Consider the following 72089-nt stretch of genomic DNA (forward strand, 5'->3'; position numbering starts at 1 on the left):
ACACACACACACAGTAGGTAGGCGTTGCCACCCAGCTCTCTGTCCTCAAACAGCACCATCTTTGACACCAGTTATATTCATATAATTAGTAAGTAATAATATAATTAATAGTCACAGGAATATTTGTTATGCGCTGCTTCCTCTGACCCTGTGTGTGTGTCTGTCTGTCTGTCTGTCTGTCTGTCTGTCTGTCTGTCTGTCTGTCTGTCTGTCTGTCTGTCTCAGAGTCCCTGGAAAACACCAACCTGTCGAGGCAGGATGGAGCTGAGGGGTGGGGGAAGGACACTTCCAGCGCCCCAGGGGACTGGTGGATTACTCTGGGCCATTTGGCTGTGTCTAGGCCCGGTCCCAAATAGGTGAGGAGTCAGGTTTAGAGATGGGAGACTGTGTGTGGGGGTGATCAGGGCTTACAGGGGATATTGCTTTAAAAGCATCTTGGTGGGTGTTCTTTGTGCTCTGTCTGTCTGTCTGTCTGTCTGTCTGTCTGTCTGTCTGTCGGTCGTCCGATGTATACTTCATCGCATGACAGTGCCCTGCATATACTGTACATTTATTTATTGTATTTTATCCTGCAGGTTGTGTTGACAGAGGCCCATATTTTAAATAATATATTTCCAAAAACTAATTTTTGTTCTAAGCACAAATAAAAAATCCAGTGAAAAGTAACTAAATATTAGGCTTGCCTACGTTGGTGCCACAATTATTTGATCAAAGTGTCCTGTGTTTGTATTTTTGTTTTTTATGTATCACTATTGTTGAAATATACAACAAGCTGGGAAATAGAAACACATTCAGTCCTTTATGAGGTTCATACAGATCTCGGTGTTTCCGTCAACATTTTCTCATCTTTGTAATTTAACCCCTTTGCTGTTTTCCCAACCAAAAAGGCAAAAAGAATTTCAAAGATGTGTAACGGCACATTATTTACTCAAGCGTGTTATTTTTGTTCTGAAGTGCACTTTTAGGCAAACAGAAACCCAATCCACTCCGGCAGGGACTCTGTGTGTCTTAATAAAGTCCTAATCAGTGGAGAGAAGGAAGTGCTGTTTATTTTCTGTTACACTGGCCCTGGGGCCACACAGATTTCAACCCTTTTGGATAGTGGCTTTCCCTCAAAGGCTCTTATATCCCCCTCAAAGCCTACTGAGATCTTAAGACCCCCTCTATGCCCTTGGTTAATATTTGTGGTGATTGTCCTCTGTTGCACCAGCTGCATTCACAGAAGTGTGTACTCTGTAGCTATTATTAGCTAGCATTTCTTGGCATTACAAACATAATTTTAGCAACACAAGAACATCTATGACTGTTTTTGCACTCTGTATCGAATTGTTAGTTAGCTAGCTATGTGCGTAAAGTTTAAAGTACCATTCAATCTTAAATAATGTGATTATTTAAAGTTTAAATCCATAAGTAGTCCAAGAAGGATGCAGTATAGTTTTGATTAGCAGGCTAAATGGGACATTCTGCTCTATTCTACTGAACTTCCCTGATTGTCTACAAAAGTTTAATTGTTTCACATTGATGATATCTCCATCTAGTGGCCAGCGAGGTTCCTACATCCTTGATAGAGAGCACTTTGATGGACAGTTTAAAGGGCAAGAGTCAAGTCAATAGCATACTGAATGATTTAAAAAAGAATAGGTAATAACAGGTACCTGTATGTTGGGGATCTCAATAAAGACATGAAACCAACCCCTGCCCAATTATCATTGACTGACTGACATTCATATCAAGGGCAGATTTGTTTGCCGTTTGCACAGGGAACATCCTTTCAACCAAATGTGTTTTCTCAAACTCTCAAGACATGTGGGCCGATGACTGAAATATCAAAAAGGACAAATATTTAATGGGTTGTGCATTTGATGGCGTGCGCACACACCCACACACACACACACACACACGGCTGTATTCTGGATGTCAAACATACACATGCGTGTGCATACACAGACTGGAAGTCATGCAATCTTTTAAATCATATTTGAATTATGTCTGATCTGAATGATTAATGATGACCCTGTCAGTGCTGTAGGTTTCATAATATACATTCATTGACAGGGCCAATCGATGGAGAACGACAGAGGGACAGAGACAGGAGATAAAGAGACACTTCAGCCGAAATTAACAGGTTCCCCAGGTCGGTAGCATTACCTTGGACAATCAGTGCAACATAAGTATAAACTATAGGTTTTTATAGAGACAGACAAAGAGACGGAGACAGACATGTCCTGTACTATTGTCCCAGGACGAGGGACAGCGGGAGGGAGGTGAGGTTTACTCCTGAGCTACGGGGGATCTGATGCAATTAGAAGTGTTTACTTATACCATGTGTCTCCTTCTGTCTGGTTCCAAACCTCAACCCTCTCTCCGCCATGCTGCCTGCCTCTTCACATCTATGTTTGTCTTCTGTGTTTACCAGCACCACCCAAAGTCAGTGCTTTTTCAAGTTTCTTATATGAAAAGAAGAAACTTTTTTTTTTCTTTTTTTTTAAGCCACAATTTATATTTTAGGAACATTTAACCACTTACAACCTGCCATCCTTACTTGGGGTATGTTATTATAGTCAAAATATTAAAAACCAAATGTCAAAACATACACAAATAACAGATCTACAACTCATAACATGCTGCTCGCACAATGCGCCCAGAGTCAGTCAGTCAGACACGATGCGACCCATTGTGAGATTGTAGATCTGACATTTTCATTATCCTTGACCTTCATGCAGCATTCATACAAGTATATAGGGCTAAAGTGGTGGTTAACTGTACAAAGACACAATTTAACATCTAAATCCTGTTTTACACTTAAAAAACATTCACACACCTGGGGTCTCCCCAGTACAACCACAGTCTTCTACTATGACAGTTGAGACGAATAACAGTCCAAGTCCAAAATAATTATCCATAATGTATAAATTATAGATAATTTATTCTGACCCCTCCTCGAAAAGGCCTATCTGTCCTGAATTCTTATGGACTTAGACTGTTATTCGTCTCTCTCAACTGCTCTTGACCACTGGGGAGCTCCCCAGTACAAATTGTCTTTAGAGTTAAACATAATTATAAATTATAGACACATATTCATACTAACTTACAGTAGTCACATTCAATAGCTAGCTTCTATAATATCTATGGTGGGCTATGGATGGAACTACTACCCTGGGTGCTAATTCTATCACAACATGGTTTGACTTTCTTATTTTGCCTCTACCCTGGGACATGGATGACATTTCAGATTTTGTGTGTATCTAGAGCCAAGGATGATATTAAGCTAATCTGACCATACTCCTGTTTGCTCTGGGGGATTCTGGGATGTGAAGGCAAACAGGGCACACGACTCCCGCTAAGTAACCGGAGAGGCTGCTAGCAAAGTCGCGCGTGGCTAAGGCACCCGGTTGTTGGCTCTCTGCGTGGGGTTGGAGGAATATTGTCCATGATCACAGCTCCTGGCTAGGATTACATGTTTCATGTTAAATCCGTTTACAAAGTTGAAATGTGTGTGCTTCAGCGGCGGTGAAGTCTTTGACCTTACCATGTGACACTTAATTCTCACCATCCTACTTCTCGCTAATCATTTGATAACAGTGGAATGGTCTCAAATTCATAATAAACACACCGGCATGTGCACACTAGAGCTTGGCAATATTTAGATATTATATTGATATTGTTTTATGAGACTAGATATCGTCAGGGATTTTGGATATCGCAATAACATTAACTATATGTTTATATCTTGATATTCTTTTGCCATATTGCCCAGCCCTATGCACAGTGAATACCAGACAGTAAAAGGCCAGTCTCATTTTAGCTTAACTGAGTATACAGAAGGCCTACTTATTTCAGGCTAGGTGTGATCCATTTGTGGTCTGGCTGTGGACCAGGGAATAGTGATTTGGGATGCTGTGATCTGTGAGGGAGGACAGAGACTCCAGGATGAAGTATTTTACTCTGGATGTTCAACAAGGGAACTATGACTCACAGCATGCTAGGTTTGATTTGTCTGGTCTCACCGCAACCTTGAAACTCATTTGCTCAATGCTTTGAAATACATCATGATTTTACCACCGATATATTATGGACGTGATGTAACAAAATGAGTGATCTTCAGGACTAGTCTCATTATTCATTGAGCTTTCTAAGCCTCGCATTCAGAGACATTATTGTCAAATGATCAAGTTTCACAGTACTGACACACATGGTACACAAAAGGATCTCACGTACAGTTTGAACTACTTAATCCATATCGACTGGGGTCCCCTAACGGTGTACCCTTTTCCCCTCCTTTTCTTCCACACTACACCAAATCTAGCATAGCATTGCAACACGTTTTTTTTTATTTTTTTTATTTTTTTACAAATAATACGACATAAGGTATTGAGAGGTTAGTTAGTTAGTTAGTTAGTTTCATTTATTGTCCACGTGTGGAAATTCGTCTTCGGTCTCAAACAGTAAAAAACAAACGGTTACAACAACAGCAACAACACTTAACACAATTATTTTCTCATGGCAAAAAGTGCAGGACAACAGTGGCAGATACATTGGAAAACAAACTAATCTAGCGAGACATGGTATCATTTAGTGCCTTAATGGCATTTGGTATGAAAGAATTTTTAAAAATGTTACGGTTAGCTCTTGGTACTTTGTACCGTCTACCAGAGGGAAGTAGTTGGAACTCGCTGCAGAGTGGATGAGAGGGGTCGTTTGCTATCTTGATAGCTTTTTTACGAAGTACCTCCTTGTAGATACAGCCTAATTGTTGCGGTTACGGTTCATATGGTTAAACAACAGTATAGTAACAGTACCGGTAAGACCCCTGAGGGCGAGGTCGCGTGCACGCCTGACAGCAGACTGCAGACTGCTGGGCGAGTGCTATAGTGCTTTGGCGAGGGGGGTCAGATCTTTACTGGCCATATATGGAGCGTGTCTTGAGTGTACAGGGTTTGATGAGGTCAGATCAACATATATAGAATGTCAGAACAGGTCAGCTCCAGTATGGAGATCTATGTACCGGTATGTAGAATAATGTGTACAATTCTATGTACCGGTATGTAGAATAATGTGTACAATTCCACATACAGTAACGGTTGAGTAACCTATGTATGGGGCTGCGGTGTCTCAGGAGGTAGAATAGATGCTTGATAACCAGCAACCTGTGCTTGAGCAACCGCTGAGCTCCCGATGAGAGGCATGGTTGCAACTTGCCTCTGCCATCGGTGTGTGCTGTGTGTGATGTGTGTGAATGGGTGCATTGTAAAGTGCATCGGATAAAGCGGTGATTTCCAAATTGGGGTCGGGGGACCACCAGGGGTCCTTGAGGAGCTAAAGTATTGATAGTTATGAAACCAAATGGAACCAAATGGGTCCATGGAACCATGGTTCCATATACACTCTCTGAGTTATGAAGGTCAGTGGACAAGTTCGTACCAAATTGGAGTTCCTTGAACTTAAAGCGTTCGAGGTACCACTGGGTTCAAGGCGCTATAGCAATGCATTTCTATGGAAGCACCTTTCTTTGTTTGATTTGGATGACATTTCAAGTACTATTGTGTGTCTGGTACCATTTGCTTACCACTTTACAGTCAAAAACACAAAGAAGCTTGGTAAACACACTCAGGAATTTCCCCAAATCCACGTGGTTCCATAAAGAGATGGGCGGGTTAAGCAGAGCAGGTTTCAGAGATAAATCTCCCTTGTGCAGTCACACTTCTAAACATCTTCTCTAGGTTTGTATAAACATACTGAGAACCCCACCACCACCACCAGCATCATCATCTCTTCCATAGCCCCACTTCTGCCCCATCTTGCCTCCCTCTATATACATCACCTCCCCATACCCCTTCCTCCCCTCAGCCCAGGCCCCAGACCAATGTTAAAACTCCTCTGATGACTCGCCACAGGCACTTGCAAGGAAAGGAGAAAATGAATGGGGTGAAAGATGAAGGGATTGAGAAAGAGGCTTGCAAAGTTTAGTCGGGATAGGTTGATAGGCGTCCATTTAAAGAACCATACCAGTCTAATTTTGACTTCTCACCATTAGCAGAGATTATCTATGCGTTAGTAGATCTCATCATACGTTTTTAATGGTGTGCAAAAACACTGAGACTTTGAAGTTGCTGCTGTATGTAGCCTACTGTATTCTATTCACCCTTTTGAAAATCAAATCACTATGGCATTTATTTGATAAAAATGTACAATTATGAGCCAAATTGTAATACGCCTGGGAAAAAGACAAGTTGACATACATTTATAAATCGTAAAAAAAAAAAAAAAGAATGGGGAAAATGGCCAAGGTGTATGTAATAAACTATGTAGCCAATGGACTACATGGACTACAAACTACATGTAGTAACACTGATGGATGGATTTTAGTAATCGAACAAAAGTGTACAACAAATCTTAATGGATTGGATAACTTGGAGTTCAACAGAATGATACCTGGCTGGTATGGAAGTTATTAACAATGTCAAATTTCAAGTGTGAATTATTGTGTGAATTGCTTATTGTATGTTTTATTTGGAAAGTTAGTTAGTCTGAAATCTGAATATTCGTTTATCATTCAGTGATGTAAATAGTTTTTCAATCTAGTGGGTCTTTAAGATGGGTCCGACTCCAGGGACATTTTATGAGTCCTACTTCCACGACGTTAAGAGTGCAGTACTACGTAAGTACACTAGTATTGCGTCCTCTCTCAATTTAGTGAGTCTAAGGATGCAGAATGCAGGCTATTTGCATCACTGTCACTGACGCTGCATTCTCGTGCAGGCCTCCAGTGAAAAATAGAGTTTTAACCACTTAATTGTGCCCCTTTGTCGCACAACAAATAGCGTCAATAATAAACACAAATATTAAATCTACAAGCTCGCAATGTGTCAATATGTTTTGGTTAAAACCGGGATGTGCCTTGGACACACGTGTATACACATCTTTTGGTCCGTTTAATGATATAAAACGGGATAGCTGTATTCCTTCTTTTTTTTTTTACAGCTCCCGTTGCTAGGCAAAGCTTTGTTCAGAGCTCCCAGACATGTTTTGCGCATGCGTACAGCCGTTCACTTCCTTGTTTACGGGCCGACAAATCGTGATATTACGTCTAAATCTACGGCGCTGTCCATGATTTTGATAAAAAATTATGATGTTCTGTCCTAATTTCTGACTTAGACAAAACAGGAAAGGGCGCACACCAGTGTTGGTGAGGTGCTGGCCTAAGGCAGTAAATAAGTTAAAATGAAAAAAAAGGCCACGATTCTGTATATTTATTATTATCCAGCGTTTCGACCTAGGAGGTCTTCTTCAGGGAATGATTTCTGACTTAACCAAGCATCTCGTTTGGAATATTAATGCTTCTAAAGAGAGATCAGATTTGTAAATGGTTTATTTTTTGTGGCTTTCGCCTTTATTTTATATTTTTTTATGGAGGGACAGACGGTAGGCTGACAGGAAATGGGGAGAGAGATGGGGGGGGTGACATGCAGTAAAGGCCGTCGGGATCGGGAGTCGAACCCGCAGCACACTGCCAGACTGGATTACCAGCCAAGGTGCCTGGACCGCTGAGCCACGGCCCAGGCCGAGAGATCATACTTGACAGCACCAGGTAGTAATGAAACATTATACCTCCCGGTTTTGGGGAGGAAATGTTAGGTGGGGCTTTTCAGAGTAAAGTTCTGCCCATCTGCTTGGCATTCTAGCGCCTTTATTCTGAAAAAATAATACCGGGTTGAATAATAGTAGCCTACTGTACATACATGAATACATGAAGTAAAGCCCCAGTACAGTATGCGGCTCATGCACGCAGCAGAAGGAAGGTTATCTTGGGTGTGCGATTTCTTCCCACGCATGTTGCTATAGAACGTTCAGTAGAAGCAACCAGTGGAGACAAATAGTGGAGCACCTTGATCGAACCTCACACCTAATCTCTCAATTACTACTTTACCCCTGCTCTCAGACACAACATAACACAAGCTTAGGGTTGTCACGCAATTAACTTGTGCTCTGTGCGTGTGTGTGTCGTTTGTGTGTGTGTATGTGCATGTGTGCGTGTGTTGTAATAGGCATGTGTGGGTTGTTCTAATCCGGCTCTTTGTTGTCTGTTTCTGTTGCAACGTATCTCTGAAACACCGACGTGGTTTGATTGACAGGTTACAAAACACAAAACATATGGTTTACCCTGTGTACATGCAGCTCAGTGGCTAGAGTGCATGTTAACACTGCCACAGTTAAGTGTTCCATTCCCAATGTTTATCAGTAGTTACAGCATAGGGAGATTTAAGGCACCAACATTGTCAGGTTTACGAGGTTCCATTCACTAAATATTAATAATAATAAACAATAATAATATGACAGATAGACAAACTCGACGTCCGTCCGCCTGCCCACCCGATAGGCCTATGATATGAATCATACGAATCACGACACAGGGGTCAAGATAATTTGCGAAATATGGTGATATGATACTGCAGGCAAATGCAGAAAACTATATGCATAATAATCTGTTCCATAGGAAGCCTTCATTTTCTACGGTATTGAAAAGCGTTTTTCTAGCCTACCTTATGCTACAGCTTCTTCTTCCTGAGTTGGCCATTATTGCTACAGAAATGTGAATTGGCTGAAGGTACAAGTAAAACACTGCTACTAGTGGTTGAAAGTTAAACCATATGGTTGAATGCATGGAATCTTTGGCGCATTCTGAGCAATACGAGTAAAATGACAGAATAAACAGTGCTTTTATTTATTTATGATTCCCGAGCGAGGCACAGCAGCGGCTCACTGCTCAAAGAGATGGGTCAAATGCGGAGAACAAATTTGGCATACAGCAATGTATGTGACAAATAGGACTTTAACCATTAACCGGATTGTGTGGCCCCGGTCTTTCCCTAGTGGGTCTGATCGAGGGTAGCTACTGGATGTAAGGCGGGACTTGATCACCCCGGCTGGGTCACCTGAGTGAGGGGTATGAGGTTCGCAAGACCCGAATCCCTGATGACCTTGGGATTGACACTGAGGATACATCCCAGGTGCATCCATGCGATGTATTTTTGTTCCGTCAGTAAATTCTCCTGACACAGCTAAAGCTAGCTGCCATGTCAGACACAGCCCGGTGATGTCACAGCCTCTGCCAGGCATTAGCCACATAATGGCCAGGATTTACTGATAAAACAGGGGCCTACGTTGGCGGTCCTCAGTGACTTAAGCGGGGTGTTCTTCCATAGCTGTCGGGGGTTATACAGTATATCTCACTCAATCCTGTATAACTGACAGTATCTTTCTCTCGTTCACTGACTCTGTCTCTTTGCCCCAAGTGACTCCATCTCTCCTGTTCGGAATGGCCTTCCTATTAGGGAATAGACTTGACCAATGAACTGATTGCGATAACGTGGATACAGTACCATAGCTTCTTTGTTTCTGATTACATGATAAAATGAGATTACATAAACGATATGAAAACGATGTGCTTGTCTTTAATGTCAGGGAAATGTATTGTATTATATAGCACATGAGTTTCCTTTTAAGATCCACCAGTCATCACTAGATGGACACCCTATTGGAAGGAAAACATTTGTTTAGAGTCATGGATTTAATTAATTCATTTTAGTTAATTTCAGGCATTGTTGGTATAGGTAAGTTTAGGCATGACTTTAATAATAAGTACCTTTTTATGTACCGTACCGTACCGTTTGTCCTAATAAACTACTAATAAATCACTTCCCTTTGCTTTGTCGGTATACTGTACCAGCTTTGATTGATTGAAGTATTTATTAACAGTTTGCAGAATTACAGTACATTTCAAGAACAACTCAATACAAAAACTGTTAACTGTGAGTGGACGGCACCATAAAGCTTTACACTTGTTTACAAAAGGGTCCACCGTTTTCAATTCATCATAACATTTAGAGAAGTACAAATATACACTTCTACATGGCCAAAAACAGGAAATTATCATAAAGGGGGAAAAACATATACAGTGAGGGGGGAAAGGTGTGGGTGATGGATTCAGATTTTACAGGGGCCAGTTTCGAATTGCAGCCGTCCGTAGGTGCCCTTTGAGAGCGGTTTTGAAGGAGTCAAGGGATTCGCATGAATAATGACAGTTGGTAGGGCGTTCCACATTTTTGTGGCATAGGAGCAAAATTAATTTAGTCCCTTGTTTGTGCCGAATCTAGGTAAGGATCCAACTATGGATGCTGTACTGAAAAACACTGATGGTTTTTCTTTTGTTGTATATTATTTCCCTAAAGATTCCCTCTGTCTCCCCTCCTCCTCCTCTTCCATATTGAAATTGCACATCATCCTTCTGTTGTTTTTCCATCTGTTTGTTATGGAGTGTGCACCACAAAATAACGTAATAATTAAAAAGGAAATCTCTTCATCCCAATCTAAACATTGGATAAGGCAAGAATACACTTTGACATTTTTTTTCCAACCCGGACAGGTCTTTAATCTGTGTGACGTTATTTACCAGCTCTGGCATATCTGCTGCCTCTCAGCGATCTATACGCATCTTCGGAGTAATGAGACAGCTGACACACATCCCAAACCTCTGTCTAAAATCTAAGGGTATTTTATAGGGGCAGCACTAATTAGCTGATTCAGCTGTGTGTGTGTGTGTGTGTGTGTGATCAGTGATCACACAGGATTTTTCACAGAGCCTGGGAGCTGATAGGCGCTGAGGGGCCGCTTGTTTTACAGGTTAGGTTAGGTTTAGGCATAGTTTTTGTGAGATTAGGGTTAGGCATAGGTTGTGAGGTTATATAACCACGCCCTACTAGTTGTAGCCACGCTGTAAAACAAGCGCCCCATCAGGTCCTACTGTGTGCAAAAAAGAGAGTCCCGCCATCATCACACCAAGCTCGGATAGTTTGACTCAGGCCAGGTGTGACTGCACAAGCCATCACCCACACACCACATTATGAATTTATAGCTGTTAACCCGGTCGATGCCAAATTTTGCATGCACACTCCCTGGATGCCAACGATGAACCTCTGCCCCAAATTTTCCAGAACGGCATGTTATAGCGCCACCACAAGGCCGACTTTTACTACACATTTTTTTATATTACTCCTCCAGATCCAGCATGCAATTTACATGAAATCTTTCATGGACTTTTCTACTAGACTGAGGAATATATCCCACCCTTTTCACATTGGCCTGTTATAGCGCCACCAACAGGTGGATTTTTGCTAAACACATTTTTGGAACAAAATGCCTCAAATCATCAAATATTTTCACATTGGCCTATTATAGCGCCACCTGGAGGCCTGGCCTGCCCTGGTGGAGACCTGTGCCCCGAGGGACACTTTATCTAGTTGATTGATGTTTTCCTGAGTGAAATGCGATGTGCTATCTTATTTAGCCCATTTGTATGTTTTTTAATTGTTGTGTAATTGTTTTCTGCTGTATGTTAATCATATTCTCATACTTCATGTTGATTTTAATTCAACAGTTTATTTTCTTTGAGATTCGCTGCAGAGAGGAAGGCTCTGAGTTTTTCATCTCTGATTGATTACACACAGGGAGAGACCGCAACATTTTTCCTTCCATTTTAAATAAAGTTGCACAGAGCCAAGTCTCCTCATCTGATCTGAATGGGACTCCAATAAAACAAATTCGTGAGACAGCTTCACAAGGAGACGTTCCCAAACCGACCTTTTGTCTTGGTCCTGACAGCCCACAACTGTTATTTTAGCCTTTCCAGTTGACTTTCCATTCATTTTATATTAACATTACCAAGGACCAAAGCTGGACCGCGTGGAGCATTTATTTCTCTACAGCCCATGACACAGGCAGATATTTTGTAGATGTTTCTCTTTCTCCTGCCTAATGCTGTAGGCTGAATGTGTTTCATTCCAACAAATTAACAATCTCCTCGAGTCCTCACATTAATATCGGAACTTCATCCAGTTTGAGAAACAAATAGCTATTATAAATGTACAGTTGGATTTATCTTGGAGATTATGACATCACATGGACAGTAGCAGTTAATAACAGTACACACATTCACAACATATACACTAGTCTCAGATTTGTTCAGGTAGATGGAAATTCATATTGAACATGTACTGTTCACAAAAATGTTATTACAGAATAATAATATAATATATATAGTTTAAAAAAAAGTAATGTCTTCATTCTGTGCAGTGTTGTTTTTGGCAGCAAATTTCTATTTTAGTTTAGTCAGTCTTTGGACTGAAACTTAATTTAGTTTTAGTCACATTTTAGTCACCTGGAATGTCTTAGTGTTAGTCTAGTTTTAGTCGACTAAATGTCATAAGATTTTAGTCGACTAAATCTACAATTGATTTAGTCGACTAAAATGTATTTTGGCGGGTCTTGATGCCGTGGTAATGAGTGTTTTTACACTTGCTGAAAATAGCCGATCTACAAGCTCACAACGCGTGAGCTTGTAGATCAGCTATTTTCAGCATGCAACCAAGTGTAAAATGACTTATACTGGATCTCTTGTCCACTAGTCCTTTTATAACATTTTAGTCTCGTTTTTATTTCATGACGAAATTGTCGATATATTTAGTCTTAGTTTTAGTCGTCATAGCTTAGTTTTCATTTAGTTTCCATTTCGTTTTCGTCAGTGAAAAAAGGTAGTCGACGAACATTTTTCGTCTTAGTTTTAGTCGACGAAAACAACACTGATGCTGTGGTAAATGGTCCAGAGTGGCTTGCCTTAATACATTCTTGGAGGGGTTAAGTGAGATGTGATCGCCATCTAGTGGCCGGACAATGACAATCAGTGTTAAAATCAGTTTAACATAGCAAGTTATCTTGACAAAGATCTGTGTTTAAAGTTAAACATTCATGCCAGGTAGGTACATCCAGTCCTGTTCACTCTGCTAAATACTATCATTTTAAAATGTGTGGTACATTGGCATAGACACTTAGGTGTGACTCAGGAACTGAATCAGGACAAAAGGTACTAAAAACAAGCCTGCGTCACCCTGGGGGTCCCCTGAGAAGGTCTCAGGCAGGCCGAGAGCTTGAAGTGAAACAAGGTCTCTCAGGCAGACACCCCCAGATGACAACATGCAGGATGAGCACATTACGTATGAAATATGTAGAATTATTGGTTCCAGATTCCACACATTGGCATCTAGACACTGTGGAATTTGGAGTCCACTAGTACAGTGGTTCTCAAAGTGAATATCGTTTTTAACACACACCCGCACACGCACACGTAAGACTTACTTTGCATGCATTTCCAAACAAGTATGCAGATAGCATTACTGGTTTTGACATGTGAATCTCTTCTCTGCACAGAGAAGATCAAAGCTCAGAGATCACACAGAGTAGTGTGGACTGAAGAGAGAGGGTGAAGTGCATGTAGAGAGTGACATCTAGTGGGCAAAACAATGTTCTTCCACTGTTCAAATAGTGAAAGCCTGTCACAAGTTCACCACCTAGTATACATAAACTGCACCCTCATGTGCCTTGGATAAAGGCGCTATATAAATGCACCATTTACCATTTACCATTTATGTCACAACCTCAACACCACAACACAACCCGAAGTCCGAACCCAATATACACAGCTTAGTATACAGTACATATACTGTACTCACAACTCACTATACCTTCAACATCAGCAACAATACAACACATCCTATCACACATAGTGTACTGTCCGTGACACAGCTCACTACCTTCAACAACAGACAACACAACACAATGTAGATTCACATCAGCCTTCAATTCCAGAGACAGACCAGCAGCCAGCAACAGCAGCAGCAAAGGAGGAAAAACTTACTCTGAGATGTCTTCTTGGTTTCATCAGTTGTTGTAAGTGATGGCCAGGGTCAAACTTTGGATCTCATGGACTCCCTCTCTCAAGGTCATCCTCTGACGAGTCCTCCAGTGGCATCTCCAGGTGTGGGACATCCTCAGATCATTGCCCATGCTGGCCTGGGTCCCGTCCCATATAGCACAGGTTCTGCTGGCTGAGAGCTCCAAGTGCTTGTTGCAACGTGTTCATCCTGGTTGCAGTGGTTGTTGTTGTTTAGTGCTGCACATAACATTCTGGTGTAGCACCAATGGGACTTGTATATCTCTCTAGAGTCTAGGCTATAGGGTCCAGCATTCACAGCCATATAGAACAGGTGTTACAGTCGCTGAGAAATTTAGCTTACTCTGATGTGTTGACTTCAAGTAAATTACTTATTTCAGTGTTGTGATAACCTCTGTTTATTGGCATTCCTCGCCAAGACCAACCTTGGCACACTGTGTCTCCACTCTGGTCAGGAGTCTGTGCCTGCTCCACATGGTCAGATAGCAAGTAGGCAGGTGTCATCTCATCTGCATAGTCTGGTAAGAGACAGTGCAGAAGGGAGTCATCTCTAATCATCTCCACTGATGGCATTTCTAATTGCATATTACATAGTCCAGGACTTTAATCATGGGGAAGGGGGTGTCCCACAACACCCCTGCCAGGAAGTCAAACTCCTCACTGTTGTGAAAGAAAGAAAGAAAGAAAGAAAGAAAGAAAGAAAGAAAGAAAGAAAGAAAACTGAACATTATGTCTGCCATAACGGTAGAATTGCACAAACAAGGAAAGTGATGGTTTCTTTAATATATTTTTTATCCCACGATTTTGTAACCCATTTTTCACCCCTGTGTCAATCATCTAATGTGATCCTGGGCTCTACACACCCTCCGCCAACCTGGGGAGAGCAACGGACTTAAATCATGCTTCCTTCATGCTTGAGTGTCCAAGTTGCTCCTTTACCATACCATACCATACCATCTTTATTTATATAGCACATTTTAAAACAACAACGTTGTACCAAAGTGCTTTACAGTAAAACATTAAAAAACATAAAAAAAACACAACTTCATTGAAAAACCACAAAACAACCACAAACAACATGCACAGTGTCCCATTAAACATCGAAACATCTCATACTGTGCTTGGAAAAGCCAAGGAATAAAGGTAAGTCTTGAGCATAGACTGTAAAAAATATGGACAAAGCGTTCCCCGGGTCTAACATGAACGTAAAATGAAGCCTGTAATAATATGCTAATTCCTGATGTAAGTCGCCATCTTTCTAGATCCGTTTGGTACCAGCTGGCCATTGGCTGGCTCCGTTTTGTACCAGCTGGTCATTGGCTGCCCAGACAACGAGGCGGGACTTCCCCCCTTCTTCTCCGTTGGTTTTTATTTTGACTCGAGTGGGAGGAGAAGACTCTTGAGTGGGAGGGGAATCCCGATCATAGACTGTAACGGTAGCCACGCCCCTCAGAACATACGCGACTTTATGGTCATTTTTTTAATTAATGGGACCATAATTTTCCAAAAAGAATATTATGACATTAGAAATGAGACTTTAAACTAGTGACTGGAAGAAGAAAGTATTCATGACCATGTTTATTAAGGTAATACAGTCTAGGTGAAGTTGGGCCAAAATACATGGGCCTCTATGGAGCTATGGGGCTTTTTGGGTCCAGTCCAGCGCCACAACAGGCCATTATATGAACTACCGATTTCAAATGAGGCTTCACGAAATATCTGGCTGACTGCCCCCCTGGTCTTGAGGCGTGACTTAAACACCTGGAGGGTGGGGGCTTGTCTTGTGTGCAGAGGCAGCTCTAGCCATGGTTCATGACTCTCGTACGAGAGTCATGAAGAAACTTCACCCTGTTTTTTGCGCTCGCTGCATTTACAAGATTTCCGTATATATAAACATTCAGATTTCAAATATACTCACAATTTGTCCCACGGGTGTTAGTTAGTAGCAGCTCCAGCGATTAGAATTTCTGCATCCCGCGTTGTTTAATAAAAAGCATTTTTTTCAAGATCTTTTTTTATAATGGGTTGAATCTAGAGTTGCAATACCCTCCATTGACTAGTCCCCATTCAACCAATGCTTGTATAAAACGACATTAAACTCACCAACATTGTAGCTGTTGTAGGGCAAGCTTGAATTATCCTCTTTCAATCTGCCAAGCTTTTGTTTGCACACACACACACACACACACACACACACACACACACACACACACACACACACACACACACACACACACACACACACACACACACTTTGTCACTTTATGTCCCTCATGGTTTGCGTCACACACAGGTCACACAACCAAGACGTGAACCCTAACACAAACAACAACAACAGCTCCATTAATGTTAACTCTACGCAGCTAGGCTAGCTCAGCTAACTCACCTGAATCCACTCCTTTGGAAAGCGAATGACCAACACAATTAACATCTCTTTCAGCTGTCAGTCAGGCTATGGTTTAGGGCGGCTACACTAGTTCTCCCTCCCTAACAACGGTGACAACTCTCATGGCCTGTTTCCATGAATCTTTTGTTTATATACACTAAAGTTGTTTATTTCACCAAATTCACCATATAAATCAGTTTGAATCAAACACCCATGTGTCGCGCGCAAGTGTGGGGAGAGGGGGGCGGGGAAAGCTGATAATTTAAAGAACCCGCTGGTGGGCATGTGTTTCTTACTACTTTGCCATGATTATTTTATACCTGTCAACTACTGCCATCTACAGACCAATGGAAGGTAGTGCAGTTGTGCTGTGTTTTGTGTGACCGGTACGCTTCATTACTCTTCAAGTTATTATAATGCCCCCCCCCCCCCCCCACACACACACACACACACACAATGGTCCTGCTGCCTTTACACTTACAGTAGCTACATTAAAATACCACATGATGGAACATCGTAGAAAAACACTCACTCTCAAAGCCCTAAATTACAAACTTTGTACTGTATGTGCTCAATGTTTCACACAGGTTGGAATATTTCATCTTCTCCATGTGTGTACTGTAGAGCATCCTGTACAGTGCAGTAGTTCTCAACCATGTTTTAGGGGGAATCAGGGCCCACTTGAAAATCCCCAAAGTGCATTTTCAGAGAATGTTAGGATCTTTGTTTTGTTTTTATCTTGAAAATTTGACACCCAAAATCAAATATGCCTGGAGAAAATGGGCATCCATGGGCATGGCTGAATTCATCGAGGGTCCTTTAAATCACTGGATAAGAATGTCTGAATATGTATATGTATAATATGTATACATATGGAAAAATGAAGGCAGTACGGTTAACAGTTTAGTCAGTCAAACCTCAAGCCTGAAATAAAACGTTTCTAACTCACAGTGTAGACATTTTTCTACACTTGATATGGCCAATCTTCAGTTACTGGAAAGAGCAACTTTACATTTACATATATTATATTTCACAGTAAAACCAAAGAGAAGAAAATAAAGAGATGAAGCTTTATATATCGTTAGCCTCATAGGATAAATGCATAAGTCATTTTTTATGATTTTCGGATAATAAGGAAAAACACATTTTCTCGCAAGTATGTAAGAGTTTTTAATGCAGATTTTTACAATGGTTTCCTGAGGGGTTAACAAAATGTTTTTTACAAAAAGATAAACATGAGAGTCATTCCATAACAAAAAAAAGTGACTTAGGCCATTTTCAAGAAAATAATCTGTGACTTAGGCATTTTTTAATACATGTCTACTAAACACCTGGGGGTCTATTAGAGTGATGTTAACTCCATACTAAACACCTGGGGGTCTATTAGAGTAATGTTAACTCCATACTAAACACCTGGGGGTCTATTAGAGTGATGTTAACTCCATACTAAACACCTGGGGGTCTATTAGAGTGATGTTAACTCCATACTAAACACCTGGGGGTCTATTAGAGTGATGTTACCATACTAAACACCTGGGGGTCTATTAGAGTAATGTTAACTCAATACTAAACACCTGGGGGTCTATTAGAGTAATGTTAACTCCATACTAAACACCTGGGGGTCTATTAGAGTGATGTTAACTCCATACTAAACACCTGGGGGTCTATTAGAGTGATGTTAACTCCATACTAAACACCTGGGGGTCTATTAGAGTGATGTTAACTCCATACTAAACACCTGGGGGTCTATTAGAGTGATGTTAACTCCATACTAAACACCTGGGGGTCTATTAGAGTGATGTTAACTCCATACTAAACACCTGGGGGTCTATTAGAGTGATGTTAACTCCATACTAAACACCTGGGGGTCTATTAGAGTGATGTTAACTCCATACTAAACACCTGGGGGTCTATTAGAGTAATGTTAACTCCATACTAAACACCTGGGGGTCTGTTAGAGTAATGTTAACTCCATACAGAACACCTGGGGGTCTATTAGAGTGATGTTAACTCCATACTAAACACCTGGGGGTCTATTAGAGTAATGTTAACTCCATACTAAACACCTGGGGGTCTGTTAGAGTAATGTTAACTCCATACAGAACACCTGGGGGTCTATTAGAGTGATGTTAACTCCATACTAAACACCTGGGGGTCTATTAGAGTAATGTTAACTCCATACTAAACACCTGGGGGTCTATTAGAGTAATGTTAACTCCATACTAAACACCTGGGGGTCTGTTAGAGTAATGTTAACTCCATACAGAACACCTGGGGGTCTATTAGAGTGATGTTAACTCCATACTAAACACCTGGGGGTCTGTTAGAGTAATGTTAACTCCATACAGAACACCTGGGGGTATATTAGAGTGATGTTAACTCCATACTAAACACCTGGGGGTCTGTTAGAGTAATGTTAACTCCATACAGAACACCTGGGGGTCTATTAGAGTAATGTTAACTCCATACAGAACACCTGGGGGTCTATTAGAGTGATGTTAACTCCATACTAAACACCTGGGGGTCTATTAGAGTAATGTTAACTCCATACTAAACACCTGGGGGTCTGTTAGAGTAATGTTAACTCCATACAGAACACCTGGGGGTCTATTAGAGTGATGTTAACTCTATACTAAACACCTGGGGGTCTATTAGAGTAATGTTAACTCCATACTAAACACCTTGGGGTCTGTTAGAGTAATGTTAACTCCATACAGAACACCTGGGGGTCTATTAGAGTGATGTTAACTCCATACTAAACACCTGGGGGTCTGTTAGAGTAATGTTAACTCCATACTAAACACCTGGGGGTCTGTTAGAGTAATGTTAACTCCATACAGAACACCTGGGGGTCTATTAGAGTGATGTTAACTCCATACTAAACACCTGGGGGTCTATTAGAGTGACGTTAACTCCATACTAAACACCTGGGGGTCTGTTAGAGTAATGTTAACTCCATACAGAACACCTGGGGGTCTATTAGAGTAATGTTAACTCCATACTAAACACCTGGGGGTCTGTTAGAGTAATGTTAACTCCATACTAAACACCTGGGGGTCTGTTAGAGTAATGTTAACTCCATACAGAACACCTGGGGGTCTATTAGAGTGATGTTAACTCCATACTAAACACCTGGGGGTCTATTAGAGTGATGTTAACTCCATACTAAACACCTGGGGGTCTATTAGAGTAATGTTAACTCCATACTAAACACCTGGGGGTCTATTAGAGTAATGTTAACTCCATACTAAACACCTGGGGGTCTATTAGAGTGATGTTAACTCCATACTAAACACCTGGGGGTCTGTTAGAGTAATGTTAACTCCATACTAAACACCTGGGGGTCTGTTAGAGTAATGTTAACTACATACTAAACACCTGGGGGTCTATTAGAGTGATGTTAACTCCATACTAAACACCTGGGGTCTATTAGAGTAATGTTAACTCCATACAGAACACCTGGGGGTCTATTAGAATAATGTTAACTCCATACTAAACACCTGGGGGTCTATTAGAGTAATGTTAACTCCATACTAAACACCTGGGGGTCTGTTAGAGTAATGTTAACTCCATACTAAACACCTGGGGGTCTATTAGAGTAACTGTTGTTTGCTGTGTATGCAATGTAAAAATGCCCAAGTCACACAAAGTGAGTTAGGCGGCAACGTAAAAATGCTCAAATCACACAAGTGACTTAGGCAGATCATCATTTTTGAAGATTGTGAGCTTTGTGATTGGCTGAGGACATAGGCGATGATCCAGAACGATGCAGCAGCCCCAGGAGATCACCTGTATGCAGAAATCTCAATTTCGCCAAAAAATTACTTAGGCATTTATCCTATGAGGCTAACGATATGAACATATAAAATGCATTTATTACACAAAACAAAAGATGAAAGCATCACTGTAAAATAAATAAATAATACTAGGACCCATCTCGTAGTGGTGTCCGTCGTCCGATAAGAACACAATCATGTGTACTGACATAAATAATTAGTGAAATATGAACATCATATAAAATGCATTTATTACACAAAACAAAAGATGAAAGCATCACTGTAAAATAAATTAATAATACTAGGACCCATCTCGTAGTGGTGTCAGTCGTCCGATAAGAACACATTCATGTGTACTGACATAAATAATTAGTGAAATATGAACATCATATAAAATGCATTTATTACACAAAACAAAAGATGAAAGCATCACTGTAAAATAAATAAATAATACTAGGACCCATCTCGTAGTGGTGTCCGTCGTCCGATAAGAACACATTCATGTGTACTGACATAAATAATTAGTGAAAGTGAAAATAGCAGATGAAAGTCAAGTGCTGACAAATAAAAATGAGTGCACGAGTAAAACGTCCATATACTGTCCAATTGTCCATCAATGCCAATGATTCTGGAGAGCGGTGATTCGTTAGGGTCGAAGTCTCTTGGCACTGATGCAGGCAGACGATGGTCCCTGTGCAGGTCCCTGAGAGGAAACATGTGTTAGTGTTAGTATCATGTCCATTGTCCAGCCTTTCTCAACTACAATACCTTGCCAATTAAAACCACAGAAATAAAGCTATGTATTCAAACAATATAAAAAGTCACAAAATGTTCAAAGATAATTATTAATTTATTCAACTACAACTCAACATTGTATCCTTGTTTTAATTTATTTTAATTTCATCAAGGAGGGAGCATACCAATATGTACATATTATACATAAGACTTGATAGTTACACAACTATAATACTCGTGATATCTGATATGGCCATCACACTGTTTATACGTCGGTAAGCTCCCCCCTTAATGAAATGAAATTACAATAAGGATAATTGTTGTCACGACAACGGGAAGAAACAAGATAAATAAGACGTAAAGACATAAATAAGACGCCTAGGTCGGCCACAAGGCAGATTAAGATTGACATTGGTGATACTACTATACTGTAGAGGAGATCTTGAATAAACAAGAAGGTGGCCGCACACACACCAATAGCTAGAGTACCAATATTTATTAGGACAGCAGGTAAGACAGGAATATCCAACGTTTCCGAGGTTAAGCCTTCATCAGGGAAGATACTACTATACTAACACCGCTACGACTCAGTCCGACCCTCAAGAGCTGCTATTCTGCCCACAGAGCACTCTCGGCTTCATACTAAGACCCTAAGAAGTCTTGGCCACAATAATATTTCGCAATTTAAAATTTGAGAACATTTTCTGATTTACACATTGTTGGAATACATCATTTGTGTAACTAGAAACTTACTATATGAACGTTTTGCCAACTCACCTTCCTCTTGCGGCTGTTTGGAGCTGTGTCCATGGCTTTGATGACCTTGGACTGCCTGCTGTTGGCGAAGTGGACGAAATCAATCTGTTGGAGAAAATGCAGTGATTTGTAACTCAAGCCGATTTCCTTCATAAATTAAACTAAATAAACGTAATCGTTTTAATTGGAGGTCTGTCTCTGTTTGCAGCAAGGATTCGGCAAAAATAGAAATTCTAATGTCGCATTGGGAACTTGTAGATTCGCCAATTTTGGCTAAGAGTTCGCAGAGGGGAAAAACGAGAGGGGAAAGTACAGCCAACTCCAGTCAACAACATAGCGCTTAAACAGTTAAAGGTTTGTTGAATGTGAGCTTAGTCTAATTTCTCTATTGTACAGATCTGTATCTGTAGTAAAGGTGCACTTACCATGAAGTGGTGTTTGGCTGGTGGTGGCCTTTGACCTTGGCAGGCTACTCCTTGGCCGCATTCACCCTGGCAAGGTTTTCCTCTCCTTCCCTCGCAGACGTTCAATTTTGGCCTAAAATTGGCAGCCGTACTTTGCGAGATCTTCTGCTGGAGGACGTGCCGCATACTCCTGCAAAAAGAGTGAGATGGGAATAAGGAGATTAAGCATGAACTCCAGTAAATAAACAAGGTAAATACTAGTCACATCAAGAGTGCAGAGAGAGCAATGTATGCCTCAAAGAAACTAGGATTCCAATCGTCAACAAAAAACTAGACAATTAGTTGCATGCTGAAAATAGCAGATCTACAAGCTCACAACGCGTCGCTGGCTTGTAGATCTGATTTTCAGCAAGTGTAAAGACTGCATCAAGGCCCGCCAAAATACTTGAATATATATATATATATATATTATTTTTTTTTCCTTTTGTCTACTAAATCAACTGTAGATTTAGTCGACTAAAACTAAACTAACACCAAAACATTCCAGGTGACTAAAACTAAATGAAAACTATTGAGACTATGACTAAAACTAAAATCTAAATTTGCAGCATAGTAGAGTGTATGACAAAAATCTCATCAGTACTGCTAGACTAGAAGTGCAGAATTCCAAGGCACAAGGGGCTCAATTTTCGTCCATGCTAAACCCCTTAACTACTTTGCCTTATTTTACTATTTTAAAAAACACATTTGAATAGTTAAAATAGCCAATAGCCGGCTAGTTGAACTATTCAAAACTTATTTTGAATGACATGAGTTTAAATAATAGTCCTTACATTCAATGCTCAATCTTTGATGGTTTCTTTTGGGTCCAGGAGGTTCCATTTCATGCTCAAGGCTTCCTAGGTGGGGATACTAGCATGGTTGTGTTGTTGTGGCTGGCATCTCCTTGGATGTCTGGACTGGAGTACTTAGATTTTGTGATGATTTCTGTAACCCGCTCATTTAAAATAATGGGACAGTTGTTAACGTCTTGCCCAACCCTCAATAAGGAGGGCTATGAATTGTTGATTGTCCTTAGTCTGTATTCCTACCCTTGTGAGCCGTCTGGCTCATGCCAGATTAGCCCTCTGGGTCACAGGAATAACACAAGCTCCTCCACCACGGCAAGGTGACAATCATGAGAGGAGACCCAATTTAGTCGTTGCAAATTCCCAATTGCCCCCAAGTATCCTAGAGTCCCTGTTGCTGCCACCTCCACTCACATGTGGACTACTACATGCATCAAGGTAAATGAAATGAGCAAAAGAACAAAACTAGAACCCTTTCATCTCTCAGCCCTGACAAATACGATCCCAGGATTTCTGGGGTCGTAGGTGTGTATGTTATCAGTCGGGTAAAGACCCAGGCTCGCTAGCGAGCGGCAATGTAACGGCCTATATGTACAGTGTTACCCTGTAGATATATAGGCCTCAGTAAGAACTAGCAAAGGCAGCTACCGGTAGTCAGTCGACAGTCGGCATAAAACAAATTAAAAACTAGCAAGCCAACATTAAAAACGAATTAAAACTAAACAGAGTCATCAACAAGGCAGCGTTATCCAGTCAGCATTAAAAAAAAGAATCTAGCAAACCCACTTAAAAAAAAAAAACTAAACTGAAAAGTGAAAAGTAAATACAAACCAATTAAAGTATTCAGAACTATAATAACCTTGATATGCATCTGCAGTGCAGCAAAAAGGACATGATCACTTGATCCTCACCAGCTTCCCACCCGCAAACACGGCCAATTGTGTTTGTTGGAGCGCCCAGCCAAGCTGAATGCACCGCTGCTGCTACTGGGTATTGAACCCAGGCATGTGCGGTGGTGGGGAAGCGTTTTGCCTCACCACACCCAGACGCCCCAGAATGTTGTGTCTGCGTGATATACCGTATATGAATACTGTATACACACAAACACACACACACACACACACTATAGATATACAGTATAGACATAAGGAAATTGATTTAGGTATATATATTTTGTTTTTTTACATTGTACCATTACATAATCTTTTACTACCATGCTGCTAATGACAATTTGATGTTAAACTCTATAAAGTAACAGAAGAAAGTAATGTGCTTTACTGCTTACCTCAGGTTATTTAAAACAAACACAGTAGGCCTATGCCTACAGTAGTCGTCCCCCTTTCTGGAAGCGCGTCCACGCGCACCAGGAGCGATCAGGAGCAAAGCTCGACTGACCAACATCGACTGGGGGGACCTCCACCTCCAGTTTGGGGAAACTCCTGTGTGGTACAGACAGTATATATTCTTTCGTTGTGGTTTGCATTAGTCACCCCCCTTTCTGAAAGCACATCCACGCGCACCAGGAGCGATCAGGAGCCAGGCTCGACTGACATCTCGACCGGGGGGACCGCCACCTCCAGTTCAGGGAAACTCCTGTGTGGTACAGACAGACAGTATATATTTTTTCGTTGTCGTTTGCATTAGTCACCCCCCTTTCTGGAAGCACATCTACGCGCACCAGGAGCGATCAGGAGCAAAGCTCGACTGACCAACATCGACTGGGGGGACCTCCACCTCCAGTTTGGGGAAACTCCTGTGTGGTACAGACAGTATATATTCTTTCGTTGTGGTTTGCATTAGTCACCCCCCTTTCTGAAAGCACATCCACGCGCACCAGGAGCGATCAGGAGCCAGGCTCGACTGACATCTCGACCGGGGGGACCGCCACCTCCAGTTCAGGGAAACTCCTGTGTGGTACAGACAGACAGTATATATTTTTTCGTTGTCGTTTGCATTAGTCACCCCCCTTTCTGGAAGCACATCTACGCGCACCAGGAGCGATCAGGAGCAAGTCTCGACTGACCAACATCGACTGGGGGGACCTCCACCTCCAGTTTGGGAAAACCCCTGTGTGAGACAGACGGAATATCTTTTCCTTGTTTGCATTAGTCACCCCCTTTTCTGGAAGCACATCCACGCGCACCAGGAGCGATCAGGAGCAAAGCTCGACTGGGGGGACCTCCACCTCCAGTTTGGGGAAACTCCTGTGTGAGACAGACAGACAGAATATTTTTTCCTTGTTTGCATTAGTCACCCCCCTTTCACCCCACATCCACGCGCACCAGGAGCGATCAGGAGCAAGGCTCGACTGACCAACATCGACTGAGGCTTCCGCCTCCAGTGCCGGGAAACTCCTGTGGTACACAACAGCCAGACATGTTAAAACGTTTAAACCATATAAAGTAACAAACTAAAGTAAATGTTTTACCTCAGGTTATTTAAACAAACCTTTCTGGAAGCGCGTCCACGTGCACCAGGAGCAATCAGGAGTGAGGCTCGACTGACCGACTTCGACTGGGGGGACCTCCGCCTCCAGTCGGGGGAAACACCTGCGTGGTCCACGATAGACAGACGTACAAGTGTCTGTATGTAGGTTCTTACTTACCTGTTTAAGCCATTTAGGCCTGACGTCTTCAAAATCCTGTCAGTTCTCTGAAAAACCATTATGTTTCTGTATCAGTGGTGCTCAATATTTCATGTCAAGGACCCCAGAAATTATATGTAATATGCCTCCGCCCCCATTTGAAAATATGTTGTTAAGCCAACTTAAATTTAGCAGCATTGGGCCCCAGAGGCGAGGTGCGCAGGCCCACCGGTGTGTGGACAAGCCCTGGTGTTCGCCAACCCAATCCTATCATGACACGCTGACCTCAGACCCTACATGCCCGCAGGACATCAATGAGGAAAACTCCAGCAAGCCTCAACTCAACTAGCCAGCCAGGGTCCTCCTCTTAGAAGATGGGACTCAGCAGCTCCCCACTGTCCAGAATCAGCTCCCCTTACGAAAGATTAAAGCATTACTGTAAAATAAATAAATAATACTAGGACCCATCTCGTAGTGGTGTCTGTCGTCCGATAAGAACAAAAAAAAAAAAAAGACGAATAAATTAAAATAAGTATTCAAAAAATGAGTGCACGAGTAAAACTTCCAGAATACTGTCCATCAATGCCAATGATGCTGGAGAGCGGCGATTCGTTGGTAGGGTCGAAGTCTCTTGGCACTGATGCAGGCAGACGATGGTCCCTGTGCAGGTCCCTGAGAGGAAACATGTGTTAGTATCATTTCCATTGTCCAGCCTTTCTCAACTACAATACCTTGCCAATTAAAACCACAGGAATAACGCATAGGGTAAGTTATGTCTCACCATACCTAAAGATACGTATTCAAACAATATAAAAAGTCACAAAATGTTCAAAAATAATTATTAATTTATTCAACTACAACTCAACATTGTATTCTTGTTTTTATTTATTTTAATTTCATCAAGGAGGGAGCATACCAATATGTACATATTGTACATAAGACTTGATAGTTACACAACTATAATACTCATCATGTGATATCTGATATGGCCATCACACTGTTTATACGTCGGTAAGCTCCCTCCTTAATGAAATGAAATTACAATAAGGATAATTGTTGTCATGACAACAGGAAGCAACAAGATAAATAAGACACCTAGGTCGGCCACAAGGCAGATTAAGATTGACATTGGTGATACTACTATACCAACACCGCTACGACTCAGTCCGACCCTCGAGATGCTATTCTGCCCACAGAGCACTCTCGGCTTCATACCTAAGAAGTCTTGGCCGCAATAATATTTTGCAATTAAATTTTTGAGAACATTTTCTGATTTACATTGTTGGAATACATCATTTGTGTAACTAGCAACTTACTATATGAACGTTTTGCCAACTCACCTTCCTCTTGCGGCTGTTTGGAGCTGTGTCCATGGCTTTGATGACCTTGGACTCCCTGCTGTTGGCGAAGTGGACGAAATCAATCTGTTGGAGAAAATGCAGTGATTTGTAATTCAAGCCGATTTCCTTCATAAATTAAACTAAATAAACGTAATCGTTTTAATTGGAGGTTAGTGTACACACATAGTACCATAATGTGTGTACACTTACCAGTGATATTGTTCATATCTCTGGTCAATCACCTCAATTTAACTTTTTCACAATTACAAACTCCTTCCCCCCCCCATGTCTCTGTTTGCAGCATAAGCACATTAACTAAATTCATAAACAAAATAGGTCAAGGATTCGGCAAAAATAGAAATTCTAAAGTCGCTTTGGGAACTTGTAGATTCGTCAATTTTGGCTAAGAGTTCGCAGAGGGGAAAAAGGAGAGGGGAAAGTACAGCCAACTCCAGTCAACAACATAGGGCTTAAATAGTTAAAGGTTTGTTGAATGTGAGCTTAGTCTAATTTCTCTATTGTACAGATCTGTATCTGTAGTAAAGGTGCACTTACCATGAAGTGGTGTTTGGCTGGTGGTGGCCTTTGACCTTGGCAGGCTACTCCTTGGCCGCATTCACCATGGCACGGTTTTCCTCTCCTTCCCTCGCAGACACTCAATTTGGGCCTAAAATTGGCAGCCGTACTTTGCGAGATCTTCTGCTGGAGGACGTGCCGCATACTCCTGCAAAAGAGCGAGATGGGAATAAGGAGATTAAGCATGAACTCCAGTAAATAAACAACAAGGTAAATACTAGTCACATCAAGAGTGCAGAGAGAGCAATGTATGCCTCAAAGAAACTAGGATTCCAGGTAAACAATGAATCTATATGTCTAAAAAACATTCTTCAACATTTGTGGTCAAGAAAAAGAAATGTATAAACACAAAACCATGAGAACAAGTGACCAAGATGAATACATACTTGAACAAAGAAGAAGATCCAGTTCCTTCCGTCTTGGCCACGGGCACGGTGTCCCTCTTCCTGGTGGTGGTGGTGAGTTGCCTAGGGGGTAGCCTCGGTACCAAGGCTTTCCTAGGGGGAGGAGCTACAGGGGAGTCAGTTTCCGTGTCTGAGTCGTCTGTCAAACACGGAAACCAACTCACCTGTGCTTCTCCCCGTGAGGCCTTCACTGGCACCCCCTTCAGTATCACCCTGGAATTCTTGGGGTCATCAATGCATTTCCAGGTCCAGTTGTCTAGTTCCAGGTCCTGTGTGAGGAAATGTAGACAATTGTAACTTGGGATAATTTCCTTCAATAAATGTAACTACAGGAAATTGAATTCCTTTGAATTTTCTTATAGACAAAATTATGTAGTTATGTAGACTTCCCAAAATAGGCAGTAAGCTCACACTCACTGTGAGATTGTAGATCGGCTATTGTTTGAATATACAAAGTATAGAATAGAGTTAATGCATATTTTCATTAAATAATACATATCTACAAAGCAGTCACTAAAATGTTCAAATAATTGTAGTGTAGTAAAAAAGTACAATATCTGGCTGTGCAGTGGAGCAGAAGTATTAAGCTATTGAAAAATGGACACACTAAAGTAAAGTGAGAAACAAAAATGTACATACCGGTACTTGAAGGTGCTCGGTCCTCTTCAGAACCATCCTGATTCCCTGGGGGTTGTTGGGGTCCTGGATCAGAGCCGAAGTCCAGGTGAAGCTGGCAGCTGCAGCATCCTGTGGGAGACATTTGTTAGTTAAGCTAATTTCCTTCATACATTGATTGAAGTGCAAGAAATATTGAATCAGTAATTTAATTGAGGATTCAAAAGTTTCAAAAATAGCAGATCTACAAGCTCGAAACGCACTTGCAGATCTGTTATTTTAGATACTATTGTGACTCGCATGCAGGACACTGACAGAGGCACCAAGAGCTCCCAGCCAGCAGACTGGTGCTGTGGGAACCAACACATGGGCACCGGTCACGAGGACGCCCCATACTAACATATGTGGATATACTCAAGAAAGATGCACGAGCGCAAAGCACCAACGAGCTGGCCGGATGTATGGAGAACCGGGATGACTGGAGGCGACGATGGTGGGCTCGTCTGAGGACGACCTAGAGAGAGTGACGTGAAAATATAATTGAGGATTCAAAAGTTTCAAAAATAGTAGATATATATCTATATATTATTTTTTTTAACAATTGATTTGAAAAATATATAAATGACACTTAGCAAGGAGCCACTGCTCCTTAACGTGGAAGAGCTTCATGGCATGCATCCAGTACAGCTGACACTTCCTCTAGTCATCTCATGGGTGCTTGGATCCCCTGGATGGCCTTAAATTGGATGGGAACCCCCAGGAATGGATTAAGTGGCTATTAATGCTGCCAGGCAAAGGGAAGTCTGGAACTCTCTGCTGGAACTGTTGCCCCTGAACCAAACTCAAGTGGTTGAAGGAGAGAAGATGTATAAAAAGATTATGCAGATGGTTAGTTCTTACACAGTAAACATCATCAGACAGTGTTCATTTGTCCGTTTGTAACTCTGAACGGTCCCCACTGCTCCAGCACAATATAATATAAAATAAATCAGTTCTTTTAAGTTAACATCAGCTTATTAAAAACAGCCGATGTACTTACAAGCTCACAATGTGTCACGAATCATGCGAGGCGTTTTGTGAGCATGTGGATCTGCCATTTTCAACAAATCTTGAGAAAAACATTTTAACACAAATATTGTAAAATATGGGAAATCTGGGATCTACCCGACAATATTTTCGCGTGGGTGTCGTAGCGACACGACATAGCCAAATGCATATTAATCTGGGGGTCGTTGAATTGGACATAGTCATACTATCTGATGATGAGGACCTAACGGTAACAAATAGTGGCCGCACTGGCTGGTAGGCCTACAACCCCGGTTGAAACCATTGCTACTAGGCTATATGAGAGTCAGCAAACCGTTAACATTTGGGTACCTTATATTTGAACCGGTCCAGTTGGATAAATGTGTACAATATCAGAGTTAAATTAACACGAGTAGAGCAACTTGTTAATTGTTCGGTCCGCAGTACAATTTAAAAACGACTCCCATGTCCCATTATTACAATTCACCGTGTAATTGTATGCATTTAGAAACGGACGGTTTTCAAAATTTCATTTATCAATTATACATTTCAAATGGCCGAAAAATACACGGACCAGTATCCACAGGCACAGTGCAAGTGCAAACTTACTAACTCAAAATAATCAATCCTAAACAAACGACATCGAAAGAAAACAATGCTACACATTAACCATTTCAAATCAGGGCCTAAACAAACCGACCGTCTGTCTAAACTGGGAGGCATACTATCATCCGACAGAGCATTAGGTGCCCTGCGGGTCGGGAGAGGGTTGCGGTTAGGTTTAGGTGTCTGCCCCGGGGGAGGTTAGGGTTAGGCAGAGGTGAGGGAGGAGGTAGGTTGTCGTTCGGACCAATGCTCCGTCGGATGAAAGTACTGCACTCGTCTAAAATACCCGTTCTCTAAAAAAAATTACATTATTACAAGTTTACAGTACCGGTACATATATTATTAAATGTTAACATACCATCTCCATGTCCTCAGGTAACGTTGTACGTTGATACTAGTTGATTCTACGTTGTGAAGTCGAAGTTGAAGAAGTTAACTGTCTCTTTGTGGTTGTGTCAGAAGAAAGTCTCAACAAACGTCCGATCAGTTAGAAGGTCAGTCAGTGAGTGAAGAGATTCAAGAGAATCAATGAAGACAGTTTGATATTACATTAACGTCATATCAGACACCTGCCGTTGGTTGGCTCTTTTGAATATGAACTCGCGTTTCCATTCGATAAGCGGGGCTCTCGACGCTCGACCCCGCTCTGATTGGTCAGTCAAATTCAGAAACCGACATTTCGCGAGAACGTACGAGACCGGACGAGAGGGAGAACAGACGTACAAGCTCACAGTGCGTCACACCTGCAGCCCGTTGTGAGTTTGCAGATCTGCGGTTGTCGTAGCAGGCTAGGCTACCGCTAGCTAATATTGTATTCATTCATAGGAGACCCTTTCCAAGGGTGCGCTCGTTTTACCGTATAGTTTTGACCCGCCGGCTACTACTAGGGGGCTATGACGTTTGTTTTTTTAAATGCGACACACTATTATTTACTGTTCAACTGATGGCAGACCGTCACACACAACAGCTGAGACGACTGAACCGAACTTAGAGAAGATAATAATTATCTTCAATTCAAATGTAGCAAAAATCTACAATCTATAAGCTCAATGGGCTATTTTTGCTATGACAGTAATATGCAACGTGGCCCTCTGGAGGGAGTGCAGAAATATATAGTGGCCCTCTCCATCTTCGAAGTTTCCCACCCCTGATCTAAATATGTTTATAATTTAAGTTTCTGGAAATTATAATATATTATAAAAAATATTATTTTAATGTCAATACAGCAATGAATTGATGTTTGTGATATGAAAATATTTTTAAAAGCACATACTTTTGAATACTCCAGTACCTTAATTCAGTTCAAAATTGATTGGGCAACTTTCACTTATACAATTTACAATTTAGGCATTTAGCAGACGCTCTTAATCCAGAGCGACTTACATTAAGCAAGAACAAAAGCATGGGAATACATCACATAAAAGCATTTATCATGAAACATGCGTAAGCTAAGAAAGTAACAGTGGAATATCTATATAATGAAACTATACATATATACTACTATGCTATACATATGTACTATGGCGTGCTATGACTATATACAATGCAATTATAGTGCTGTCTACATAACATGCTATAAGTCTATCTAAGTCTACGGAAGTGCTATCTAAGGGGGTAGGGTAAGTGCTATGGGCCATGATGGAGTCTGAAAAGGTGGGTTTTCAGACTACGGCGGAAGATTGGGAGTGATGCTGCAGTTCTGACTGCAATGGGAAGTGCATTCCACAGTTTTGGAGCCAGAAGGGAGAAGAGTCTGGGACGTGTGGAGCGTTGTCCCGTCGTTTTTAGTGAGGGAGGGTACTTCCAGCTTCCCTGCGTTGGCTGATCTGAGTGCGTGGGAGGGTTGAGTAATATTTGATCTTTGAGTATCTATTCTATCCTGTACTTTTTTCAACACAGCTTGGACTTGCTTTTGGGCCCCAAAATAAGCTATAATTGTAAAGTAGCAATGATTCAAAGAGAACATTTTGGTTCTTGTCTATCCAATACTGAGCTAGATGGTTAAAACAGAGCCATCAGACAAAAACACTACAAATGAAGTCTGAAAAAACCCAACATTTTAATTGTATACTACAAAATGCACAAATATACAAAACAAATCTTTAATGTCTCAGATACTAGCTAATTTCAGTGAAGAAAACTCTTCACCAGAATACACAGTAGCAAAATTTACGTCAAATCATACAAAAAAAGAATGTTGGCTGATAACAAAAATTGCAAATATATACAGTAAAATAACCAACGCAGCCATAAAAAAAAGTTGCAAAATGACTCAGCACTGTGTATAGCTAGCAAGCAAACTTTGGTCCCTGTGCGTGTGCAAGTTCAAGTACTTAACCCATTTTGGGCGGGAACCCATTTTGGTGTTAGCATCATGTCGTGCTTTAGCTATTGAAAAATAGCAGATCTATAAGCTCATACGAGCTTGTAGGTCTGCTATTTTTGAAAAATCGAAGAGCAACTGACGTAGAAGACATTTTTAGAATCTGATCTCAGGTCAGAATGAAAACTGTCAGAGAAATACTAAGAAACATCAGTGATGATGGTGCGGGCAGACGTATGGTCCGTTATCTGGGAGTGGAGTGGTGTAGTCAGACGTCCAGTCTCTGAGGAACAGCTCCTCCGCTTGGCTACGCAGCGTGACCTGGCCTGGCGCGACCTCTGACCCCGTCTGGTTCACCACCAGCCCCACCCCCGCTGTGTGGGTGAAATAATCCTCAGACCAGTTGGACGTTCCTGTTTTGATGAGACAAGAAACAACCGCAACCTGGTTAATGTTTGGTAGATGAACACAAGTTTATAAAGTAGTTTATCGCATACGCAACCTTTATTTGGCCTGGGTGAAAGGACAAAGAAATTGACAGGCTGCATCAGCCCTAGAGCCCTGTAGCAGTGTTGTTTTCGTCAGGCATGACGATAATGTAAATGACGACGTCAACGGCCCATTTTTCAGGACGAATACCTGACGTTGACGGAATAAACACAAAATATTCAGGACGAGACTGACGCGCGCACACACACACACACACACACACACAGGAGCTAAACAGCTTTCTTGGTTGACTAGACGAGACAAGACTAGACGAACATTTTAGTGCTTTGACTAACAAAGTTTCAGAATGCATGGAAATGTTCCGCCAATTGTGCGTGCAAAAATATCAGAAATGCTGAATCCTGTGACTGTGTGTGTGCATGCACGCACGCACTCACGCACACATCCTCCCTCGGTTACTTTACTCTATCACACGCAACGCAGCACACACACACACACACACACACACACACACACACACCTTCCCTCGGTTACTTTACTCTATCACACACACACACAGTCCCACACGTATCAGTTGCAAGCTTTGCATGTTGCGTTCGCATTGCCTACCTGACGTTGTAATGTGCAGCTCTCCACTCGTAGTAATTTCCTCAGAAAAGTGACAAGTCCTAAACAAATTCTCCATGACTGTAGATAGGAACTCTAATTAAATCCTTATGCAGAGATTAAATGTTAATTATATTGTAAACTAAACCTTTTCTTTCTTTGACAAACATTCTAAGCCCTGGCCCCTCCCCTCCCTGCACCAATCACTCCCAGGCATTGACCATATGAATATGGAGGGCGTAACGAAGCCCTTTTTTCGATTTCACACATTAATGATTATTAATTAATTTATTAGTCAATTACAAACGCACCCGGGCGCAGTACCTTCCACGGCCACAAGAGGGGGGCAAATATCTCACAACGGGTAAGGGCTATCATACTATAATTAACCGAATGTCTGTCGTGTGTGTGTGTGTGTCTGTCAGAAACAGTGCCGTAACTCCTTACTGCCTGCACCAATCACTCCCACTTTTCACACAGGCATTGACCATATGCATATGGAGGGCGTAACGAAGCCCATTTTTCGATTTGACACATTAATGATTATTAATTAATTTATTAGTCAATTACAAACGCACCCAGGCCCAGTACCCTTCACAGCCACAAGGGGGGGGGGCAAATATCTCACAACGGGTAAGGACTAGTATATATAATTTAAGATATGATTGTAATACGGACGGTAAAAAAATAAATACATCTTTTATTTTTGTCGACTAAACTGACTAAAACCCTTTCGAGTTTGTCAACTAAAACTAGACTAAAACTATCAAGGATTGAAATGACTAAAATGTGACTAAAACTAATGAGCATTTCGTCAAAAAGACTAAGACTGGCTAAAACATGCCTGCCAAAAACAACACTGCCCTGTAGTTGACTGATTAGTGCAAGTAAAGCACCATGTACCACCATGTTTAATCGTGTATATAAATTGCTATCCATTTAGAACTGATTAACCAAACATTTTAAATATAAATGAAAGCACTTAAGCCGTCTAGACCAGGGGTCGTGAATGTTTTTCAGGCCAAGCCAAGGAGTCAAGGACCCAACGCGCAACTACATTGTATAAAATTGTGTCGCACTCGCAGATTAAACTTTTCCATAGATGGCGTCATACTCAGACTTGTTTGACAGCACTGCCATCAATGTTGTGAAAATTAACGTTTAAAATTTTTGTCTACACATTACACTAAGATTTGGCCCCCTGTAGTAACCCTGAGGACCCCCTAGGGGTCCCAGACCCCCTGTTGAAGACCCCTGCTCTAGACTGGACCAGAGTTGTCTCTGTACTTCTCACTGCTTTCCCTCCCCCATCTACATCAAATCTCTTAGCCAAAATGTGATGCATTGTGAGCTTGTAGATGAAGAGCTTTAAAAGATCCCCTTTCTTTTTTTTGAAAACAATTTGGAGATTAAAAATAAACCAGTTTCAACAAAGCCAAAAACAGATTATGAACAGTATAGTGTGTGTGTGTGTGTGTGTGTGTGTGTACTGTGTAGTCATATTTTACCTATATAGAGGACTCTGTCGGTGACCATGTACTTAGCATGGTTGACTCGAGCAAACGGGATCTTACTCTGCTCTGCTGTTGATGGCACCACAAACACTCTCTGGAAAAAACAAAGAAACAACAGATTAAAGTTAACACAGATCTACAACACAAAGCATCGCATTACAACGCACTGTGGTTTGTATTATGGCTTGGATAAAAACCAGAATTAGTGTTCCCCCTTGAGTGAATCCTGTCTGGATACTTCCTTTGCTTCCATTACCAATTCATTCCAGACAAAAATTGCATATTTTCAGCTGGAAAAGGGGTACAGTAAATTATCCCCTCATCAGCTTTCTCTCTCAATTACGATAATGTATACTTGCTCGCAATCTTGTAGACCTGCCATTTTAGTCACAACACACTGCCATATGACGGAGTAAAGATTATTCAACAGATTGAGCGACAGATATAGACAAGATAATCCAACATACTATGTTGATGTCGCATCTCAGTGGGGGTCGGTGGAGGACTAGCAGAGACTGGAGAAAGATGAACATCGATTCTGAAGAATGCTGCCAGCAGCTCACCATCAACCGGACCTCCACACCTCTGGTGCAGGCTGCCGACCGCAGGGCTGAGTCTATAGCAGGCCAGAACCTGGCGGCACAAATAAAATAAACCATCAATACATGTCATTGTCTTCTCACAGCTTTGGCCATATTCTGTATAATATACAGATCCTTCTAAAAGAAATGGAATAGCATGGAGATTTTCTTGGTGAAACTTTAATATATTCTGGATTCAGCATAAAGTGATATAATATATAGAATATTTAAAGCCCTTTGTTTTAATCTTGATGATTATGCCAACAGAAAATTACATGTTACCACAAAAAAGAGATTTATAATAGAGAAATGTCGACCATCTGAAAAGGTTAGTTAGTTAGTTTATGTCCTCAATACTTGGTCTGGACTACTTTTGAACACATTTAATCAATGGAGCGTGGCATGGAGGTGATCAGGCTGTGGCACTGTTGAGGTTGGTTTTGATTGCAGCCGTAAGCTAATCTTATTGTTGAGTCTAGTGTCTAACACCGTCCTCTTGACAATACAACATACTGTAGATTCTCTGTGGGGTTCAGGTCAAGCCAGTTGGCTGGTTAGTTAAGCACAGTAAGAGTTGGTCAGTAGTATTTTTGGCAGTGTGGGCTGCAGTTGCCAAGCCCTGCTGGAAAAGGAAATCAGCATCTCATAAAGCTTGTCAACATACGGAAGCACCCAAGTTCCCAGATATTATTTTTTAGAAGAGGATGTACACAAACCATTTTCTTTCACAATAAATTGTTCTCCATTTTGGATTGATTTCTTTTCACCTTTTCACTAGAAACCTGTGGCCTGTAGAATGATGTTACCATAGGTGTCTCAGACAAAGTCTTGTGAGAATTCTATAACGAGATGAAATGTTTTTGGAATCACCACTAGATGGCGCATCACTCCAAGATGGCGGCAGTGCTGTCTGAATTAACGTTAATGCAAGGCCAAAAGCATGCACAGTAATGCTTGCATGTACATACATGCGCACAGCACACATTCACCCTGACATTCTGAATGAATATGTTAATTTCCGCTTTGATCCACTCAGAAATATGATAAATAAATGAGTAAATCATTATAGTAGTATGCTTAGTTATAATACCTTTTCACTGTTCAACACAGACCAGTCCTGTAGAAGCATTAAATATATGATAGTAGAATAGGATAAAAAAAACTGTTTGTTTGTACAGCATGACTTTTTACCCTGACATTCTGAATGAATATGTTAATTTCCGCTTTGATCCACTCAGAAATATGATAAATAAATGAGTAAATCATTATAGTAGTATGCTTAGTTATAATACCTTTTCACTGTTCAACACAGACCAGTCCTGTAGAAGCATTAAATATATGATAGTAGAATAGGATAAAAAAAACCTGTTTGTTTGTACAGCATGACTTTTTTATGTTTTTTAAAGCAACCGGAAGTTGCATCATCACACCAAAATGGTGGAGGCACTGGGCGCTTGTTGTTACCATGGGTCTTAATGCCTCCCAAAACCGGGAGGCATAATTTTCCCTTAATACCACACGCTACCTTGTCTTACAGTATGTCTCTCTAGAAGCGTTAATATTACAAACGAGGTGCTTGCTGAAGTCAGAAATGACCACAGAACATCGGCGTTATCAAAACCAGTCTAGGATCGCTGAAGAAGGCCAAAGAAAAGAAGGATTTTTATAAAAATGGTTTGATATCAATAAAAAGGACCTAAAGCCTATGTCTATGACTTGGCCACCTGAACTGGTGCATATTTTGTGAACTTCATGGACACAAAATTGTGGGTGTAGAGTGCCAAAGAGCATTCAGCCACCACATGAATCTAATTACCCCGACCTGCACAAAGTTATTTATAGATGGAGTATAGCTGTGATTCAACAAGTAACATGGGCAACATCTAATTACAATATACTCCATCACATGACGTTGTTGCTTGCCAAAAACAACTGATCTAAAACCTATCAACATGCGATGGATATGGCTGAGATACCAAGAACTGTTGCTATGCTGAGGCTTTTTCTTTAAAGATTACTGATATACTGCTGAACTAATGGCCCCTACAGACTGTAGAAGTTTTAACTCCTACAGTCTGGGATGTTCTGTGTCTGCTGTCTGCCTGCATGAAAGGATCATCATGCAGTTGCGCGCTCCAGTGAAATTGCACGGCTGAGAAAGATTAGTTAATTTGTGTCGGATAAGGACTTATGGGTGGGTTTTCCGCTAGATATTAAGGACTGTTTAGGGTGTGTTTTAGCACCGGGGATTTCGCTTGGAAGGCTCTATGGAAACACACTTCCGATGTGGTTTATCAACATTATTATAGTGAAATGCGTAACAGCAACATTGGGCTAATATAGCTGCCAATACGTACGACACAGGGATTTAGATTTACCCAAGGAATAAAGGTTATAGTATCATCTGGTCTGATCATCTATCGATAGTCGACAGACAGACAGTGTCTGTGAGCAGTGAGCACGGCTGTCCTGTGCTCTCATTGGCTGTAATACAGGCCTTCTCGGGATGCGGTCGCAACCCAGTTCATACTGTATGATGTCCAGTCGGCGAGAGAGCCAAATATTAAACCTGCTACACACAGTTAACATGCCAGTGGCCTTGTTGTTCACCACAGGGAAAAAGGAAAACTTCCATGAGCACCCCTCCCCTCTTCTCTCTGTAGGCTACTTTCTGTCGACTATACTCTCTCAATCTTCCCCTCTTTCTCTCTCTCTCTCCCGGTTTCCATTATGCCTTTTGTTCTGCTTTTGTCTTTCTCTCGATGTCTCTGCCTGTTTCTCTAACTTCTTATCTCCTTCCCCTCAGGCATTATTTTGTGCTCCATTTCAGTTGCGCCCTCGCTCTTTCAGTTTCACTTGTTCATAACCGAACAACCACATTCCCAAGGGCACTGACAGGGTTATAAGGTGGGGCTCATTGGGAGATATCATTCAGATCTTTAATTGTGACGGTTCACAGCGTTTCTCTTTGCCTTTCTCGTATCCCTCATGTATTTTTCCTGCATCACCCGATAGCACGCTTTCTGCCTCCGTTTAAAAACTCAAATGAGAACGTTGTTCTTGCGTCGGATCAGGAGTTTTGTCGGCGAGCCCCAAAATTAGCATAATCGCAAATATCGTGCAGTGTGTTAAACACAACTAGACCGGTGCCCGGCTGTAGAGCACCAAGTCGGTAGCGATGGAAGTTGGAGATCCATGCCCCACCCGCCTATGCAATACCCGTTGTACCCGTGTCAGAGTAGCCGTTCCACCCATTTGTCTGTTATGCCCATATATGGAGATTTCCTTTATTCCTATATATGGAGTTCTGTGTCAGGCATGCTCAAATATGGAGGGTTGTAATGTCAGAACAGGCCAGCTTAAAGGACAACTTTAGTTTTTTTCAACCAAGGTTCATGTTTTAGGTTGTTATTAGAGAAACTAAAAGGTGAGTGTTAATTTTCTTTCATTTGCTGCTTTCTTTCGTTTTAGGGATTTTAGCTCTTTTTGACAGGGGGCGGGGGCATTCGAGCATGGGGCTAAATATGTATTTTTTTACCAAATTTGATGGTGATTTATTTATTTATTATTCACTATAGTCCTAATAAACCCCAGGAAATTACATCTGGCCACAGAAGATCACAGGATCTACTGAATGTGAAGGTAGCCTACTGGGGGAAGGCTTACAGTATACTGTGTGTATAGGCTCAATATGTCAGTTTGTCACATTCAGTAGATCCTGTGATCTTTTGTGGCCAGATGTAATTTCTTGGGTTTATTAGAACTATAGTAAATAATAAAATAATAAATCGCCATAATATTTTGTAAAAAAATACATATTTTGCCCCATGCTCGAATGCCCCCGCCCCCCTGTCAAAAACTGCTAAAATCCCCAAAACGAAAGAAAGCAGCAAATGAAAGAAAATTAACACTCACCTTTTAGTTTCTCTAATAACAACCTAAAACATGAACCTTGGTTGAAAAAAACTAAAGTTGTCCTTTAAGGAGCCTGGCCAGGGGCCCTGTCCAGAGCCCGGGTAGAGGCCCTTCGTGGCGGTTCTGGACCGACTCGACACAGGGCACTGCACTCCCTGTGGGGGTGTGGAACACAATTTGAAGTCGGCGGGACGAATGGTTCTCGAGTTTGGTGGATTACAGGCATACGTACACTCAGACATGGTGCATTTATATATAAGATGATAACATAACTTGTGAGTGGAGTGCAGCCTCTGACCTGAGCGGCTCTGTGTACTGAGATAAAGGCAGGTAATCCATCACAGAGATGTAGACGGATTTCCGAGCGTCTGAGATCACAGACAAGATGGAGGCCAGATCGTCTGTTCGACCACGGGCAGAGATCTGGGGTGGCGCACTCTGATGGGCAGACAAACAGAAAAGGTCAATTGTTAAGACAAGCAGGTACGCAGATATGAGGACCACATTGGGTCCTGGTCCATGCTGTGCTGTCGGTGGATTGTTTAAATACACTGAGGCTGACGGTCTGCATCTTTGTCAGTATTATATTCTATACCACTGAACTCACAGACAGGTAGACACGAGCAGGCACTCCATTGAGCTTCAGATGCAGGGGATGCAGGGCGCTGGACAGGGCAGAAAAACGAGCAGGCCAGTAAGGTGGTAGGGAAGCATTTTTCTCAGCACCGATGTTCCAGTACACCCCGAATATACGTGAGGCGTCCTGTGCCAAGCAGCTGCAGTCCTCCACTGAGACTCCAACCTCCTTTACCTGGGATCAAAACAAAAGGAGTGAGATCTTTAACAGAATTTATATTATGATGGAACAGAATGTCTGTAGCATGCTCTTATTCAATGTAAATTATAGTGGTGGGCATAAATTAATTTTTTAAATCTTCATTCATCTCACTTAATCTCGCTTAATCTCGATTAAAATGGCTCATTTGAACTCTGCAGAAGGCATTCAAAATACGTGCGCTACCTAAATAATGACCAGAAGTAAGTCCTTGTGAACAGGTTTAGACCAGGAGCCCTATTAATACCTTATATTTCATATTGTGAGTTTGTAGAACTGTTCACTTCAGTGTTGCCAAGTCATTATAAGCTACTTTGGACTTCTCTATCTGTAAAGTTTCTTTAAAATATTGGTGGTCCTTGACATGAAAATGCTTGAGAACCACTACTCTAAAACAACATTGGACAATGATGTTTGACAGTCAGCACTATAGTTGCTTATTTTAGACTTATTTTCTGACTTTTTCAGATTTTCTGACTTGATCTGGCCTGTTAACATTTTCATAGACCCGGTTGCTTGATGGTGGTTTAGCTTAGCACACAACAGCTAACATGATGCAGCAGGCTGCTGCTGCTCCTGGATATGGATATGGACTTATGGCTTCCTTTTCTAGTAAGAAGAACTTTTTGTTGGCGTTGCTGTTTACCGTCCCTCCCTCTCACAGACTACACAGGGAGTCAGGGACGAGTGCACTGTCTCCGTGCAGTCTCCGTGCTCCGCCTCCTTTCTACAGGGCGTGTTCGGAAATACCACACCGGAGAGCACTCGCCTATTAGTTTGCATTGCACAGTGGGCTCAGTGCGCCGTTTACGAACGCGCCCACAGTCACACACACGCACACACGTGCGCGCACACACACGGACGGCCCGCCTCCTGCCCGCTGCAGACCCAGCTCCCAATTTTGAGCGATCTTTTTTTTTATCGTGCGATAAGAGTCTCACGTTAACGCAGCACGTTAACGCCGATAACGGCCCAGCAGTAGTAAATTACTACACCGTGTCTACTACACCAAGGCCAGGTTGTCTAGAATTTATAATGCGTCTCCTGAGCGTGATAGATGTCGGCAAACTCCTGCAGACCTCCATATGTTCTGGCTCTGCCCTTCTCTACACAAATATTGGACAGATATCTTTTAATTACTTATCAGCGATAGTCAGGCAAAGAGTGGAGCCCACACCTTTGGGGGCTCTGTTTGGTGTTTTCCCCTCGGTACCGTCACTCTCTAAACCAGAGAGGGATGTTTTGGCTTGTATCATCTGGAAATCACCCACTTCCCCTTCTCGCACTCACTGGATTAGGGACACCCTGTACTGTGTAAAACTGGAGAAGATTAGACTCTCATTAAATGGTTCTTCTGATAGGTTTGGGAGGATATGGGGTCCATTCTTTCAGAAATTGAATCAGGCTCTGCTTGAGGATGTGTGAGGTCTGCTGGACTTTTGATTTGAAAGTTTACTGTGGTTGGAGTGCTGTGATGTAACGCGGATTATGGATGTATCGTGTACTTGTAATTGTTTGTCAGAAGTCTTGTACTGTTTTGTCTCTGCTTTTGTCTGCCTTTTATTTTTCAACTCTTATTGATCCTGTACTTTTGTTTTCTGTTCTTTTTTCTTTGGGGTGAAAATTCAATGTGTTTATTCTTTTACATTACACTTGTGGGGTTTATTAAGAGAAGCTGTTAATGGCACCATTTTTTGTTTTTCAAATCCAGTATTGAATGCTTCTGTTAAAAAAACAACAAAGTTAAAAATAAAAATAAAATGTTAATACATGCAGGGGCAGTCTTTTGAACAAAAGTTACATTGGTTCAGCTCTCCACCTCCAGAAATAATTTAAAAAATACTGAGGTCATGAGTTCCCATATACAGTATACAAAGAAACGTCTTCTAACATGGTTATCAGCTGGATACGAAGTTAACGCTTGTGCAGGTTCGTAACTGATCTCATTTTAATGGAATTGAAAAGAACATGAAACTGTTCTTAATTCTCAGGACGTCTGGAGACGTCTTGGGCACAAATTGGGATAAGTTACATTATTAATATAAACATCAGCAGTAGGCAGATGAGCTTTTAGTCTTTCACCAATTTGGTCCCAAACAGCACATCTTAAAATATTGGCATGGGATTTTACATGAAAACTATAGGGGTTTTCTCTTCAGCTATGCACACAGGTTTAGGTCTCTTTTAGACTCTCGTACAAATTCATGGAAGATATAGCCAAAAAGAAAGTCTTCAGCTCTTTAGAAATTGTTATGATGGCACTCTGAGTTCTACTGGTAGCTATGGGCAGAAGACCAAATCCCACCAGAGGCCTCTCTCCTGTCCTGTGTCTTCGCTACACTATCATGGCGATGCCACACTGGCAATGCCAGTCTGTGTAGAGTTCTGACAGTACCTGGCTGAGGGAACGCCAGTCCATGTTGGCGCTGCCCAGGTACATGTGTTTCTGATCCACCACCCACAGTTTGGTGTGGACGATTCCTCCTGTTAGTGACCCTAGATCCACCTCCCTCACATCAGCACCTGAGACAGAGAATAAGAACAAAAGCATTGTTTTCTGGCCCAGGCGGTGGCGTAACCGTCTGGGCACCCGACTGGTAATCCAGTCGCAGTGTGCCGCGGGTTCGACTCCCGAGCCCGACACGGCCTTTACTGCATGTCATCCCCCATCTCTCTCCCGTTTCCTGTCAGCCTACTGTCTGTCCCTTCAAAAAACCAATAAAAGGCGTAAGCCGCAAAAAAATATCAAAAAAAAGAAGGAAAAAAAAGCATTGTTTTCTGAAAGTAAAACATGCTATCCGTGTACACCTGATTGTTGCAGATAGAAAGAGTAAAATGAACATTGAACAGAGACTCAACACTGAGCTTGCATATACAATTTATGTATAGGCCTTTGTCAGAATGATAAGCCATCAGAATATATAAATAAATTGGTTTGTATGGAAGTTGCAGTGTTGCATTTAGTATCTCCACTCCCAAAACATTATAATTAGATTTAAATTAGTAGATAAATAGAACTACATTATACCTGTTCCAGCCAGCTGTTGTGTGTCCTGAGGTGAGGTCTGAGGCGAATTCACAGCGATCTGAAGATTCACGCCTCTGTTCTCCAGATGCATCAGCTTCTCAAACACCTCTCTCCCCTGGAGAAAAACAAATAAACTGTTCACATAAAGATATTTTAACTCGATAGGCTGTCATAATACTAACAGGAACCTTCACTTCAGTAGGATTTAAAAAGGGAGTCTAAAAAGTACTTTTATTCAATCAAATAGAGATATGTGATATTTTAAATTAAGGGCATATTTAGAATAATGAAAATGTTTAATTTCTCTATTAGAAATGGGCAGCTCGAAATGTTATCGTCAAATGGTTCAACCACTACTCAACTGCTTTTTTTGGGTGGAAGGGGATCTTGATTTGTATAAGCTTGGCTTGACCATACTAAATGGGCATAGAGCCCCGCTCTCCGATGGACGCCGCGCATGGGACCGGACCTCGGTCTTATTCAAAAAAATATTTGTGGACCTTCATCATTTCTAGTTGAGGACCCCTGGAATATATAATACCCGTCCATACCCGGGGATATGCACACTCAAAAAGGATTTGCCCGGACAGCTGCCGTTGCTGTCTGAGCACCTAGGCTGGTAATCCAGCATGTCGTGGGTTCGAATCCCGATCCAGACGACCTTTTCTGCTACCTTTGCCCAACCACCCGCCCCATCTCTCTCCCCATGTAAATCTACAGTAGACTGTGGTCACACATACACGGCTGTGGAACTCCAGAGAACACACACACACACGATGCAGGAAGTTCTGCGGACCCCGGCGGTCTACTCCGTTGCGCGCTGCTCCATTGTATCAGTGAGTAAACACGCCAATGCAGTTAGCACCAAGAGCTAACATACTCTGGGGACCGCGTGGCCGCACATGCCACGTAATACAGGAATACATAGATACGAATTAGGGATGCTCCAATCAGGTCAGTACCGATCCCGATCACAGATTGTTTTTCTCATGATGGGCCGATACCAATACCAATCTTGTGTGTACGGGGATTTTCTTTATATTTCAAAATTTCTATTACTGTATGTGAAAAGTAAAACCCACGTCAAAACTGTCCGTGTGTGTGTGGGGAGGAAGGGGAGAATGTTTAGGCCTGTCACAAAGATGCAAAATTATATTATACTATATATCTGACTTTTATACCATTTAAATATTATAAAAGATCGGTTTCTCCAGATGGGGTGGATGGCCGATCACAGATAGGATAAATTGCTGATCACCGATCAAGTCATTTGGCCGATCGCCGATCGGTGGCCGCATCTCTAACACGTATGCGGTTTCTACTAGTAAATTCAGGTTCCCAGGATAACAATCATTTATTAATTGATGATTGTTTGATACCTTTGTTTATTGGGCGGGAACCCCTTTTGGTGTTTAAACATTACGTTATAATTTAGCTATTGAAAAATAGCAGATCTACAAGCTCATAGCACGCCACCGATTGGAGCTCTACGAGCTTGTAGGTCTGCTATTTTTGAAAAATCGTTAAAAATGTGGCGCAAATCTTTGAATATATATTCTTTCAAAGTGAATGTTTTTAACTCGGGTCTAAATGGGTTAACTAAATTCCTTAAAATGTGCTTTCCTAGTCTCTGACAATTAGGCTGTGCTGTGTTGTTGACCTGGGAGTCTGTAGCTTCAGGGAGGCCCTGGTCGCTGCTTCTGAGGGTGAAGTAGAAAGCGGCGATGTCAACAGACCGGTTGGCTTGTTCCAACAGACTGAGCCAACCAGAGGTCACACTGGGCAGGGCCGGAGGTGGCGAGGACGGGTACAAACCTATAGGCATACTCTCTAACAGACGCACTCTGGAGAGGACACACACACACACACAGTTTATACATGTGAAAATACCAGTATGACACCCTGAGGGCGAGAAGAGGTTGCGCTGAAACAACTAGAACGCCCAAATATGTACCTTTTTTTTAAGGGGCTCCTATGCTTTTAGTGTGTGCGTGTGTGTAAACACAAACTTTTTCCTAACACAAACATTAAATGCCATTGATAATGAATGGCCAGTTTTGAGTGTTTGGGTAAACAAACATTGAAGACGTAGGTGAGGACGCAAATTCTAATTGGCCGGAATGAGATGATGTATGATGATGTACAATGATAAGAGCACCCCTCACTTCACAAAAGTGTGATTCCCCCCCCCCCTTTTTTATTGTCTTTCGGGCCGGGTAGGCCGTAAAAGGTGTGCTAATTAGTAAGGCCAGGCAGAGCCTCTGGCCAGCCCAGTTAGGCCCCAGGTAGGGCTGTGCTCAAATTTTCGGGTCTGAACTCTAGTTTTTGCTGGATGCTTGCTGGATTGCTGGATGCTGGATGTTTTTGCTGGATGCGCTAATAACTTTGGGGCAGTCCTGTTTGATGAGGTCAGTGTCGTGATCTTCATATATGGAGACAGCCATATTATATATGGAGCTTGTCACAAGGCGGGACGGACTGACTGACAGGTTTTCATAGTAGTCACAATTAATTTCACCAAATAATGAATGTTATCATCATCATCATATCATATCATCATCATCATATCATACTATAATTAACCGAATGTCTGAGTGTGTGTCTGTGTGTGTGTGTCTGTGTGTCAGAAACACTGCCGTAACTCCTTACTGCCTGCACCAATCACTCCCAATCACTTTTCACACAGGCATTGACCATATGAATATGGAGGGCGTAACAACGCCCTTTTTCCGATTTGACACATTAATGATTATTAATTAATGTATTAGTCAATTACAAACGCACCTGGGCGCAGTACCCTTCACGGCACATATCTCACAACGGGTAAGGACTAGTCATAATAATTATCTATTTTAGATCACTGGGGGTATTTGCCATATCCATAGCAGCCGATACTGATAGAATACAAAATATGCAATATGCCAATATATCAGCCTATCACAACAACACATGCATAGGATTTGGACATAATAATGGTTCATGTACAAAAACAACAGGGACATGCGTGGAGACAGTCTCTCACCGGCAGTCCATGCTGCAGGGCTCCTGCACCACACCCAAGCCTTCCAGCCAGTGCAGTTCCAGCTGCGCCAGGAGTTGTTCCACAGACCTGGGCAGACCGTACTGCCACACATGCAGCCCAAGTCCTCCGAGCAGAAGCAGAGTGGTGGGCAAGAGGCAGAACATGGCAAAACTGGAGCATGTTGATTTCTGACAAAATGTATGGGAGGGGGACAGAAAACATGATATGAGACGCTTGTTCACAGATTAACATTGTTTACAGTAATGATACATTAAGAGGCCAACGGTTCCCGAGCCATGTGGGCCCATAGAAAGCAGGAGTCTATCTTCTGTTTCTCCATCAACCATAAGCCCTGATGTACACACCCCTGGACATGGTGCTAGTTTGGCACAGTCCAATCCAACCCTTGATGCTGAGTGCCATACATGAAGGCACATTAGGTATAATTACTTTAGTCTTTGGTAAGGTCATGCATGCTATAATAATAAGTATCTTAATTGGGGTATGGCTGGAGATCTTGAAGGACACTTTCATGCTTCTGACGTGAATTTCATTTAATTGTTGATGGTTATCATGGTTGAACTTGTAGAAAGTCCATAGACAGATGACCGTCTAGCCATTTCAGCAGTGTTCCTACAATTCCCATAACGCATTTCACAGGCAAGCATTGGGCAAGCACCTTGATGGGCATTTGGTCTAAGAAGGCCATCATTACATCCCCCAAATTGATATTGTCACTCTGAACTGGGTATGGTTATTATTTTGAGTAGCAACTATATTTGGGTTGTACAGATGTTACCTCACATCACTTCACTGAAATAAACTTTTCAGCACAACTTCAGCAGCGCTTCTGAGTCACAGAAGACTGCTCAGTTTCTGGGTCAGGGTGCAAATTGAACATTAACCTAATTAACATTAAATGACTAAACAGCGATAATATTGAAAAACAAAGTAGCCACAAGATCTTGATTACTAGATTCACTACCAACCAAACCATGAAACCAGGAAATTGGAATTAGTCACCTAAATGCACCTCACCTCTCAACGCTTTAACCGATTCGTTGCCATAGCCCAACTATTCCCAGTAATCATGGTAAAATAAATGCATGTAAATACAGGCTATGGGATACAGGCCTTTGATTCATGGGCGTGTAACATTCCACATGAGTCAGTTCCATTTCACACCAGTGACTTCATCTGATCGCTACACAGCCATGTGAGGGAGCCCAGAACCAAGACTGACCTGTAAAGGAAACCCTGATTCAATCCTTCTTGGGAATAACCACGCTCTTAAGATTTGGGAGAAAACAAAGCAGGACTTCACTTGACCTCAGCAATGTTCTTCAACAAGCTGAATAAAAAATTAGCCAAAATCAAGTCTCGTTATATAACAAAAGGGGGATTTTGGACTACAAACAATATTTCCCATGTTTTTCATGGAGCTTTCCTCAAGTCAGACTGTAGTAGTTGATGACAGTGCAGAGCGTAAGTGCTAATAACATGCCATTACATAAAATTATCATGTTTCCTTCAACAGCAGGAAGCCATTAACTCAGTAGAACAGCAAAAACTCACCTTTGCGGGGAGCTTTACTTTGGTCTTGGCTGGTGTTGGGATAACTGTTGCAGTAGCAGGGTCATCTGTATCAGGGATCCGCTCTGCAGGAGCCGAGGACAATGTTGGAACATTCTCTGGTTCGCTGTATGATTCATCATGATGCGCTTCCTCTGACTCACTGACTGTCAGAACACCAGACTCAACAGCAGCTGTATCGTCCACACTCTGAATGTCTGACGACGAGTCGTCATCTTCTTCAATATCCAGAATAGGTTTAATCAGCTCCGACTCCCACGGAGGCTCTTCATCTGCGATGGAGGTCACTTGGCCGGCGTCCCCGGCTTCACCCTTAACGTCAACAGGGGTGGTGCACTCTCCGCCAATGACACTTGCATCGACCTCGCTCTCCTGCATCTCACCAACACTAACCTCACTCGAGAGGTGCGGTATTGTGTGGTCCTCCGGGCTCACATTGAGAGATGAGATGAGAGAGATATACACATTGGTTTTTACCTCTGATGTCCGGTGTGCTGGTTCTGCTCTGAGGGCAGGTCTAGCAGTGACAACGACGACATTCTGCTGCTCCGGCTCCTCCACCAGGCTGTACGCTGCGACGCCTACCGGGAGGCTCATGGGCAGCTCTGAGGCAGCTTGCTCTGCACCGCTGACTCTAGGGACTCGCACCGATGGCAGAAGAAGGGCCGTTTCTCGACTGGCACTGGGGACCATAGATTTAGGGACCTCCCCGCTGTCAGGTGTGTGGCTTACTCCATCTCGTTTGGAGAGGAGAGATTCTGGGTTGTGAACAGCAGTGGGACGTTTTTTGGTCAAGGCGCTCAGAGTAGGGATCCGTGAGAGGGGTTGCCTCCCTGTATAGGGATGGAACAAGGATTAGTTTGAATCATTTACATACAGTCAGCATGGGGCCCTTCAAGGCACACATTCAAGCAATACCGGTAATTCAGTCCTGTAGGTTTTGCACCTGACAACAACCAATCTTACTCACCAAGGAGTCTTGAGTGAAGCCTCTAGGCCTGAGTTTACAGTCAGCTACATCTTCAGACTTGACCTAACTTCACTAGCAATCCTTAATTACTTCTTGTTGCCTATTTAAATAGTTGCTAGTTATACATATAATATACATATTCACACATGCTATGTCCATCTAAATAATATACCTTTTCCGGTTTTCTTATCCACAAACTGCACACGGTTTGCTTGTCCACAGTTGCAAAATGTGTTGTTTTTCAACAGATGCTTGGTTTTATGTTTAACTGATATCCTATCCTAGTAGTTACATTACCACAAAAATGATTTATTTGCACTCTTTACTAGACCATTTACATGGTTTCTGGTTTATTTTTTTGTTTAATCAAATGTTTATTTACCGTCGCTTGTTGACCAGGGTTCATGCCCTCTACTCCAATCTTACACTTTGTACGTCACTCTGGATGAGATCACCTGCTAAACGCCAAAACCTAATGAATTGTATTTGCCTTCATAGTAAAGTGTACAGCTATGTACACTTTCTGTCCTGTACAGAGTCTAACGACTCATTGATTAAATAGAGCTTTTGTCTAGAACAAACACTTTCCTGTAAATCAACGTTCTCAACCTACCATACTGGTATACACATTGTAGCTATGTTAAAGTGTAGGGATGCTTTTAGATTTTAGCTTTATGACTATGTTGAAGAACGGCTTCTTGTAGACAAACCTTGGCATTTGATTTTCCTATCATCCTGGTAGGCAAATGGTTACATGTATTTTAATACTAGGTGACGGTATCACCTTGGTGATGAACCATTTGCCTTCTGTTGTCTCACATAACAGACAACAATTATTAATTATTATAGAATCTCTGAATTCTATATAGTCTGGAACAATACCTCCTGGAAGCAAAGATGAAAGCAATCATATGTTCGTCATTTACGTTCAAGAAAATACAATTTTAAATATATTTAACCCAAAAACAACTGCTAAATCATAATCACATTTTTGAGCCGTCAGGTCACACATACACACGCACACGAAACAACTGTTCTTGACTCCTGACAGACACACAACGTAGGTAAATCTAAAATGACACAGATGCCTTCCTGGTTTTAAATGTATAACAACATTTGGGCTTTCCAGTCAGGACCAGTCTTAATGGGTTCAAATATATATTTCCATTTCTGCTAAGCAGATTCGACTAATTTGATTTACAGTAGGACAAATTTAGGCGGGGCATCCGCTTTACCCACGAATCATTTTCTGCGCTTCCGACTGTATGACGGATGCATTATTTGAAAATTATGTGAGTCAACTGTCTGGAGAGACTAGTCCCTCTGTGTCCCATAACTAGGTCTGCTCCATTAGTATGCTGGCTCGTGCCCAGCAGCACATCATGCCTGTTATGTGCTAGGTCTGCACACCCATTTAAAAAGGCTCCAGATATGCCAGATTCCCCGCTCAGTTACTCGGTGAAAGCAGCTCAATCACATGACCGAGGTCAAAGATACATTCATGTTGAGGACACTGACGAAGGAAGGTTGTTTTCCGAAACGAGTGCATTCACTGACACTGTTGCCTGTTGGCCAGCTAAACCCGTTTTATTGTTTCAAACACACGTGTTTATTCTCGCAGACTATTTGCTAACCTGCTCTGCGGCTCATGTCTTCATTGTCATCTGGGTCCCTCCTCTCCATGTCCTCCTCTAGTGGCACACGTTCCAATACAACAGTACATGACCTAACGCTTAGAGCCTGGAGAAAAGATAGCTTTAGTAAACAGTCACTTGTGTACTTAAACAATTATTATTCATTTTAATACACTGTTTAAAATGAATAATAGTCAATAGTCATAGTCATCAAATGATTGTATAATTAATTATTATTCTGTAGGCCTAATCATCAGGAAAAACATTCATATTTTGGAAAAAAGGCTAAATATATAAATTCATGAATACATTTTAGTACACTCAAGACCACAAAGACAGACATTTCACAGCCATATCGCGTTTGCACCACGCTAAATCACAAACATACCGTAATAATGTCATGGGTTTACAGGATATACACAAATTCTCATATTTTGTGCCTTCTTAAACATATTAAGCACAGCAATACACATGTGCACCCACAGTCTACCACATGCAAACATTCACCTCTCATCATATGGGTTTCTTTGGCAGCATCTGTCCAAACACGGGTATTTATTTTATTGTATCTACTTGCTACTATAGTAGCTACTAGAGAGGGCTCCTACCACTGTACTTGACGCCTCATCGACTTCCTCTTCTGGCTGAGAAGGGCTCTCATCTCGGTCCAGCCTATGGTTCTTCTGACTCTGCACAGACTCAGCGTCTGAGTCATCTGACTCCTGTAGGCAGGGAGGATCAATTATTCACATTCTCAGCAGGGGCTGGGCAATATATCGAATTCTTGAACATGACAGAGAACATTTGGTTGGGCAATGTAAACAATGCGATATCAATGATATAGCCTACTGATGTTACATGATCTTAAAAAATAAATATAAATAAAATAAAAAAGTGTATTAAATGCACACAATTAACCCAAAAAATGCGTTAGAAACCCCATGATGGAACGATCACAAATAGAGGGGACGGGCCGCGTGGGTGCCTAGGGAGCAATATCCAAATGCAAAACAAACAAATGCAAAACAAAGTTAACGTCGATAAGAGACAACGCCGCACTACCTAAATTAGGCATTATTGTCCATACCAGCAAAGTGATGGTAACACATCATACAGGTAGGCTATATTAGTAATACATATAAAACACAGATAGGCAGTGTAATGTAATACGTAATGTCTATCTTTCTTACCATGGTGTGATGTCTGAGGTGTGTTAAACCGTTAACTGGAAAGTACGGTAGACTGAACTACACCCATTCACAATCAATTAAAAAACTGAATTATTTTCTGGTAAACAACGTTAAATATAATGGTCGTCTCTAGCATTACATGCGGTTTATTATATCAATTCGTTTACGCAAACTAGTTTTATGCACTGACTTATTTTTCTTCCACGCTGCCTGCGAGCTACGTGGCTGAGAGACGTCAGTGAGGAAGTCCACATCCCATAGCGCAGAGAGACGGTCGCGTGATTGGCAGTAAATTTAGGCATAGAGAAAGACGTTTTTGTGTTTAATATTATATTAAGTAAAATATATAAGAACTCTTCATTGGAATCTCTCATGCAATGCCTGACACGCAAAATATGTACAGTTGTAATAATAATAAAGGCATACATGTAGGATGATGTAGCGTACGTACTTGAACTTGAAGATGGTTGCTTGCCTACTCCTGAACTTAAAATATCTTACGTGTATTATAAACTGCAAAGTGACACCGTCGTGTCTGGGCGGGGGGAGCAGGAGATTATTGTTTCTCAAGTTTATAGAAAGAGACCTTATCACTTATTAGCTTCTCAAAGTAAGCGACCGACATAGCAAAACCTGTTATCTAAAACCCTGTAGAATAGCTGTAACTTTTCGAAGTTGGCTAACGATTTAACTCTAATTAAATTTCCCCTTCAGTCTATTTCCACCTAATCTAATGGATAAACAAACTACTTCTATTGTCTCCTCGCCAACTAGCCAATGACGTCGCGACCGTCCCTCTGGGCTATGGGTTTTCTACCTTTCCGTAGGGTGGTGAGGGGGTGAGGAGGAGGGAGCAGGGAGGCGGAAAAGCTTAGCAAGAATAAAAATAACCCAGCCAGTGAGTATGGAAACGCACCTCCCAGTCCTCATCATGGTCCACATACAACGGTGATGGGGCGATGGTATGGCGGGTGGACCTCCGTCTATCCGTGCTTGATGATGATGATGATGATGATGTTGATGAAGATGGTTGTGGTACAGTCCTGCTTCCTTGTCTCGTAGTCGGCATCCTCGCCCTCATGTAACCGTTACCTGATTTACAAGACACAATTGTTACTTTGTAACTAGTTGATGATTGAATAATTGAACTATTTCATAAAGTTGCGATAACGCAACTCTGTCTGCGGGCAAAATAATGAATAGAAATTATACCGATCGGGTAGGAAACTGTCCTTGGTAGCCGTCGCCAGGCGCGTTTTGTTTTTGAATTTGAATGACTCGTCCTCGAAGCGTGTTTGTCAACTCAAAAGGCATAAACAAAAGATTGAAGAAACCGCGATTTCCTGTCCTCTGCTCATTGATTGGTGGATGGTCCCCTGGGACTCCACCCATCGACGCTATAAAATGACGTTACACCCATTTCAGTGACTTGTTTAAGTATGTCACCCCAGAGGTCGCTGTTTTTTTTCCTTCATTTCGGCAAATTCACTGCGAGAGCGACTAACACTAAATACTAATACTGTCGCCTGTTTCGATGTTATTCCGTGGCTTGAGAAATAATACATATTCCTACTACCCCAATTAATAGCAACCACTCTGATAACAACATGTTAGTTAATCCATGACATTGAGGTATGTCTCCAGTAGGCATTGCCTTCTGCTCAATTCTATAATAATAATTATATTCTACATTTTGTCACTTCACTCATGCACTGTAACTTTGTAACCTACGTCACTACCACTGCAACAAATAAATTGGGGCGCATTATGGGCAATACTACTACTAAATCTATTTGAACGTTTGAATGCATGTTTATGTGGAGGGCAGTGACACGCGGAGATTTGGTCCGTCATATTAGTTCAGCATGCTGTATAATGATTACAATAAAATACTGAGTGTCGAGTGCGATCAAATTACATTAGGCCGCTACAGGTAGGCTGTCTGTGTATAATTAGATTATTTTTTTTACGTGTGTGAATTGTGAAACAGCTAGGCAACAGCATTAATTAGGCTAGCTCGACCCTGACCAACATGTCAGGGTTTTGTGCTAAAACTTTTATCTAAAACTTTTGTCAGGTTTGAATGATTGATTGAAGTATGTAACAGATTGGAGAATTACAGTACATTTCAAGCACAACCCATTACAAAACTGTTAACTGTGGACAACACCATAAAGCATTACACTTGTTTGCAATAGGGTCCACCATGTTCAATTCATCATAACATTTAGAGACGTACAAAAATTCTCAAATTCTCTTCTGTGCTTTACCTGTTCCCAGCATGGAAACTCACAGTTAGGGACTGCTCGCCCCTTTTCCAACTCACCCCTTTTCCAACTCGCCCCTTTTCCAACTCACCCCAAGCGGCGACAATCGGTCGCCCCAACGGTGAAGATCGGTCGCCCCAAAGCCTGGCGAAGTCGCCCCCAAAAGTCCGGATTAGTCGCCCCCAAAAGTCCGGATTAGTCGCCCTCAAAAATCCGGATTAGTCGCCTCAAAAGTCCAGACAAGTCGCCCCGTAAAACTGTTGTATTTTCGATGTAACAGCAGAGAGAGAGATTTTTACCTGTGCTTTTAAACAGAGAGAGAGATTTTTACATGTAGCTGTTATGTCTTAGCCTGGCTAATAAGCCAGACTAATATCACACAACACTGTGGCAATTTAAGTGGTGCAACCACTTCTACATCCAGCATGCAATGTCCGTGTAGCTGTGTAACTGTTTGTGATGAACCTGTAACCTGTGTGAGCACGAGTGGTGTGCATGCGTGAAATTGGAACGACAGAAGTATGTGACATGGCTGCCACCTGCTGGACGCAAACGATACAGAGAAGAAATTGGAACTATACAGAGAAGAAATTGGCATGATACAAATTGGAACGATACAGAGAACCAATAGACGGGAGTTGCACCACTTAATTGGTTCACACTGGTGTGATTTTTTTGCCAACGGCTGATTCGGTCTGGTTTATTAGCCAGGCTAGTTATGTCTCACTGACAGGTGTTTGATTGTGCTGCACTCGTTGCATATTCCTGTGTTGCCTTTGTGATGATTGGGGGGGATTATCTGGGATCGACTACTTCACTTCACTACTTGTTTGCAGCCTTCCAAATTGCTGCCTCAAACAACAACTATAAATGTTGATTATAAATGTTCAAATATGAGAAATAAGGTAAAATAAACATGAAATAAACATGGGGCGAGATATCCGTGCTTTGGGGCGAGATATCCACGCTGTGGGGCGAGATATCCACGCTTTGGGGGCGAGCTACCCACGGCTTGGGGGGAGCCGTCTTCACTTTTCGCGGGGGGGAGTTGGAAAAGGGGCGAGCGGACCTTTTACCAGGAAGTCAGTTAAATGATTCAAAACGGAGTGAATAATATCTGTTTGATTATCAAACAGGGCGATCGGGAGGCAAACGCACTTTCTCTCAACTCCTCCCTCCCCTGATTGTGCCCTCCCTTTAATTCTAGCCCTCTCCTGTGTTCAGTCTGCAGCAAATTGATAGTTGTAACATTTCAGCTCCAATGCTTCTTTCTTTGCTTGCAATTTCATTGCGAATGCTTTATTTCTGTTAAGGCAACGCACCGTTTAGGCTTTTATATATTTTTTCCGCGTTTTGTTTTTATTTCGCTCCGCATTCACACCAGGGAAGGATTTTATTTTTTAAAACGAGCAATTCGTCTTACGTCAGTGGTCAGTATCAGTAGCTACACGAGGAGACTGAATTTGTAGCTATCTATTTTTGAGCAGAGCGGACAGGTAAGAGAGCACGACTTCTGTCTGTCTGTCTGTCTGTCTGTCTGTCTGTGGCATGTAATAACAATGTTATCTATTCTAGGCCACACATATTTATTTTAGCTATCTATGTAGAAGCCTGTGTGGGAGTTAGAAATGCTTCTCTCATCGTGCCTGTTGCTCTAAAAAAAGGTTCAGCTTCTATTATTAACTAACTATCACAATGCAGCACAGCAGTGAGGGTGATAAATTTACATTTGACAGGTTTTGATTCCAGTCAGTGTAGCTTACGTGAGACCTGAAGCGAACCTGACCTCTACGCTGCTCTGATTAAATGTAAAGGTTATACGGGAGTTGTTATATTTGTTGACAAATGTGCATTTATGTCTGCATAAAAATATATGCATAGGCTATATATTTGTAGCGTTTACCAATAATTAGCTTATACCATTGTCACAATTAAGTAAAGTCCGTTGATTGTTGTTACATTTGAGCTACAATAATATATAATAATTCATAATTTTAGGTTCCGGGCTATTTCTAATTTATATAATATTATTGTTGCTTGCTTGAAAATATAAATAGACTTAGATATATTTAGGCTACGCTACGCACTTCCTGGTTCACTAAGTTCACTTGTAATCTCTGATTTATAGCACGATTTGCGGTGTCGCTTGCCGACAAGAACAGAACAGATCGGATATACAAGCTCAATGCGTCGCAGGTCGCACTGCGTTTAGCAATTCTGTCCGATATATAGGCTACACTACACTCATGCACTCAGTGTTATTATTATAGCCTATAGGCTAGGCCTATACTTGGTAAAACAAACATGTTTGCCTATCATATAATACAAGTGAATAAAGTTTGTAGCCTAACATATGAATGAACCAATACCTAGCTGAGAATAATAGAGGGTACTATACTGTATTACCAATGCCAAGCCATTTCCAGTTCGTGCATTACAGTTGGAAGCGATTCCACATTGTCTTGGCTCATTTAACAGCACAATGCGAGTCTAGACTCGATTTAATATTTTCCTGCGGGCTGTGGACTCTGCACCATGCAGACTCTGTAGTTTTATTTTAATCAATATAAACAATTTGCGCGTGCGCACACACACACGCTCTCTCTCTCACACACACACACACACACACACGCACACACACACACACACACACACACACGCACAGTCACACATCACACACGACCTGTCCTCATTTACCCCCTGCTGGCTTGCACGCCAAGCTGCCTGGGTGGGACGTCATGCTTTTTATGGAGCAAATAAAACCTCCCTGACTGATAATGTAACTCTGTGTTAACATGCTTGGCTGCATGCTGTATATTGATTCAGCCAATATCTAATATTGTTCACAAAATTGACTTCATCATTTTGTGTGTGTGTGTGTGTGTGTGTGTGTGTGTGTGTGTGTGTGTGTGTGTGTGTGTGTGTGTGTGTGTGTGTGTGTGTGTGTGTGTGTGTGCGTGCGTGCGTGTGTGTGTGTGCACGTGTGTGTGTGGTTGTGTACTGTATATTATGGGCTTATGGATGGTGGTCAACGTTGAGTTGTCATGTCTTTTATGGGACATTTAGTTTACACTATAGCTACTACTATAACTATAGCGTATTTAGATTTAATATATATTGGACGTGTGCTTTATTTCTTTAATAGGTACCGTGCATGGAACTTTAATGACCTGAAATAAGGATTACATATACTTAACCTAATTACTTTGTGCTCACCCCCAGGCTAGTGTATAGGCTGTCACTCTCATTGGGATTCATAGGGGGAAAAACGTTTAAATTAGCCCCATTCTTACCATGTGCTTTTATAATCAATGATCCTGTTGCTCTCGCTGTTCCTCTCAGAACCGGAGCCAATACAATACAACACAGCATATCCCATCACACCAGCTAATCTTGGAGAAAACAAACACTGCTGCTCATACTGTATAGATTGTTGTTCATTCTTGTGGCCATGCAGTGCATCATTGTGTTATTTATTGTGTCTTTTTTTCATGACTCAGAACAGGAATGGGTTGACCGGGGTTTGGGCATGTGCAATTTTCAGCCTGCCTGTTGTCAGAACCTGATTTTAAGATCTAGGCCACTGATTGATTGATTGATTGATTGATTGATTGATTGATTGATTGATTTATTAACAGTTTGTAGAATTACAGTACATTTCAATTACAACTGGTCCTTGAGGGGGTTCCACAGGGTCCCCATGCAGCTAAATGATTGATAGTTAAGATAAACCAAATTGACTATTACAGATTTAGGGGTCTGTAACTTGTTTGATTGTTTTACAGTGTCGATTGGGGTCCCAGAGATAAAAATCATATCAAATGGGGGTCGGTGGACCGGTGGCCTCATCAAATGCATAGGCTTATATCAAACTTGTGCATGGTTCTTTAAATGAAAAAGATTCGGAATCACTGATCTATAATTAAATATAATATGCTTCTCTGGCTTTCCCCAATACATAAAACTAATTTCCAAAACATATGTCTGGTAAATTTAAACTATATGTTCTCAATGACTTGCTGGCTGTGTTCATCTATGTTCGCAGGCTTTTATCAAATCACTCAGCGTTTGCTATTAGGGCATCACTTCCCAGCAGCGACAGCTTTATTGGCATATGGGCTATCTGTTAGTGTGGGCTGATAAGACGCAGCAAGGTTGTTGTGCATGTCGGTGGCACCTAGCCTGATACTACCCATAAATGCAGACGTCAGCTCTGGGAGGAAGGTTACACTGTCATGTAGCCTAGCAGTGCACCATATCTGATGAGGGACGCAGTACACTGACTGGAGTCAATATGGCCTCCCCCTATACCCAACCCCCCCCCCCCCCCCCCCCTTCACACACACACACACACACACACACACACACACACACACACACACAGGTTTCCTATCCGATGCATCCCACTCCCACCTACACCATATGACCTCTACTTTTTCAGTGGACTCCACCTCTTTGCAGACGCCATGTGTAAGCGACCATGTAACCATGTTTATTATCCTCTACATGCCATCCGTTGGTTTATATATAAATTATTATCAATGTCAAACTGATTCAATGGGTCATAACAAGCCTGTCAATAATAGACATTTTTTGCATTGATGCATTGGCCTTATAATTATTACATAGTAGTGCAGCTGAAGGTTTTGCTGGAATTCTGCCGGTACACAACACGTGTATTATTAATTAGTTATTAATTAATTGATTGCTTGTGCATTGTATGTAGTGGTAGGGCAGCAATGGCAGAAGCTTATTCCTAAATTTTTATGCTGCAAAAGATGAAACCCATTTATCACTGTAGAAGGACAAAACTGAGAGGTGATCACTGCTTTGTGTGTGTGTGTGTGTGTGTGTGTGTGTGTGTGTGTGTGTGTGTGTGTGTGTGTGTGTGTGTGTGTGTGTGTGTGTGTGTGTGTGTGTGTGTGAGAGAGAGAGTGATGCGTGCGCGTGTGTGTGTGTGTGTAATGTATTGTAGCTGTGATTGTGAAATGTGTGAAGCCAGATCCTTTCATATATTTTTTTTTCTCATTTAAAACGGTTTGTAGCAATCATATTCACTCATTCATTGTCTTTTCTCCTGTTTCAAACTTTCACACATCATCTTTACATTTTACTCTGTTCATTATGGTTCCTACCTCAGAATCACTCCACACAGTAAAGCATTGTGACATGTAGTATTGTGTACATTATGTTTGAAAAATGAAAAAAGGAGAAAGAAAACATCCATAAGAAAATATATGTAGAAAATCGAATTTCAATTCAAACTATTTCCCCAATTTAACCACTTTAAACGTGACGTTTCTATTTGAGAATATTTCCTATTTGAGTAATTATTATCAAAATGTTTCAATTTCTTAGCTGGGGACCCCAGCCAGAAGATCTCTTTGAAAAGTTTGTGGTTCCCGTTTTTATTGAGCAATGAATGGTAGCTAATGTTTTTCCCCCTGAGTGAAATTGTTTTATTTTGGAATGATACATGTTCTCTAAGCACAGTGAAATCCCGCTAGTATTATGCTAGTGGTTATATTGGCCTACTGCTGCTAAATAATTCACGGACAACTACGCCGATTAGTCCCATGAGGTGCTTAAAGAATATATAGTCAAATCAAAAAGCCTTGGTGAGCATGTGCACAGCGGTCTGTGCACTGTGCACGCCGAGTATGAATAATGCATGAAGTTGTCATTAAAAAAAACCCAGCTTTTCTACTTTTTTATTTCACTATTTTGCAGGAGCGGCTTATAGTCTCACTGGATAACAAACAGAATTGTCAGGAACATATTTGGCCATGACAGTGTGCTCTCTCTCTCTCTCTCTCTCTCTCTCTCTCTCTCTCTCTCTCTCTCTCTCTTGTTGGATTTGTGAACATGTTCGAAACAAACACATTGGTTGAAACAGTTGAAAGCACAGAGTCATGATGACAGCGTGGATCAGCAGGCCGGAAGGTCGATGAGGGCCCTGCGTGTCTATTCAGAGAGACAGGATGCAGTATAGACCATAATGCTTCTGGAGAAGAGCCAGTGTCCACTGAGTAACTTTCCTGGATTCTGCTGGTGTTTCTGCAGCCGGGAGAGATGATTGTGTGTGTGTGTGTGGGGGGGGGGGGGGGGGGGGGGGGGGGGGGGGGCGGGGGGGGTCAGGGTTGCGTTTGAGAGTGTGGCGTGGCGTGGAAGGTTTTGACGAAGCGTTGCATATTGCTGCGCTGCGCTCTTAAGCATGCGTAAGGCAGCGGCTGCTGATGCTGATGATCTGGACCCGATTGCGGGATAGGCAGACCCCATTTCCGAGGAAACTTTCTATCGATCTGTAGGTAGACTGGGAGGGGAAGACAGAGACAAGAATTGCAGTTAAAGCAGGCGACGCAATCCTGTATACCCTCTTCATTCTGCCAATGTGTCTTTGTTCTTGTGTTTTAAGGTGGGTGCATCATCATTCAACCACCACCTCCATCCCCGCCCTCCCATCCCTCTCTCCTCTTTCTCTCCTCTCTCCTCTCTTTCTCTCTCTCCTCTCCACTGCAGTGTTCTCCTTCTGGGCTGTCTATATATGCGCACTCTCTTGCACACAGACACCCCCCCCCCCCCTCCCCCTCTCCACCACCATCTGTGTCTGTCGCTATGAGACACAGGAACAGATAATATCTCCTCTTCCTCCGCCTCCTCCTCCTCCTCCGCCACCACCTCCTCTCTTGCTGCTACCCTTTTGTTTATTCACGTTGTGTATATGAATCACGTATTGTGTTTGTTTTCTGTGATGGGTATAGCTCTCCTCTCTCGTCTCTGTTTCGTGACGTCCAGTCTGAGCACAGTCCAGACATTAAAGTCTTCAGCAATATGCTTTAATAACAGCTTGCTGTGCTCCTGTGTGTTTACGGTTGTTGAGGTAACCACCTCACTGGTTGTTATCGGTATTCTGTCACAGTTCCCTCTGCAGAGAATCTCGGCTCCAGTGAGACATGATGTAGTTTATTCCCCCGTCCGCCCGGCCACTCAGTAGGTCATCAGATAAGACTGACTTTACCTTTGTTTTCATCATAGTATTGTATTGCCATATGGTGTATTTGTTTATGTTATTGTGTTTATGATGTGTGTTGTATCGTGTTGTGCTGCAGTGCTGCGTACCAATGCTTAACGTTAACCCCTTGGGGAGAACAAAGTGAAACGTGAATCGTATATATGTTGAAGTGACTCCCGACTTTGGAGAGACAAAGCTGTGTGTGCCAGTGTGTTGGAGTTGTGCAGTTTGAAACGTGGGCATGTGGGCTCAGCCATGACAGGCTGTGCCAGAAAGAGAGAGGGAGATAGAGAGAGAGAGAGAGAGAGAGGCTTGGAAGAAACATTGATGCCTGGGTGGAGGAAGGGAGGAGCTCTAGTGGAACCTCCGCCGCGATTGGTTAGGGGTGTATTCTGCCTAGCCTTCAGGGCTCCGTCTGATTGGCTGTGGCCGAGCGACGAGTGCAGCAGCAGCAGCTGCAGTTGTAAAAAAGAAGAAAAAAGAAACTCTTCCATCTCTCCCTTCCTGGTCTCGCTCCCTTTCTTCTTCTACTCTTTATTTATAACTGTTGTCGTAGTCGTGGTGGATCCCGCTGCAGCAGCCTGTTTCAGTTCAAGGGCGTTGCTTTTACCATATTGCAACATGATTCATGTCAAGTTGGTCAATTACTTTCAGCTCAGGAAAGCTCAGGGGAGTGGAAATGATGTCTCTCTCTCTCCCTTGCCTGAGATGCTCTCCATCCTCTCTCTGTCTGTCTCTCTCTCTCTCTCTCTCTGTCTCTCTCTCTCTCTCTTTCTTCCTCGCTCTCCCATCCTGTATCACTTAATCAAGACGTAGCTTGCCCTTTCCTGTTCATTGCTCTCTCTCTCTCTCTCTCCCTCCCTCCTGCATGCTCTCCTCTATTCGTTTCTCCTCGCATTTTTATTCACTCCCACCGTCTCTCATTATGCTGGGTTTACTGGGAGCTGCTCATTCTCGGACGATACATTTTTAACTTCCACGTCTCTTTTACATCTATTTTAACATTATCCCTTTGTTGCTGTCTGTCCCACAGGGTTGTTTTTTGAGGACATGTGGATTGGTCGGCGAGGACGATGATGACAGCAGAAGGCTAACAGCAGGTCAGGACACCAGAGCATGAGAAAAAGACTGAAACAAGAGAGGAAACTACTGTAAAGTGCCTACTGCGAGTGGCTGCGGTTTGCCTGCGGAGGCGTTCATCTCCTACGCTGACTCTGCATTCAGCTCCTCCCCTGAAGCAGCCTGCCGAGGTGACAGCAGGCCAGAGTGCTGTGTGTGTGTGTGTGTGTGTGTGAGTGTGTGTGTGTGTGTGTGCGCGTGTGTGTATGTGTGTTTGGCCTTGAATGAGGCCATATTTTAACCTGACATCCGTGCGGAGTGGTGCATCCGTCCCACAGCCGACCTGCATTCCTCGCGCGTCTCCTCGTCCATACAGTAGGACAAGGACACAGCGCTCCATCAGCTTCTGCTTGTCTTAGCTCTTCAGTTTCCTCTTGTCGGAGTCTCTGCAGCTTTAAGTTAGCAGGCTTGCTAGCTGGCTAGCTATAGCCAGCCAGTCACCATAGGGACAGTGTCACAGCTGGCCATGTTGACGTGAGTGCAGCCACGCAGGGTTCTGAGACGACCGGTGGGCTCAAGAAGGGAGAGTGACCCCTGGAGATCAAGCTGATAGATCCACTGCTCTGAGACATACTGCAGGACCGAAGACACGGGACAGGAGTCACAGGACACGGTCACACACGTCCCTGCGAGGCAGAGTCGCATCTACAAATGAGGCTACTTTTTTATCGACACAGAGCTGGTCTCTGCTCACCACTGGCTCACCTTTAACGGTCCCTGTTCAGTTCCCTGGAGGTACTGGGGTCCGGGGCAAAGAAAACACCGAACAGACCTTTGTTGCTATCTTGTCATACCTTGGATTTTATTTTTTTCATAAACATGTCTTCGCCCTTGGACTTTTAGTGTCTTTAGCGGACAAAGCGTTTCTGCCCCCACCTTGCTGTGTGTGTGTGTGTGTGTGTGTGTGTGTGTGTGTGTGTGCGTGCAGGGGGGGGGGGGGCTGTAATGGCGGTCAGTATGACAATGGGACGGGACACCAAATGGCTGACACTGGAGGTGTGCCGTGAGTTCCAGAGAGGCACCTGCTCACGGTCAGACGTTGAGTGCAAGTTCGCCCACCCCTCCCGTAGCTGCCACGTGGAGAACGGCCGAGTCATCGCCTGCTTTGACTCACTCAAGGTAACAGCACAACAAAAATCTCCTGCGCACGCGCGTGCAGCCGCGAGCGTGCACACACACACACACACACTCACGCATGCACGCGCACACACACACACACACACACACACACCACCAGGGCAGGCATTGTGGGGATGACGAAGCTACATTTTTCTCATTACCAGCACTTGCAGCATGTCTGTGTTCTTTAATGCCCTTCAGCTGTGCTCTGTCACAGTCACATATAGGAATACATATTATATTAAATATCAATTTGATGCAGGTTACGAAAGGCATAAAAATGTCCAAAATGTATATTTTGTGAAATAAAAAATGTTGGACCTTTAACATTTTTTGAGCATGCTCTCTCACGCTCACCTATACACATCCTCATCTTGTGGTGTTTTTCCAGCTCAACATGACTGGACTATGAATCTATAAACCTTTTATAGTTTCCATTTTGCAACAGTACTGCAGTACTTGTTTGGTATCATGTCCGTTGAGGTTCCTAGCGCCATACTAATATGTGGCACTGATTTGTCAGTGCCACATTGTCGGTGCATCATTGCACCCCGACAGACTCCACTATACTCATAGAAGCTCCCAAATACTGTTAACACACTTTTAAACTAGATGTTTGAAACAATATTGAGTAAACGACATGGCCATGGTTTCCAAGAAATCTTTATAAAACGGTTTTAGTTGTACAGGTGAAATAGATATTGTTTCCAGACAGCATTAGCATTGACTTTTAGCTTTGTTAAGTACTCTCCTATGCAGATGGGTGGACGTCAGCTACATTTATGGGGTCCTATTTGCAGTGGCAAATTAAGTAAAGCGAGTAGAGTGGAGTGGAGTGGAGTGGAGTGGAGTGGAGTGGAGTGGAGCCGGTACCACACAGTGGAAAAGCAACAATTTGTTCTCCAAAGTCATTATTTTGACTGTTTGAGCATCACAGTCAGCTGCTTCCTGTGTGTCACCCCCAAATCCTCCCACCTCCCGACCTACTCCATACCCGTTGGCAGGTAGCAGAATCTCCCATGCACAAGTGATGCTGATTCATAGTACTGTTTTTTACAGGAGCTATACAGCATCAACTATGAATGGCTAATTGTGCTAGAATTGTGTCGTGCACAGTGGAATGTTGCTGTTTGTAATGCGTGCGTGCGTGCGTGCGTGCGTGCGTGCGTGCGTGCGTGCGTGCGTGCGTGCGTGCGTGCGCTCGTGTGTCTGAGTGAGTGAGGGGTTTATCTCGAGCAGCTTCTCTGTGGTTCAGAAGTGAGATGCAGACAAGGGGCTCTCTGTCTGCACGCAGCTGCTGTCTCCTCGTTTATTGAGTTAGAATTTATTATTCAGCCATTTTTCTGCGTTATATCCTCCAGAGCAGGAGGGAGATGCACACACACACACAGAGAGAGAGAGAGAGAGAGAGAGAGAGAGAGAGGGAGAGGGAGAGGGAGAGTGAGAGAGCTAGAAAGGCGGCCTAGCAACAGCCACACAAGTGCCTACCCATTGGATAGTTTGATCTTCCTGACTGGCACGGCTGTTTTTAGCGCAGAGCAGCAGCCCTGCTCGGTATTGGATGAACTGATGATACAGGGGGGAAAGGGAACAACCTGTTTTTTGTATGTCTTTTTTTTTATCAAAGGGAATAACAATAGCAAAGGCCTGGGGGACACACTGTTGCTCTATGAGAAAGTGCTGAGATGTCGGATAGCTGAAGGTCAGGGTGGCTTTCTCTTTATCAGGGGGCACAGCAGGGTCTCCGCACGCGCACACACGCACGCACGCGCGCGCGCACACACACACACACACACACACACACACACTCTTTCTTTCATCAGCATTTGTTGTTCTGTTCTGTTCTGGTTAAATTATGCCATTACCCAACCAACAGTGGACAGACCAGCAACGGGGAGCAGGTTATGTCTCCAGTAGCACCGGATGCCACAGCATCATGTCTCCCCTCCCCTCCTCTTTGGGTACATTTTATGGATTTATCTGCTAATGGCCTCCCTCCTTGCTGTCCCTCCCATATCTAGCATCTCGTACACGGTTGAGGGCTGCTGTCACTCCCTGCTGCTCCTTCATTAGCTGTGTGTGTGTGTGTGTGTGTGTGTGTGTGTGTGTGTGTGTGTGTGTGTGTGTGTGTGTGTGTGTGTGTGTGTGTGTGTGTGTGTGTGTGTGTGTGTGTGTGTGTGTGTGTGTGTGTGTGTGTGTGCGCGCGCGCGCGGTCAGTCTGGGCATGCTGGGACAGGGAGGAGGGGAGCTCATCTCTTTACCTTGTTAACTGGAGTGCTGCTGTCGCCTGGCTGGAAGCATGCGTGAGGCTCCTGGTACCCAGTAAAACCCCTCAGTGTTCATTAACAAAGGGCGGGCAGGGGCTCAGGGGGTAGAGCATCCATCTGGGAATCCGAAGGTCCCCGGTTTGATCCCCCCTGCTGCTCCTCCTGGCTGCGTGTCCAAGTGCCCTTGAGCAAGACACTGAACTCCTAAATTCTCCCGGTGAGCAGGTTGGGTTTCCTTTCCCTTCACCGTCAGTGTGTGAACGGGTGAACGTAATCCATCTTCACACCCGCTGCATCAAATGGTGGGTTTGACCGCACTACACCTATAGGACTCCCCTGCATCGGCCGCTGACACCACCTGCCTTGTGTTCACGAGGACAGATGATTCACGATTCTCCGCCGACCGATGGACAACTCGAACAGGGATGATTCGGCATTACGGGAGTTCGTACCACTTGGCATTGCCAATTGCTCGCATAAAACCCAGTTAAACCACACCAATGGGTCGAGAGACGCGACATTCGTCACAGCGGTGTGATATGTCCTGTTGCGCGGTGGCGCATGGTAGCGCACGTCGACGCAAGTCTACCCAAGTGATTAAATTGGTTCAATTCAATGGTTGATTGCAACTACATCTACATGCGTCTACTCGCAACCGTTTGGTTGCAAGGAGTTGCATGGTGACCCATTGGTGTGGTTTGGGCTTAACAATTCACTCGTAGCATTGAAAAATTACGCAGCAGAGAGATTTCCATTGCGTCAACAGATGACGATAATGCGCTTTGGAGAAATGCACTTAGTAAATACAACACATAAATGCACCATTTACCATGCATTTACTATTTACCAGTACAAATGTAACCAAATCCATTTGAATAACATTAACAAACACAGAGGACTTTGCTGTTTACATAAGATCTTCATCCCACTGTTAACACAGAGCTTGCAGACTGTACATCAGCGTCTCATGGCAACGGCATTCTCTCTTATGAACTGGAGAAAGAAACCTGCTTCGGGGATGCCTGGAGATGCACTGTAAAATGTGTTAATTTCAGCTTAGATTAACACTCAAGACTTTACCGTGTAGACCGGATCTTTGCACCCTGGTTTCCAACGGTATTTAGTTTTTGTGCAGTCTATTTTAATAAGCTATGTATTTGATCTTGGACCCGGGAAATGTGTCGGTAGATTACCACTGCACCACTAAAAGACCCACTTTCTCTATGTTACTTGTTGTGTTGCCATGGCTACCAGAAGGTGATTCCTCGCCCAAAAAGTCTCCTTGACATACCATGTCATTATTACTGTATTTTCATTTTCTTTCTATTTTCTTTCCTTTTCAATTTAGTTTTTTTTTTATGTTGTTCTCTACATATCTTTTCATACACTACTAGAGGCTCAGCTGTAACTCACTGCCCCCAGTACAGCTTGCATTTGTATATTGTGAACAAACAAGCTCATTAAACTCATTAATAAAGCACAGCCCTGTGTGCATACTCGTGCGCACGCAAGTGTGTGTGTGTGTGTGTGTGTGTGTGTGTGTGTGTGTGTGTGTGTGTGTGTGTGTGCGCGTGTGCATGTGCGTGTATCTGTCTCCATTAGTTTGGGTTGGTTTACTGGGCTGTTTGGACTCCTGAGACCAGCTCCTCGTTACAGACTCATCCCTAAACACACAGGCAGCTGACGCAAAGCTCGCTCCTCTCCCTGTGCAGCACGGCCACCACTGTTTGTCTGTACAGGACTAATTCCAGGCTGTGTGTGTGTGCGTGTGCGTGTGCGTGTGTGTGTGTGTGTGTGTGTGTGCGTGTGCGCGTGCGCGTGCAGTGGAAGAAAAATGCTACTTTTAAAAAGTAGCGAAAATAGCAGATCTAAAGCTAGAGCGTAGAGCGGAGCTTAATTCTCGCTATTTCACGACACTGAAGTGGTTAAGTAAAAGTAGAAATACACTTAAAGCCCCAAAACACTGTATTCAAAAAGGCCCATTTCTGAATGAGAAATATTATTGTACTATAATTATTGTGTAGTGTATTGTGTATTATTGACTATGTTTTATTTTGTAAATCTCATTCTGCAAAATCACTAACGCTATGAAATAATTGTGGTGGACCACAAAAAAAGAAAAAAAAGAAGAAGAAGAAATTGCCTCCACAATGTGTGAATGTGGATTGCGGAATCTCCGTCTGCTCGGAGCGTCTGTTGTTTCTCTCAGTCTCCCCCAGCGTCGGTTCTGCCACCGACACCTGTCCATCTTCAACGCGACGCAAACGCGATGAGCCGACCTCATTTCAACCTCGCGCGCTCGGCTCCGTCTGGTGCGTGTGTCACACTCAAGCTGGGAAGCAGGCAGGCAGGTGTGGTGTGATGATGACGGAGCACGTGCGGCTGCTGAGGGATCGTTGCACTTAAGTTAAGGAGGGGAGGGGGTTAACTGCTCATCTGCAGGGAGAGACAGCTGCTGCCGACCCGGGGGTTTAACCCATTCTGACCGGGCACCCATTTTGGTGTCAGCATCATGTTATGCTTTATCTATTGAAAAATAGCAGATCTACAAGCTCATATCGCGCCACCGAGTGTCGCGATACGAGCTTGTAGGTCTGCTATTTTTTGAAAAATCGAAGAACGACTGACATTTTTAGAATCTGATCTCAGGTCAGAATGGGTTCATCAGACCAGTGTGTGTCCGGCGGAAACCTTGTGTGAATCTGATCTCAGATCAGAATGGGTTAATGGGGGACTGCGGTTTCCTCTTAGTTCACCTGCAATCTTCCTGCAGCAACGTGCAACGCAATGCGAACTACAGGCAGGGGAACCACATGCTGTAGAGGTCACCAGAGCAAAGTGAATTGCTTTTACACAGTAGAATCCTCAATGTTAACTTAACTCAGATGTTGTAACAATGGAACCGGTGAGGATTGGAGTTACAGACCCCCTATTGGTCCATTCGGTGCCTAATTATCAGTCTATTTGTACTCTTTCCGAGTCAATGGCTCAAATCAGATTCAGGGTTCGTGTATAAGGAAGCCTGAAATTAGTTTAAAAGGATTCTAAATGAATGGCTGTCCTCACATCGCTCAGGGACAGAGACCCTGAAGGACCTTGCAGAGTTGCCCTGAGTAGCGAGTTCAAGTGGTATTTTAGACTATAACATAATATACTTTTTATGATTCTGAAATGGGGATTCTGCATATGCCTACTTCCACTTTTGCTAATTTAAGTGTTTTACTTTGTCTTCAGTAATATTTTTGAATAGCAGGACATGTACAGTACTTGTGTTATTGCTACTTATGTCAAAGCCCTGAGTACACCACCACTGCTGACAGTTATGGTTATGGAGTGAGTGCGTTTGCTTGTGCACGTAAGCGCCACTGTAGCCTTCATACGGACTGTTTAGCCAACATGTTTTACAAGGTCAGTGCAGCGGACTAGCTCTCTCTCCGCCCTCTCCAACTATTAGCTATCAACATCAACCAGTCACATGCCTGCAGATGTTTGCTTTCCCTTTTCTGGGAGGCTGACTGATAACTTACTTGGGAGAGAATCTAGACGCAGAATCTGGCTGAGAATCAAGCATGTGGTCTCCGTGTTTACACCCGACTTTCATCTGTGTCGGTGTTGGTGTTTCAGATGTGCTGCTATGTAAATACCCAAGCGTGCTCTGTTGATTCATAATTTTGACAGGTTGTGAGGTGAAAAAAATAAGTATTCATGAAATAACATTTAGTGCAGCTAGAGCAAGGAATGTCCACACAAATGTCAAAATGAAATACCCGGCCTAAATTGTAACTGATTATCACTTTAAAAAGCTATTTGCAAGAATGTAGCATGAGTACCGTGTTAATGTGCTTCTCCCCTTCAAATAATTGCATATCTCTCATTAATTATCCATCATCCAATCTCATGAGACATAATTAGTATATTGTCTCACTAGCAATTATCTCCGTTTTAATTTAAATGGATGCCAAATCTTTTAGATTTTCTGAATATCACAAATTGTACCAGAGTGTATTTTTGAACCCTGTTTGACTGCACATGGGCCCAGATCAGTTGTTAGCGTTAAATTTGCGTTTCATCTCCGGGGCTGATGAGTTCTGATGTCCTTGCTCTACCCTCTCCATCACATTAGTCTCATCTCACTGTTACCCTGTTAGAAGGCTGCATGTCTCTTAAATCTAATGAGCCCCCCCCCCCCCCCTTCTGTCACACTCCTCCTTTGTTTCTCAGGGGCGATGCACACGTGAAAACTGCAAATACCTGCACCCGCCTCCGCACCTCAAAACACAGCTGGAGATCAATGGGAGGAACAACCTGATTCAGCAGAAGACAGCGGCAGCCATGTTGGCTCAACAGATGCAATTCATGCTGCCTGGAGCCCAGTTACAGCCCATAGTGAGCAGTCCACAGTTTGTTTGTGCATTTGAAGGGTTTTCATTTAAGCCTAGCCTTGATTGTTTTTGAGTGGTGCAACCACTCCCAGGAACAGCAATGTCCGTGTTCACCTATGCCTGTGTTCACCATGTGTCCGTGTTGGTTAATGACCACCAGTATATGACTATGAGTACCAGTAGGGGCGCTGTTGTGCCAGAAACAGAGAGAGGGAGGGGGGGGGGGGGGGGTTGCACCACTCAGTTCACACGGGTGTGATTTTTTTATGTATTTGCTAAAAAAAAGAACGAAAATGAGATCTTAAAACACTCACAAGTATGATGTAGAATCTTTTAGGGCTGCAGACGGCCCATTAGTACGATAAATCTACGTTTTAGGAACTGGTCGGAATAACGTGTCCCTTCCACGCGCTACGTCCGGCCGGGGAAATTCCCCTCTGTCAGGTGAAAAGAAGCAGCTTGGACTCCTCATGCATAGAAGGAGGCATGAGGTCAGTCCACTGCCCCCCCAGGTTGGCAGAGGAAGTGTAGCGCCCAGGATTACATTAGATAATTGGCACTGGGTGAAAAGAAAACTGGGTTACAAAATCGTGGGATAAAAATTAAAGAATTAAATCTACGTTTTATGTCAGCTTAGGGTTAGTTATAATGAGCAGTACCAATGGTACTTTGAAACAATGGGCCATTGGACTAATGGCACGGCACCGAATCCTCCATGCTCATTTCACGCCAGCCAGCTGCAAGTGAAGAATGTTCAAAGTGCAACATGCAAATGCTAAATGCATAGGCCTACATTGAACATTATCAATATTTCCTACTTCCACACAGCAGTCCGTTTCTATCCATCTCAAGTGATGTCAAACACACCCAGAAGAGCCTCAGTCACAGTGGTCCAAGTGGATCAAGCCGGTTACTATACTTTGGTCCGACATACCATTGGTCCGATCGACTACCTATACCCCAAACCCTCACCCTAGCCATAACCGCAAGCACGGGGCAGCACACCTAAACCTAACCCCAACCCTCTCCCGAGTCGGACCAATGCTCCTTCGAACCAATGATATGTCGGACCAAAGTATGCCTCCCATCAAGCCTGTCTGGGGACCTCATAGACAGGGAGAAAGAAGTACAAACATTCATTCATGCTCATATCATCCCTGGCAGCCTGTTTCAAAAAAGTTAATATTCATTTCAGGAAAGATATATGCCATGTAGTAGCTCAGTCTTGATTATTTCCACGTCTAAAACCGCTATTTTAAAATGTTATCAATAATTATCTGCTGTGTATGTATGGGATCTACTAGGCGTACAGTCCTGGTGGAGCCACTTCCTGTCTATCTCCACTGTCGCTGTTAAATAAAGGCTTGGAATAGCCCCCCCAAAAAGATTGAGGTCCCAGAGATATGGGGGTCTGTGTCCTGATGTATGCATAATGTGAACAGAGGGTCAGAGTTTTAATTATTTTCTGTTCATCATGTCTGTTCTTTCCCTCTCTCATTATCATGCTGCAGACCACATTCCCAATGTCTCCATCTCTGGCCAGCCCCAACATGACATTCAGTCCTTATCTGAGCCACATGGCTCCTGGAATGAGCCTGATGCCAGAACTACTTCCCAGTACCCCCCTACTGGTCCCTGGGAGCCCCACTGGTCTGGCAGTCATGGGCAACGGCAATTCCATGCAGAAACAATTACGCACAGACAAGTTAGAGGTAAGTGTGTTCTATTCTGTTCACCATAGGCCTATCTGACAGCCCTTCCCCGCCCCCTTTTCTGAGCTAGTGGTGTAATTACCTACATTCAGAAGCCATAAACAACGCTTTTTCTGAAGGTAAACTTTATTCTATTTGTTTTAGCGGTCTTGTTTTCTTCATACAGTTTTTTACATTTTAACATTTGGAAATGGCCTTAAATGGTGCAGAGAAAGCATGTAGGGATGTAGCTCTGGTCCATGAGTAAGGCTATGGACGTGTGTGTGTGTGTCAATTTAACAAAGGTGCAGACGATCAGAAATCAGCAGAGAGTGATCGACATTTGCGCTACTCTATGCCGAATTGAAGTGGACTCGGTCCCAGACTTTTTTTTTCCTCTCCCTGGAAATAAAAACGTCTGGGTTTCCGAAGGCTACATGATATATGACATACTGGAATGCTACATGTCACAGTGATGCAGCATAGTGGCCTCCACAGGTTATCTCTTGTATCTGTAATGCAAGAGATGGGGTGCATGAACCCAATGCACATTATGGAATGCCAAGGGTGAGTGAGAAAGTAGCAGCCAGGAGAATGAGGCTAGCAGGACACTGCCAAAGACACCAAGAGCTGCCAACCAGCAAATTAGTGCTGTGTGAACCAACACACGCTAGGCACCGACCACGAGGACATTAACATTAACAGTTACATAATGTGGATGTACTCAAGAAA

General features: G+C 42.7%; 2 protein-coding genes across 6 annotated transcripts in view; one reads left to right on the forward strand and one right to left on the reverse strand.

Moving 5' to 3' along the window:
- Positions 1 to 31889: 31889 nt before the first annotated feature.
- pld7 (phospholipase D family, member 7) lies at positions 31890 to 52812 on the reverse strand. 3 transcript variants are annotated; one of them, XM_083785992.1, is made up of 14 exons: positions 52713 to 52812; positions 52417 to 52592; positions 50919 to 51032; positions 50311 to 50416; positions 47689 to 48539; positions 46114 to 46301; positions 44752 to 44935; positions 43092 to 43206; positions 42459 to 42586; positions 39836 to 40039; positions 39527 to 39666; positions 35200 to 35365; positions 34727 to 34826; positions 31890 to 32575 (listed from the first exon to the last, which is right to left on the reverse strand). In XM_083785992.1, exons 2-14 carry the CDS (start codon positions 52579 to 52581, stop codon positions 32373 to 32375), a joined length of 2664 nt encoding a protein of 887 aa, XP_083642118.1. In that variant the 5' UTR covers positions 52582 to 52592; positions 52713 to 52812; the 3' UTR covers positions 31890 to 32372. The 3 variants fall into 3 exon arrangements, with proteins under 3 accessions (XP_083642118.1, XP_083642120.1, XP_083642119.1); XM_083785994.1 differs by lacking the exons at positions 52417 to 52592; positions 52713 to 52812 and adding an exon at positions 51501 to 51720; XM_083785993.1 differs by lacking the exons at positions 52417 to 52592; positions 52713 to 52812 and adding an exon at positions 51501 to 51720 and having other exon boundaries at positions 50311 to 50431.
- A 2126-nt stretch (positions 52813 to 54938) lies between these two features.
- Positions 54939 to 72089, forward strand: part of mbnl3 (muscleblind-like splicing regulator 3) — a 26575-nt gene continuing 9424 nt past the window's right edge. Inside the window, exons 1-4 of one of the 3 annotated variants that reach the window (XM_083785995.1) lie at positions 54939 to 55263; positions 61813 to 63017; positions 69506 to 69670; positions 71178 to 71378. In XM_083785995.1, the coding sequence (XP_083642121.1) occupies positions 62844 to 63017; positions 69506 to 69670; positions 71178 to 71378 (540 nt within the window). In that variant the 5' untranslated portion in view covers positions 54939 to 55263; positions 61813 to 62843. The remainder of the gene's footprint in view (positions 55264 to 61812; positions 63018 to 69505; positions 69671 to 71177; positions 71379 to 72089) is intronic. The other 2 variants (XM_083785997.1, XM_083785996.1) reach the window with 2 other exon arrangements.

The sequence above is a fragment of the Protomyctophum parallelum genome, assembly GCF_964188405.1.
Source record: "Protomyctophum parallelum genome assembly, chromosome: 16".
In the NCBI taxonomy this organism is placed as follows: Eukaryota; Metazoa; Chordata; class Actinopteri; order Myctophiformes; family Myctophidae; genus Protomyctophum; species Protomyctophum parallelum.

What these genes read in the sequence shown, in the direction of transcription:
- pld7 (XM_083785992.1), bottom strand. Translation starts at nt 52,581, where the DNA reads ATGAGGGCGAGGATGCCGACTACGAGACAAGGAAGCAGGACTGTACCA. An exon ending in ACAACAGCTGGCTGGAACAG is followed by an intron (nt 42,587 to 43,091) that starts GTATAATGTAGT and finishes TCTCTGTCTCAG; the next exon opens with GTGCTGATGTGAGGGAGGTG. An exon ending in TGAGATGCGACATCAACATA is followed by an intron (nt 34,827 to 35,199) that starts GTATGTTGGATT and finishes TGTTTTTTCCAG; the next exon opens with AGAGTGTTTGTGGTGCCATC.